Here is a 72,089-nt window from a genome sequence, read left to right as displayed (position 1 = left end):
TTTAAAGTTTATTATTTTTCGTTTGCTTCTTTTTGGACGTTTTCTTTGTACTTTTGTGAAAAAAAAAAATCTTTAAATTTTTAAACAAGGTAGAAGTTTCAAAATGTTTAATAAGTTCCAAAAATAATGTATATATTTAGTCACTCTAGGAACTCTCAGTCCTAAATAAAACAAAAAGACCCCTCTGAAAAAAAATAAGAAAAACAACAAAAAATTTTATCCTTTTGATTGTGTTTGAGTGTAAATGTTGTTTTTGGTCCCTTGTTAGCTTTGTTTGTATTTTAGAGAGAAAGTGTTTTTTTTAGTTGTTGCTGTTTTATTTTTCTGCATTGAATTAGTAAAGAGATGAAAACACTTTCACAGATTATTCAGAACTGTTTTGAAAAACAACAACACAAAACTCAAACAATTTTAACCAAGAGAATGAAAAACAGCAGAGAAACAACAGAGAATGAAAAATGCGAAATAAAAAAAAAACAAAATCCTAAAACAATATGTCAACTGGTGTTGATTACAAAAAAACAAAAAAGAAGGGAAAATAAACATTAGTGTAACAATAAACAGATTGCGGTGCAAAAACCCGGTTCTTTTAGGAATGAAAATGAATGTTGTATGTATATAACAAAAATTAATTACTAACTTTATTTATTTATTTAATTTGAAAGCACTATATGTAATTGTCTTAAATAAATTAACAACAATTTCAAAACAAGTTACGCAATTATAAATAATAAAACATGTTTGTGGGAAAAAACCAAAGAATGTTTAAGGCTGTGGAGTTTATTATATTATAAACAGGAATACATAAATTCTAGCAGAGCATAAATTACCCTTAAATATTTTAGTTTTGGTGAACTTTAACTTTAATAACAAAACTTCAGTAATCGAATACATTTCTCATAGCATACATGCGCTGAGAAAAAGTAATTGATTTATTTTTTAGCAACATACATATTTGTTTTCGTACATTTTCCCTTCAAAAAGAAGAAAAAATTCAATTGGTTATGAGTAAAAACCTATACCACGATCAATAACGCCTTTTTTTGGGTAATATTTTGCTGGCATATACAATATGGTTGATTTGCGAAATGTGGGGTTTTTGACAGAAAAAAAATTCTGCTGACAAAATAATTTATACCAGAATAAATAAACACATTTACCTTGTGGGAAATGCAACACCAATGAATTTTGAATTGGTAAAAATTTTAAATATTCAATAGATATTTTTGAATGGCAGAGACAATTTTGCAGTGAATATGATGGAGGGCAAGTGAAAAAAGTAAAAAAATTTAAGTAATAGAATATTGTTTGTTAAGCCAGCAACTTTTCTATAGAAAACTTGTTTGTTAGTTAAGCAACTTTTCTATATTGCTTGTTAGGCCAGCAACTTTTCTATAGAAAATTTGCTTGTAAGGCCAGCTATTTTTCTAGAGAAAACTTGATTGTTAGGCCAGCAATTTTTCTAGAGAAAACTTGCTTGTTAGGCCAGCAATTTTTCTAGAGAAAACTGCTTGTTAGGCCAGCAACTTTTCAATGGAAAACTTGCTTGTTAGGCCAGCAACTTTTTCTATAGAAATCTTGCTTGTTAAGCCAGCAACTTTTCTATAGAAAACTTGCTTGTTAGGCCAGCAACTTTTCTATAGAAAACTTACATGTTAGGCTAGCAACTTTTTTGTAGAAAAATTGTTTGCTAGGCCAACAACTTTTCTATAGAAAACTTGGTTGTTAGGTCAGTAACTTTTCTATAGAAAACTTGCTTGTTATTTAAGCAACTTTTCTATAGAAAACTTGCCTGTTAAGCCAGCAACGTTTCTATAGAAAACTTGCTTGTTAGGGCAGCAACTTTTCTATAGAAAACTTGCTTGTTAGGCCAGCAACTTTTCTATAGAAAACTAGCTTGTTAAGCCAGCAACTTTTCTATAGAAAACTTTCTTGTTAGGCTAGCAACTTTTCTATAGGAAACTTGCCTGTTAGGCCAGCAACTTTTCTATAGAAAACTTGTTAGACCAGCAACTTTTCTATAGAAAACTTGCTTGTTAGGCCAGCAACTTTTCTATAGAAAACTTGCTTGTTAGGCCAGCAACTCTTCTATAGAAAACTTGCTTGTTAGGCCAGCAACTTGCTATAGAAATCTTGCTTGTTAGACCAGCAACTTTTCTTTAGAAAACGTGCTTGTTAGGCCAGCAACTTTTCTACAGAAAACTTGCTAGTTAGGCCAGCAACTTTTCTATAGAAAACTTGCTTGTTAGGCCAGCAACTTTTCTATAGAAAACTTGCTAGTTAGGCCAGCAACTTTTCTATAGAAAACTTGCTTGTTAGGCCAGCAACTTTTCTATAGAAAACTTGCTTGTTAGGCCAGCAACTTTTCTATAGAAAATTTGCTTGTAAGGCCAGCAACTTTTCTATAGAAAACTTGCCTGTTAAGCCAGCAACTTTTCTATAGAAAACTTGACTGTTAAGCCAGCAACTTTTCTATAGAAAACTTGCTTGTTAGGCCAGCAACTTTTCTATAGACAATTTGCTTGTAAGGCCAGCAACTTTTCTATAGAAAACTTGCTTGTTAGGCCAGCAGCATTTCTATAGAAAACTTGCTTGTTAGGCCAGCAACTTTCCTATAGAAAACTTACTTGTGAGGCCAGCAACTTTTCTATAGAAAACTTGCTTGTTAGGCCAGCAACTTTTCTATAGGAAACTTGCATGTTAGGCCAGCAACTTTTCTATAGAAAACTTGCTTGTTAGGCCAGCGACTTTTCTATAGAATACTTGCTTGTTAGTCAGGCAACTCTTTTATAGAAAACTTGTTAGTTAATCAGGCAACTTTTTTATAGAAAACTTACTCGTTAGGCCAGCAACTTTTCTGTAGAAAACTTGTTTGTTAGGCCAGCAAAATTTCTATAGAAAACTTGCTTGTTAGGTCAGCAACTTTTCTATAGAAAACTGTTTTTTAAACCAGCAACTTTTCGATAGAAATCTCACTTATAAGGAAAGCCACATTTCTAGGAGAATGTTCTTATTCACATGATAAGGAATGAACACCTGAAGTGTTATTACTAATAATTTAAAATATTTTTTTATAAAATTCATTTCCTTTTTTTCTTTTAAAAGACCATATTATATAAGTAAATTAATCTTAAATTCTATAAACTCTTTCTGCTTTAATAAACATTAAGAATTTTTTATACGAATACTCTATGTGATTTTTTGTTTTTTTCAAAGTCATTAAAGTGGAAAAACGTCCATCCCTCTGCTATTTCAAAATCCAGAACAGCAGCAACGATAGCAACAGTAGTAGAGGCTTTAATGTGTACATAGCAGCAAGCTCAAGCCACAGCCAACATAAAAAAGCTTTTACTTTTATCTGTATTAAGACAATAAGGTAAAGTAGAAAGAGAAAAAAAAACGAATGAAATACTTAAAATAGATGAATGGTCTGACTGCCTGACTAGTTGACAGGCTGGCTGGCTGTCTGTTTGATTTCGGTGGTTAAAACACTGTCTAGAAAGACAGTGTAGGCTAGAGTAACGAAACTCTAAATAAGGCAAACTAAAGTATTTAAGGTAGTTAGTAGATTGTAGCAGAAAAACATCATTCAATATTAGCCAATATTCAGCTTTATACTGACTTTATTATATACAGCAATATAAAGCGTTAGAAAAATACAGTAAATTTTGATTATAATGAACTGGTTCAACAGGTTTCTTGCAATATTTCTTCTATTGTAAATAAACCTCAATGATAAAATTGTTTCTAATGGAATGCTAAACCAAACATGATTAAGGACATTTTAACAAAATACAAAATTAGGTTATGCTTTATCATTATTAAAGTCTTAGCCTTCATCTACGTTCATTTTTTCCATCTTCAACTGTAAAAGTAAGTGAAAAAATAACAACATTTTAAAACCGGAAAACAGTAAAATATTGAAAAAAAAAGAAATTGTGTAAACGGAAGGAAAACAAAATACAAAAAATCTTAAGATTTAAAATATAAATAAGTTTGTGATTTGTTGTCCTTTTAAGCTTAATTTTAGGACAAATGTACTGCGGATTTTAATGGCAACAGCCTAGAATCAAAGTTGAAAAATAGACAAACAAAAAGACTTTAGAAAATAACCTCAACTTAAGTATTTTATATATATATTTTGTATTCTGCTTAGTATTTTGTTTATAAATAAGAAATAATATTTGCTTCGAATATATTATTGTTATTATGATTTTGAATTCAATTATTAGCGATACAACTTTCTAGGTCAAGAATATATGAATTACAAATATTTAAATATTTAATATACACAAAATTTTGCAAAGAAATACAACCAACAGTTTTAAGAGCAGTCTTATGTATTGTCGTCTTCAAAATCTTCAATCTGGGGATTTGCATATTAAATATTAAATGCAAACAGAAAAAATAAATTGATTTCTTCACATTCTACACCTACGAGTTGTTAAACAATTTTATTTATCTGTTTACTCGGAAAAGTATCTGTGCTTTTTGTAAGTTATATTTAATTAAATACAGCTTTTATGGAAAAATATTTCCATAGAAATTATTCTTAAAATGTACGTATTTTTCAGCAAACAGCAACTTAACGGATGAAGAAAATGAAACATAAACAGAATGAAAAAAAGAAAAAACAATATTGACTTTCAATATTTCTTAAGAACTGTTTATTGCACTTATTGTTTGCTCTTATAAATAAGTATTTGAGTGGGTTGAATATAAGTTTTTTTTTTTTTTTTGCCAAGTGAATTACTCAGTTTAATGTCGATAACGAAAAGGAAATCATTTATCAGTGCTAAAATAAGTATATATGTATGAGTGTTAAAAATGCAATATAATTTTTTTAGCAGTTGCAGTTTATATTTCTATTACAGAAACATTTCTCCGAAAATAATCGTTCCTCCAAATTATATTGTTTATCCCAATGACTGAAAATTTGCCAGAACTCTGAGTAATAGTGAAGATATTTGCAATAAAATTTTAACAACGAAAGAAGAAAAGTTATTTACCTATAGAAAAGTTGCTGGCCTCACAAGCAAGTTTTCTATAGAAAAGTTGCTGGCCTAACAAGCATGTTTTCTATAGAAAAGTTGCTGGCCTAATAAACAAGTTTTCTATGGAAAAATTGCTGGCCTAACAAGCAAGTTTTCTATAGAAAAGTTGCTGGCCTAACAAGCAAGTTTTCTATAGAAAAGTTGCTGGTCTAACAAGCAAGTTTTCTATAGAAAATTTGCTGGCCTGATAACCAATTTTTTTTATAGAAAAGTTGCTGGTCTAACAAGCAAGTTTTCGATAGAAAAGTTGCTGGCCTAACAAGCATGTTTTCGATAGAAAAGTTGCTGGCCTAACAAGCAAGTTTTCTATAGAAAAGTTGCTGGCTTAACAAGCAAGATTTCTATAGAAAAGTTGCTGGCCTAACAAGCAAGTTTTCTATAGATAAGTTGCTGGCCTAACAAGCAAGTCTACTATAAAAAAGTTGCTGTCCTAACAGTCAAGTTTTCTATAGAAAAGTTGCTGGCCTAACAAGCAAGTTTTCTATAAATAAGTTGCTGGCCTAACAAGCAAGTCTACTATAAAAAAGTTGCTGGCCTAACAGTCAAGTTTTCTATAGAAAAGTTGCTGGCCTAACAAGCAAGTTTTCTGCAATAAAGTTGCTGGCCTAACAAGCAAGTTTTCTATAGATAAGTTGCTGGCCTAACAAGCAAGTTTTCTATAAAAAAGTTGCTGGCCTAACAAGCAAGTTTTCTATAGAAAAGTTGGCTGGCCTAACAAGCAAGTTCTCTATAGAAAAGTTGCTGGCCTAACAAACAAATTTCTACAGAAAAGTTGCTGGCCTAACAAGCAAGTTTTCTATAGAAAAGTTGCTGGCCTAACAAGCAAGTTTTCTATAGAAAAGTTGCTGGCCTAACAAGCAAGTTTTATATAGAAAACTTGCTGGCCTAACAAGCAAGTTTTATATAGAAAAGTTGGCTGGCCTAACAAGCAAGTTCTCTATAGAAAAGTTGCTGGCCTAACAAACAAATTTCTACAGAAAAGTTGCTGGCCTAACAAGCAAGTTTTCTATAAAAAAGTTGCTGGCCTAACAAGCAAGTTTTCTATAGAAAAGTTGCTGGTCTAACAAGCAAGTTTTATATAGAAAACTTGCTGGCCTAACAAGCAAGTTTTCTATAAAAAAGTTGCTGGCCTAACAAGCAAGTTTTCTATAGAAAAGTTGCTGGCCTAATAAGCAAGTTTTTTATAGAAAAATTGCTGGCCTAACAAGCAAGTTTTCGATAGAAAGGTTGCTGGCCTAAAAAGCAAGTTTGATATAGAAAAGTTGCTAGCCTAACAAGCAAGTTTTATTTGGAAAAGTTGCTGGCCTAACAAGCAAGTTTTCTATAGAAAAGTTGCTGGCCTAACAAGCAAATTTTCTATAGAAAAGTTGCTGGTCTAAGAAGCATAATTTATGCGCTTAAGACACTTTTTTAGAGCGAATCACAAAATTGATTAAAATTAATATATTTTATTTGTGCTTCACAAAATAATTTACAATTTTAAAAATATTTTTTTTTTTAAATTGGTATCGTTATATCACAGTTCAGTGACAGCATTTTTGCATTTCACTATTTCTCTGCTTGGAAGGATATGACAAGTTTCGTAAATAAATCTAAAACAGTAGTTTTAATTGTAAAAAAATTAAAATGTCACATTTCTTTTATTAGACTTAAATATCAAAACATACAACAAGGACTCATAGTTTAAAGAAGTGTAACGATCCATAACTAAATACATACATAGCTGCTATAACTATTTTAATACAATATTAACTTAAAAAAAGTGTTACAAATTTACACTGACATTTAAAATGAAAGTATTTATAAAATATTAACACCCACTTGATATTTATTTATAAAACTTTCTAACACTGCAAATATGTTTGTATGAAGGTTACACATACAAACAAATAATACAATTACATTGCATGTTAGTTATTTTATATTTTCTACAATTTCCACTTAATGAAAATTTGCATTTATTTGCACCTCACTAAATACGGATGCCAGTAAATACAAAAATCAAGAACATAGAAATAAATAAACTTGAATGCTCGGTTAAAGTAAATTATTTTTAAATATAAAAATATTTCGAGCAACTCAGTGAGTAACATTGCCATGCGATCATATATAAATAAATCACTACTATTTACTTAATACGTTTTGCCTTCCTATATTTTATTATATTCTTTTTATAAAATATTTTCATAAATATTACAAGAAATATTTAAAATTAAATTCTAAAATAAGAAAACGAAATGTAGAAAATGAAAATTATATGGTATTTTTTGAAAGCAACACCCACATCCTGCATGAATTATTAAATAAACAATCTACATGCATTCGCACATATACATACATGTTTACACAAGAAAAATTCTTTATGAAAAATATAATAAATAAAAAAGAAAACGACAACAAATAGCGTCATATTGTAGTAGTTGTTTTACAAATTTTACATTTAAATAAAGGAACAAAAACTATAAGCAAAGAATACGGAATGTTCGGAATTTAAAGGTAAAGAGTTTTGTTTTCTTTTTAAGGTAGAAATCAAGCAAGGGTGTTCTAACAAGTTTCAATACACTTATATTTTCCTTGAGAAAATCTAATTTTCTATTTTCGGTTAATTATGACATTTTTTAGAAAATCGAAAATTTGGATTTAAAATTTAGAGTTTTGCTACAATTTATGTATAGAAAATGGAATTTTCTAAAGAAAATCATATTATAGATAGGAAATCGAATGTATAAAAATAAAAGTTGTGGAATACTTTTCTAAAGAAAATCAAAGTTATCGATAAATTCTCTATAGACAATCAAAGTTTTCGGTACCTTTTCTATAGAAAATCAAAGATGTGGATAAATTTACTAAAGAAAATCAAAGTTATCAATAACTTCACCGAAGAAAATCTAAGTTATCGATATCTTAACTAAAGAAAATCAAGGTTATCGATAATTTTACTAAAGAAAATCAATGTTATCGATAACTTTTCTAAAGAAAATCAAAGTTGTCCTTAGTTATCTAAGAACATTAAAAGTTACGGATAACTTTACTAAAGAAAATCAAAGTTATCGATAAATTCTCAATAGGCAATCAAAGTTATCGATAACTTCTCTATAAACAATCAAAGTTATCGATAACTTTACTATAGAAAATCAAAGTTATTGATAACTTTTCTATAGAAATTCAAGGATGTGGATAACTTTACTAATCAAAATTATCGATAACTTCACCAAAAAATCAAAGTTATTTATAACTTCACTAAAGAAAATCAAAGTTATCTATAACTTTATTAAAGAAAATCAAAGTTATCGATAACTTTATTTAAGAAAATCAAAATTATTCATTAACTTTTCTAAAGAATGCAAAGTTATCGATAATTTTTCTATAGACAGCCAAAGTTATCGGTAATTTTCTAAAGAAAATCAAATATATCGATATTTTTCTATTAAAACACAAGTTTATCGATAACTTTACTATAGTAAGTCAAAGTTAGCGATGATAGTTCCATATCATATTTATCGATAACTTTTCTGTAGAAAATCAAAGTTGATAACTTTTTCGTAGAAAATCAAAGTCGACATCTTGTCTATAGAAAATCAAAATTATCGATAGAAAATTAAAGCTATATAAAACCTGTCTATTGAAAGCCGAAGCTATTATTAACTTCTCTATAGAAAATCCAATTATCGATAACTTTAATAAAGAAAATCAAAGTTATCGATAACTTTACCAAAAAAAAAATCAAAGTTATCGGTAATTTTACTAAAGAAAAATCAAAGTAATTATTAACTTTTCTAAAGAATGCAAAGTTATCGATAATTTCTCTATGAACAACCAAAGTTATTGGTAACTTTTCTAAAGAAAATCAGAGTTATCGTTAACTTTTCTGTAGAAAATTAAAAATATCGATATTTTTTCTATTAAAATCGATAACTTTACTATAGTAAGTCAAAGTTAGCGATAACCTTTCTATATTATATTTATCGATAACTTTTCTGTAGAAAATAATCAAAGTCGATAACTTTTTTGTAAAAAATCAAAGTCGATATCTTATCTTTGGAAAATCAAAATTATCGATAAACAATTAAAACTATATAAAACCTGTCTATTGAAACCGGAAGCTAATAATAACTTGTCTACCGAAAATTCAATTGATGATTTTTGCATGGAACAACAAAATTATCGATAAAATACTCAATAACTTTTGTTAGCTTTTCGTATTGCAAAATTTTTCACTGAACACCCATTTTAAATAAACACACATTTCTACGAAATATCGTGTTCAGTTTACAATTTAAAACTATTGTGTTTTCAGTTCCTGCTTTCGTAAATAGTGGGCGTACTTACAGCCACACATGTGCATGACGCCAAAAAATATACTTTTTCTCTAAAGTAAAATAAATACATATTTCGAAAGGTACTTGTGTACTTTATATATTTATGCACAGGATTTTTATTATTTTCTACTTTATGGTGTTTAGTTTACGTTTTTTCTTTTCCATTGAATGGATTATAAAATTTTAGAATAGAAAACAAAAATATAAAAAAAAATTGTTCTTATTGCATGTTTAAGAAAACATAAACTACATATTTCGTTTTTTTAAGTTTGCAATAATTTATAACAAGCCCCCTTCGTGTGAAGTGACTATAATGGTTTAGTTTTAAAGTTGACACCAGTTACGTTCAGCGAATGTGCAACATAAGCGCGGCTGTAAACTTATAAAACTCCACTCAAAAGGTAGCGTTTTCAGTAGCATGCAGAGAAATGTTCAAAAATTAGATTTTAATAATTTGGGTAACAAAAAACTTTATTTATTGAAAACTACAAAGTGTAATGTGACTAGAACTATTAATTTTTGCCAAAAAAAATTAAATGTTTTGCAACAAAGTTTGCTTGACGTTTGTCGTTGTAATTTAAACGACATCTCTTTTTTTGTGAAAATAATATGGTGAAACTTGTGTGAACCTTTTGTGAACCTTTTGTAAAATTGCATGAGTCTATTGGCATAAAATTTGTGGGTATATGGAAAATTTTCTGTTAATAACAAAAGTTATAGGTACGCCATATTGAGAAAATTCGAATATTTTTACTGTTATTCTATTCTACAAATTGTCAATACAATGCTAAAGTTATCGATAACTTTCCTCCAGAAAATGAAAGTTAACAACAAACTTTTTTATAGACAATAAAAGCTATCAATATCATTTATATTTTACTTTTCTATAGAGAATCAAAGTTATCGATAACTTTTCTATAGAGAATCAAATTTATCGATAACTTTTCTATAGAGAATCAAAGTTATTGATAACTTTTCTATAGAGAATCAAAGTTATCGATAACTTTTCTATAGAAAATCAAAGTTATCGTTAACTTATCTATAGAGAATCTAAGTTATCGTTAACTTTTCTATAGAGAATCAAAGTTATCGATAACTTTTTTATAGAAAATCAAAATTATCATTAACTTTTCTATTGCGAATCAAAGTTATCGATAACTTTTCTATAGAGAATAAAATTTATCGATAACTTTTCTATACAGAATCAAGGTTATCGATAACTTTTCTATAGAGAATCAAAGTTATCGAAAACTTTTCTATATAGAATCAAAGTTATCGATAACTTTTCTATAGAGAATCAAAGTTATCGAAAACTTTTCTACATGGAATCAAAGTTATCGATAACTTTTCTATAGAGAATCAAAGATATCGTTAACTTTTCTATAGAGAATCAAAGTTATTGATAACTTTTTTATAGAAAATCAAAATGAACATTAACTTTTCTATAGAGAATCAAAGTTATCGATAACTTTTCTATAGAGAATCAAAGTTATCGATAACTTTTCTATAGAAAATCAAAATTATCATTAACTTTTCTATAGCGAATCAAAGTTATCGATAACTTATCTGAAGAATATCAAATTTATCGATATTTTTCTATAGAGAATAAAATTTATGGATAACTTTTCTATAGAGAATCAAAGTTATCGATAACTTTTCTATAGAGAATCAAAGTTATCGATAACTTTTCTATAGAGAATCAAAGTTATCGATAACTTTTCTATAAAGAATCAAAGTTATCGATAACTTTTCTATAGAGAATCAAAGTTATCGATAACTTTTCTATAGAATTAACTTTTCTATAGCGAATCAAAGTTATCGATAACTTTTCTGTAGAATATAAAATTTTTCAATATTTTTCTATAGAGAATAAAATTTATGGATAACTTTTCTATAGAGAATCAAAGTTATCGATAACTTTTCTATAAGGAATCAAAGTTATCGATAACTTTTCTATATAGAATCAAAGTTATCGATAACTTTTGTAGAAAAACAAACATATTCTATATAGAAAGTTTATCAACAATTATGATTATCTATATAAAAGTTATTAACTTTAATTCTATTATTAACTTTAATTCTATATAGAAAAGTTATCGAGAAGTTGTTGATAAGTTTTCTATAGAGAATCACAGTTATCGATAACTTTTCTGTAGAGAATCAAATTTATCGATTACTTATCTATAAAGAATATCTGAAGATATAACTTATCTTCAGAGATTCAAAATTATCAATAGCTTTACTGTGGAGCAAAAAAGTTACCGATTACTTTATTATGGATAATCAAAAGTAGTCGATAATTTTCCAAAGTCAATCAAGATAATCGATAACTTTTCTTTATCATTTCGATAGAAAATTACTGTTGTCGATTTCTTTTCTATATAAAATTAATGCTTTTAATATCTTCTCTATAAATTCTCTGTCAACAATAACAATTATTAATAGCTTTTTCAAAGAGAACTTAAGTCCTCTAGAGAAGTTCCTTTTCAAAGTTATTGATTATTTTTCTTTGGAAACTTCAATGTTATCAATAAATTTTCTAAATCAAATAAAAATAATCCTAATTTCCCAAAGAAAATTTCATAATAATACTCACTTATTTAGCACGCTCACTTACAAATAAGTACTTAAGTAAGCCGTTACAAATAGGGAGTTAATAAGTTGTTTTGTTTTGTCGACATAGAGAACTAACATGGATTTCGTTAGTCCGCTGTGATAAACCGATCTAATAAAATAACAAAACTCAAAATAAGTACTTACCTATATGAATATATGTAAGTCATTATTAGTGTACTTGCAACTAATACAGACGGTATGTAGTAGTCATTAAGTTATTGCGTAAGTTCATTTCATTAACAAGTTTTTGTTAGGAATCTATAAAATTCCGCATTTTGTGCTTGAAATTATTTCGTATTCTTACCCCTACTTCAACCATTGCCACTTAACTTTTCATATAAATTCCCTTGAAAATATGATACAATTTAATAACATTAACAATCTTACAAACAATTTTCAATTATAAGAGAATAATATATTTTTAAGTACTTCTTATGAACATATTTAATAATAATCATAATTTAATTTTCGCATTCTCTAATTTAATGTTTACATACACAATATTACATAATGAAGCAATTTATATGCAATGGTTGGTGGTGTTCGAAGATTTTCTAGCTTCTATTTTCATTTAACACATATGTACATACGTACAATTCGTAATTGCCAAATATGACTGTTATTAACAGACTTTATGTCCTTTTTTTCTCCACAAAATTCCATTAAACCAAAAATTATTTTCTAAGAAAAGCTTTAATATAAACGAGTGAGTATATGCGTTGGCATAGAAAATCGAAAAACATAAATATTAAACTTAAATAAAAGTTAGAAATACTATATAGTACTTATAGAGGAAAATTTCATAGATTTATAAGTTCTATATAATAGTTACTTATATATGTGTATGTAAGTATATTGGGTAGTATAAGTTTTAATAACTAACAATGAATATGTATGTATGAGTAAATATTTGTTTTTATAATTTGTTTCAATGATATTAATCCTTATTTATGGATATCACAATAGCTTTTAGATAATACAAACTTTTAAGCTTCAGGCTCACAAGAAAAACTAAATGCACTTTTGTATTTAAAACTTTGGGTGTATGTAAGTATTTAAGTAAAGAATCTACATTTAGTAGTTATGTGAATTATGAATTTGGTTGAATTTGTAGATATTTACGTATCAGAATGAAATGAGAAATAATGCAAATATTTATAATATTTCCGGTATCCGGTTATTCAGTTTGAATACAAAAACATTTTGTGTTTACATATAAAATACAGAGGATTGAGAACAATTAATTTGCTGGAACAAATTTAGAAGAGATTTTGAATCACGAATATCTGAAGTTTCTTGTAATTATAGGCTCACAAGGGGGTCGGGAAAGTGATGCTTGATTAAACGCATTGAGGATAGTCAAACTTATTTCTGGCTATTGTGGCAAATGAAGTTAAAATTCTTAGAAAAACATCATTCTCTTGTACAGTTTTACTGAAAACACTCCTCATGTAGATGAACATTCATATGTAAATCCATATTCGGTTTATACGATACATGTAAGAAATGTTGTGGTTTTGACCATTAGAACAAATTTGTTGTTTAACAATTGATTTATGGCTTTGAATTTTCAAAATTTTACAATCCTTGTGCGACATTACAAAAACCATAATGCGACAGCAAAAGTTGCATTAGCTTGTTCGCATGCTTACTTATAGTTGCAACCAAACAAATCCACATAAACATATGTATGTATATATGTATAGTGAAACTATGTATGTGTGTCTAAATGTATGCAAGGAAAAGCAACAAAAGCCAATAAGAAACATGACGACAATGAAGAATAACTTTATGATGTTTATGATAATAATGATGGTGACAATAAATACAAAACAAATGATCATTAAACAACAATAACGATGATGATGATGATGATCATCATCATAATAATATTCATGATTGTCATGATAAAGATAATACTAATTGCGTTACATACACTTGTATGTACGAACAATTCATAAGTTAAATCGAGATGAATGTATGTATATGGCCCCTCTATATGTTATGTTATCCCCACTATACATGTGTATTGTGTATTTATATTCATACATACATACATAGGTAAGTAAATTAGGGTGTTCCCAATGAAAATTTTATATTATAATGTATTAAATTAAATTTAAAAGCTCACCACATACATATTGACCCCCGAACAATTTTGAGACATGGTATTTTAGAATGGCTACATTTTCAATTACAATTACATTTAAAGTAATTGTAATTCAAGCTGTACCAATTACAATTACTTGTAATTATAATTGAAGTTTTGCTAATTACAATGATTCGTAATTGAGATTTTGACAATTACAATTTCTTGTAATTAAAGAATTTCCAATTACAATTACTTGTAATTGTAAATTTTTCCCTTTTAATTACATATAATTTGTAATTAGTAATACCTAAATTACAATTACAAGTAATTGTAATTGGAAAACTTCAATTACAAATAATTGTAATTGGTTATTTGTCAATTACATATAACAAGTAATTGTAATTGGAAAAACTTCAATTGCAAGTAATTGTAATTGATTATTAGTCTATTACACATAACAAGTAATTGTAGTTCGAAAAACCATGTAATGAATAAATTTGTGTAATCATTGTACCCCAAGCCTGCTTAGAATGAACCAATCTTTAATGTTCGATAGGAACATTAGTACTGTATTTGTTCTACATACAAACGTGTCCACCCTATTAAACAGAAATGCATATGTATGTCTGTGTATTTTAGATAACATCTATGTATATAAGAGTTATACTTGTAAGCCTTGTAGAAACAACCCTTTATCCTTCACCCATATTATTGTACTTATTTATACTATGTTCCGTCCCCCTATTTGTGTATGTGTAAGTTACTTTTTTGTGAAAGTAAGTAGGTGGGTTTGTATTCATTGATATGTTTTACATTTATGTATGTATGTACTAAGTTTAACTTACAGTCTTCGGTTACATTATTATGAACTAGGAAAAAATCCTTTAAATATTCATTATGTTCTCTAGAATGAGTAACGATATGTATGTAGTATGATATAGAATTTTATGAATTAAGTCTTCGAAATAAAATAATGTTTCTAATAAACTGTCCAAATATTGTAAACAAAATTTTAAAGGCGATCCAAACATAATAGCCATACTACAAAGAAAACCACTTATGTCATGGGCTAGTAGAATTCCATTAATCATTATTTTCATCGTTAGCCATTTGAATTTATTACAGTAATGAATTAGCAGTACGTAGGTGACATAAATTTAATTGATGCAATGAAACTTAAAGCAAAATCATGTGAACTACATACTATTACATAGGCATTTGCATAGACATTGCCTTCTAAGTGATGTTAAGTTAAATATTTTTAGCAATTTATAATATTTTGTCATTTATCACAATATATGAGAACAAATTTTCTAGGTAGTATCTACTATATTCCATATATATTTATCTAAATATGTGCATAATTTTAATGTTGCATTGAAACATTAAATTATTAATAATATTCTAATTGATTTCTCTATTTTACTAGATTTAACTATGGGCTATCAAAGACTGTCTGGCAATACAAATCACAATAATGTTGATCAGAAACCAACACATTTACCACCGGGTCACTATACACATGGCCATAGATGGAATGAACCCTACTTTGACTTAACAATGCCAAAAAACATAACATCTTTGGTAGGCAAATCAGCCTATTTGGGGTGTAGGGTGAAGCATTTAGGAAATAAAACGGTAAGTTGAAAAAGAAAAACGTTTTTATAGTTGCATAATATCAAAATCTTTATTTGTTTACTTTACTTGAAAATAGTTAAGGAAACAGTTTTATCACCTTCAAATGAGAAGGTGTTTGATTTTCTAAAATAAAAGCCATCTGCAAAATTTATTTTATTTTTATAATAAAATCAGTCTCTTCATATGATGACCTTTTTTTAATAGACCTAAAATAAAATACAATAGATTTTTTGAAAATCTTCTAAAACAGAAATAAATATAATTCATCTCCTTTTTGGGAGCGAATAATATACTTACGTACATATGCATCAGACATGGAAAATATATATTTTTGTAAACCAGAGTAATTTTATGGATTAAAAGTACTCTGTTAACTTTAAGCTTTTTTATCAGTTAACTAGTCTGAAAATTAGTACATAGTAACTAGTATATTGAGGAGTCTACTGATTGGTCTATTGCAGTGTTGCCAGGAGCTTAAGAAATAAAAGGCTAAATCTGGACTATTATTTTCTATGGTCTAGTCTATGGTTCAGTTTATGGTGTAGTCTATGATCTAGTCTACAATCTAGCCTATAGTCTAGTCTAAAGTCCAGTCTATTGAATTTTGTAGTGCTTAGCTTATGAACTACTTAGTAAGTTTTTGGTTAGTCTGTGGACTATTTTACTGACTAATATATGGACTGGTATGTAGTATGGTCCATGGTCAAGTATATGCTCCTATATATGACCTAGTCTATGGTCTAGTAAATGGTCTAGTCTATGCTTCAGTCTATGGTCTAGGCTATGGTCCAATCTATGGTCTATTATATGGTCTAGTCTATAGTCCAGTCTATAGTCTTGTGTATGGTCTAGTCTATGGTCTAGTCTATGGTCTAATCTATGGTCTAGTCTATGGTCTAGTCTATGGTCTATTCTATGGTCTAGTATAGGGTCTAGTGTAAGGTCTAGTCTATTGTCTAGTCTATGGTCTAGTCTATAGTCTAGTCTATGATCTAGTCTATATGCTCCTATATATGACCTAGTCTATGCTCCAGTCTATGGTCTAGTCTATGCTCCAGTCTATGGTTTAGTCTATAGTCAAGTCTATGGTCTAGTCTACGGTCAAGTCTATGGTCTAGTCTATGGTCTAGTTATTGGTCTAGTCTATGGTCTAGTCTATGGTCTAGTCTATGGTCTAGTCTATGGTCTAGTCTTTGGTCTAGTCTATGGTCTAGTCTATGGCCTAGTCTATGGTCTAGTCTATGGTCTTGTCTATGGTCTATTCTATGGTCTAGTCTATGGTCTAGTCTATGGTCTAGTCTATGGTCTAGTCTATGGTCTAGTCTATGATCTAGTCTATGGTCTGGTTTAGAGTATAGTCTAGTTTGTGGCCTGGTCTATGGTCTAGACTAAGGCGTGTGGCCTCCGGTAGATTAGTGGATAATGTTCTAGTCTGTAGAAATGAGTGTTCGATTACTACCTGAGGCACTGCTAAGGGAGCGCACAACAGGGCCTATGATATCCTAGGTTTATGTCTTCGGATTTGATGTAATATATGTAATTCTATGATCCCTTCGAGTCTACTTACTAGTCTATGGACTAATTCTAGCCTATAAGTTGGTACATAAACTACTCTATTGACTTTTGTTTTGATAAGAATATGAACTAGTATTTTGATTAGTCTACGCACTAATGTTTTGACTAGTCTATAAACTAGACTTTGAACAGGTCTACGGTCTAGAATATGAAATTGAGCTACTTTCTTAACTTTTCTTAGACTCTTGTTTTGACTGGCCTCTGAACTAGTCTTTTTACAGGTATATAAACCAGTAAGCTAATTTTTGTTTTCAACTGGGGGATGAATAGTTTGATAGATTGACTTTTATATTGATTTAGTCTAGTAAATGGAGTTTTCTATTGACTAGTCTCTAGAGCAATCTATGAACTAGTCAATTTAGTATTCTATGGATTAGTCTACCGAATAATTTATTATCTAATTCAGTGATTAGATAAATTAGTTTTTTGAATGATCTATGCTGTTATCTATAAAATTGCCTACAGAAAAGTTTATTGAATTGTCTTTGAACACATATGTGGACTGATCTATTGACTTTACCATTATATAAAACTATAGCACAAAAAAGAACTTCCAGTAATCTTCATTATCAAAAAAAAATCCATCCCTGATGTATAGAGAAACAAATTTCTCCCAAAAAGACACAAATCATATAAAATTTAGTCCTATACACACAATTCTTAGACAAAATATATATCTTTAAGTTTTTACCATTATAACCCAGTAAATATCGTTTCTTTTATAGCTAAACTTGGATAAAACTCCTACAGAAACAATAACACTTTCTTTTATGTTTTTACTCTCTTCGCTTCCGTTTGCTGTTTGTTTTTATTATCATTATTTACATAAGATTTTGATTTATTTTGTTTTTGTTATTCCTTTCTCTTCTAATGCCATTCTAAAACTAAGTAAAGACAAATAATGTATTATTGTTGTTGTTGTTTTGCTCTTTTTTTTTTTTTTTGACATGTCATAAATTCATACGACTGGAAAGTGAAACATTTCAAATCTCACATTATATTTTTTATGTTTATGTTTCTTTTAACTTTAGTTTTTTTTTTATTTTATGAGCTCAGCATAAAACGTACAAATATTGCATTAATTCTAAAACATTTGCAATATTTCTTTTGACAGAGAAATTCTAATGAAAGCTTTATATTGGACGCAAAAAGTGTGTTGGCTTCAGATTTTTTCTGAATAAAATAATAGTGTTATTTTTAGAATGAAAAATATAGAGTTATTTTGTGAATTTATTAATAATTTTTTTATTCTATAGTATATCTTTAGCTTTAGTGTTTTTGTGATAAAACTCAGAAAAATTTTTAGATAGTGTTATAATGGAAAGTTTAATATATATTTTAAATCATGATATTTTACAGTGGGCAAAATTGCTTGAAACAACATTGCTATTTCATTTGGTATTTATATGCGTTTGAAACTTCATGTTTCATAATTATTACATAACCTGGTCCGGTTTTTAAATATCTACTTAATATAATTTCTTAATTGATTTTACTGATATTTGCAGATAAATATATACAACCCTATAAAATTATTATATTCATTTCATTTACACACACAATTCCAAAATATGAAACATTTTAATTGGTTAATACAGAAAATGGGTTACATTGACTATCGCAGGATGCTGGGCTGTGTCTCTAAAGTACATATTAATCCTTTAAGTGCATATGTAAACGTTTGACTTTTAATTCTACTTAAATAATTTTAATGTATTCACGTCACTTATTAACAGTAGTACCATACCGACATAACAAAACTTTTAATTTAATTAGTAAGACAAACTACAGGTTGAACTATTTAAACAAGATAATAGTTTGGGGGCTACTTATGAGAATTAAAAAAAAACTAAGCAACAATAGAAAGTTAGAACATGTTTTTATTTTAATAAACTAGAAAATTTGCAAAAAAAAATTCTCATTATGTTAATTAATAAACGTTGGATCCGATTTTAAAAATCATAAAAATCACATACCTTATTTCGAATTCAAGTTTTGAATTTCAATTTTATAAAAAGATACAAACATTTTAACAAATTCCTCGGGGAGTGATATTTTGTTCGACTAAACCCCATACTAGACTTGATCAAATTCACAATTGTAGGTATTCATCTTTGACTGTAATTTCTCACTTGTTTTAAAAATTTAATTTTAAATTATACAATGAAATCATTTCTCAAACTCCAAACAATTTATAATTAAATTAGAACTTTGACCGTATTACGCATAAATTTAAGTAATATTTTGAAAAATAAATAATTTATTTATTAAAGCTTTTTTAATAACGATTTCTTAAAGCAACTTAAGAATAATTGTAAACAAACAAGTAGAAGTGTTATATTCGGCTATAACAGAATTTTCTACACCCATCATCACTATTTATGTGAAAGAGGCACTATTTATGAACATTGGTCTTTATAGATTGATCCTTTTATTATTACACAAAATTAATTGTAACCTACACCACTTCAGTGGGGAGGATATTGGTTTTCAGCTGATGTTTGTAACGCACAATAATATTGGTGATATACCCACCTTAAAGTACTCCAATCGACTAGAATCATTTTGTGAATCAATTTAGCTATGTCAGTCCGTCCGTCTGTCTGTTTGTCTGTCTGTCTGTCTGTCTGTCCGTCCATGTAAACTTTGTAATCAAACTACAGGTCACAATTTTGAATGCCCCCTTCAAAATAAGGCATACGTAAATGTCCACAATTTTATTCAACAACAAATGGCTTAAGTATATCTGAGGCAAGGTACAGTTCCACTTAACTGCTTTATTATGAAAACTGAATCTCATGTAGTCGGCCGAGCTGTACAGAATTCATAAAATTAATCATTACTGTTGAAATGGAACGTAAATTTTGAAAAATTTGTAAACAATGAACTGTTAAAAAAACTTTAGTTAGTATTGTTAGTTAGTTAGTAGTTAGTTAGTTTAGTTTAGTTTTAGTTAGTTAGAGTTAGTTAGTTAGTTTTAGTTAGTTTTGTTAGAGTTAGTTAGTTGTTAGTTAGTTAGTTTGTTAGTTAGTTAAGTAGTTAGTTATCGTTAGAGTTTGTGTAGTTAGTTCAGTTAGTAGTTAGTTAGTTAGTTGTTTTGTTAGTTGTTTACTGTTAGTTAGTTGTTAGTTAGTCGTTGTTGGTTGTTAGTTCGTAGTTTTCGTTAGTTAGTTTAGTTTGTTAGTTATTTCTTCGTTTGTTCGTTTCGTCGTTCGTTAGTCGTTCGTTCGTTCGTTCGTTCGTTCGTTCGTTCGTTCGTTCGTTCGTTCGTTCGTTTCTTTCGTTCGTTCGTTCGTTCGTTCGTTCGTTTCGTTTTCGTTCGTTTTTCGTTCGTTCGTTCGTTCGTTCGTTCGTTCGTTCGTTCGTTCGTTTTCGTTCGTTCGTTCGTTCGTTCGTTTCGTTCGTTCTCGTTCGTTCGTTCGTTCGTTCTTTCGTTCGTTCGTTCGTTCGTTCGTTTTTCGTTTCGTTCGTTCGTTCGTTCGTTCGTTCGTTCGTTCGTTTCGTTCGTTCGTTCGTTCGTTCGTTTCGTTCGTTTTTTCGTTCGTTCGTTCGTTCGTTCTTCGTTCGTTCGTTCGTTCGTTTCGTTCGTTCGTTCGTTCTTCGTTCGTTCGTTCGTTCTTTCGTTCGTTCGTTCGTTCGTTCGTTCGTTCGTTCGTTCGTTCTTCGTTCGTTCGTTTCGTTCGTTCGTTCGTTCGTTCGTTCGTTCGTTTTTCGTTCGTTCGTTCGTTCTTGTTCGTTTCGTTCGTTCGTTTCGTTCGTTCGTTCGTTCGTTCGTTCGTTCGTTCGTTCGTTCGTTTCGTTCGTTCGTTCGTTTTCGTTTTCGTTCTTTTCGTTCGTTCGTTCGTTTTCGTTCGTTCGTTCGTTTTCGTTTCGTTCGTTCGTTCGTTCGTTCTTTTCGTTCGTTTTCTTTTTTCGTTCGTTCGTTCGTTTTTCGTTCGTTCGTTTCTTCGTTCGTTTCGTTCGTTCGTTCGTTCGTTCGTTCGTTCGTTCGTTTCGTTCGTTCGTTCGTTCGTTCGTTCGTTCGTTTTCGTTCGTTCGTTCTTCGTTCGTTCGTTCGTTCGTTCGTTCGTTTCGTTCGTTCGTTCGTTCGTTTTCGTTCGTTCGTTCGTTCGTTCGTTTGTTTTCGTTCGTTCGTTCGTTCGTTCGTTTCGTTCGTTTTCGTTCGTTCGTTCGTTCGTTCGTTCGTTCGTTCGTTCGTTCGTTTTTTTTTTCGTTCGTTCGTTCGTTCGTCGTTCGTTTCGTTCGTTCGTTCGTTCGTTTCGTTCGTTCGTTTCGTTCGTTCCGTTCGTTCGTTCGTTCGTTCGTTCGTTCGTTCGTTTCGTTCGTTCGTTTTCGTTCGTTCGTTCGTTCGTTCGTTCGTTCGTTCGTTTTCGTTCGTTCGTTCGTTCGTTTCGTTCGTTCGTTTCGTTCGTTCGTTCGTTCGTTCGTTCGTTCGTTCGTTCGTTCGTTAGTTTTAGTTAGTTAGTTAGTAGTTTAGTTAGTTAGTTTAGTTAGTTAGTTAGATGTTCTTAGAATTTCACAAGGATGCAAAATATGTTAATTGTTACAATGGAGTGACGAAGTGGGTATGAATACAATTATATACAATTTTAAGAAACATTTTTAAAGCCGTATTAAAATTCAAAACAAAGTAATAATGGACTTATATAAAATCTTTATTAAATTAAATACAATACTCCAAGGTGAAAATATTGAATTTTTTTTTTTAAATATTTTACAAAAATAACAAAAATAACATGTAAATAAGTTATTTTAAAACATAACTAATTGCATTTTTTATAGCTTCGAGGCTATACCGTTAAGAATTCCATTTAATTTGTAAGGTCTCAATAGCATTTTAAAAGCTTTTTGAAATCTTAAATAAAAACTGTCTTTGTTAAATGATGAAGAATTCATTCTTCAAATATGCTTAATAAGCATCTTAAAATATACTCAAACTGTACATACAAATAACAAAATTCTCTTCATTAATGTCGGTGTAGTTTTGGTATTGCATCTACTCCCTATGTAATGTAATTTGTTTCAATATTTTGTTAAAGTTAAGTAAATTTTTTATGTTATTTTATTTAAAGAATATCATCATGTTTCAGATTTGCAAGATTCTTATGTGAATTGTTTTCCTATTCTATCTCACTAACTATAACTAACAAATACTTTAAATCCATCTTATTCAAAGCACTTCTGACTCATTACAGCTGCTATTTGTAGTTAAACAAATTGTTATTTTTAGAGCAAATTCTTTAAGAATTTCTTTTTTGAAATCAAATTCAATTAAAATGACTGACAAGAAATCATGAGGTTTTATTTAACAAGAGAAACGGAGAACGGTAAATGAAAAGGATTAAATAAATTAGAGTAGATGTATTTATTTAATTAAACGTAAACTGCTTAAGACAGTCAAGTTTAAAGTAAATAATACCTGTTAGCTGGAAAATATGCAAATACATACAGTTTTTCTGCAGACATTAAATATTTATACAAGTGTATACAAATTAAATTATTTGCATTAATACCATTTGTAGTGATTTGATTTTTTCTTTTTTGCGAAAAAAAGGTAGAAAAAATAAAGTTGCTTTATTTTCACTTTTCTTTGTATTTTTTATAAAAATAAGAAAACCTTAACAAATTTAAAATTATTTCAAATGGTCGAACTTATTTTTTTTTATACATACTTAATTTAACTTTACCTTTTTTAATAAAATAACAAAAAAGCCGTAAAACAAAAGGTCTTTTGTTAATGATATACCTACATACATACAACAAACACCCAAAGTAAATGTATTTCTCTTTTCGCTTGATTTTTTTTCTTCTCTGTATTGTTTTTTATAAACCTCTAACATAAGCTGCTCTGGTTCTATTATCCTTTAAAACTAAAGTCATCATCCCAGAATATATTATTATGATCATTATTCACAACTGTTCTTTTAGCACTTTGGGTTGGTTTACTGGGTTCAAATGGCATTATCATATTTAAACACATTTGTGTTTGTTTATCATTTTATACTTACTAGCTTTATCTTTTCTTTACGTTTTTTAAGTTTTTATTTTTTCAAAATTAAAGCAAACACTATCATTTATTTGTCTGGTGTATTTTTTTAAAGGGATAAAAAGCACTTTTGAAAAAAATTTATATTAAAATGCTTATAATTAGCTTTATGTGATTATAAAAAAGTATATCTTAAAAAGTGTATTATATTAAATTTAGTTAATGTATTTAAGGGTACCGGCTTAAGATTTTTTTGAAAACAAATGGTCTTTTACATGCAATTTTTAAAGAAATATGTGTATTCATTTACGAACAATTAAGAATGTATAGATGACCATAAACGTCCATATGATAACCTAGGCCAGTGAGTATATTAGAAATATGAATTATATTGTACGTAATTTTGCATTATGAAATTGCTCTGCTTTTGTTAACGACACCTGTACGTATACGTATTAATGATTTATTGATATTATAAATATTAAGTATACGCCTTATTTAGAGAAGCACTTGAATGTAAAAAAATTTTAAGTTTTTTTTTTGCGATTTTGATCTTTAAGATGAAGTTTTTTTGATATTATGTGTTCACAATTTTTGTCCTTTATGTATAAGTTTCAAAATCTCTGTCAATAAGTTGAGACAGCGTTCACAACAACATGATATGTTTACACTATCGTTGGATCGGGAAAAAAGTTACAACATAAAGCATACGATTTCGTTGCTAAAATCTGGAATGTAGATAATTTATGAGTAAAATTCAGATTTTTTTCGAAAAAAAAAAAAAATTACAAAATATATTTTTTAAAAAATTCAAATGATTGTTGGTAAAAGCTAACAAAAATTATATAGTATTCACTGAATGTATTATCATCCGATGTTCAGAAACTCAGTTTCCTAAGAATTTTCCAATCAAAGTTCGTGGGGTTTGTTATATCTGGAATAATATAACTCTCATGATATGCCCGTAATCCTGTGTGTCCTCTCAGAATCACAGACTAGCTCATTTTGAGGAGACTTCACGTCCCGCTCTCTTTAGGGTTACGCCATAGTATTTTTGTTGTTCTACCACCATTTCTCTACTCCTAGAGGCCTTATGGGTTTCTCCCACTCATATTTTTAATTCCGTCCTGGTTCTGTCAAATGGTTTTACATTCACAAAGTTAACTACCGCAAGCTCCCTTCCCTTTAAAACTATTACATTCGCTCTTTCATTGCCGACTACTCCCGAGTAGCCTGGTACCCATATGATGTGAACCTTACCTTTGGGAGAGTGTTCGGTTAGAGCTTTTTTATAATCCAATAGAGTCTAAGATTTAAATTTATCATCTGATATCGTTCTAACTGTCATCTGGCTTGGATGGGATTTATTCTAATCAAATTTACGAATTTCGGATCAAATTTACGATGATCCGACTTCTGCCTAGAAGCTAGTGTTTTGATTAGGTAACAAGTGGTATACTTATGTTTCTGTATCTTCAAACCTAGGGCTACTTTGTCCCCAAATTTAGATCCATCCGTATAGGAACGGATTCCTACGGGTATTTGCTCTAATGTTTCACTTGACCAAGACATTCTATCTGGGATTAGTGTTTCAAAATTTCCGGCATATTCTGTGTCTGGAATGCGACACGTCAGATGATTTTGTATAGCCTTGCAACGTGTCCAATATACGTTGATGACGTGTTCTATAACCGCTTTTGGCCATATCGCCTAAAGCTATGAGTCGTTCAGCTGTAAGTGCCGCCTCATATCTTATGTACATACATATGTTTCAATTTGGTTTCAGAGCCTTGGTTGTGGCACCAACTACACCCAAACAGCATGAAGTCGAAGTGCTTTACATGAGTACCTGGCGTGAAGCCCTATCTGACGGTGGTACTTTTTCAACCACTGGGTGAGTAAAAAGTAAACAACTCACCACTGCCCCTTTGTGTATCTTACACGCAGGTCGCAATTTTTGTACATGGAAAAAGCCGTTCCATGTACAAGCACTTTGCTCAAGTATTCGATCTATCTAATCTCTTGCCATAGTCTCGTTGGGGAAAGATAGGTGTCATTAGAAAGCTCAATCTACCACGACATAATGTCGCCCAACCAAACTACTATGACTCTGTTGATTCGGCAACAGTACCTAGGGGACGTAATTGGTAGTCCAAACCAAGGATCATATTAATTGACAAGACTTTATTTCAGTGGCCACAAATACCCACTGTGATAAGTAGAGCATGCACTCAACAATTTTGGAAAATCGCTAATAAATTAAAGAATGGGCAGTGATGACCTTGCACCATATCCTCCTTCCCCTTTTTGTCCGTAGTCTAACACATCGTTCATCGTTACACCTTCAGACAGCCGTCAAATCCATCAATCACTCCATTCTTTCTATAGACCATGTCTACTTTGATTCTATACAGAGAATGGAGAAACATCATTCATCTTCGTACACCCAATCTATGCATTATCAGCTCAATTCCAACATTTTATTAATCCGCAGTCATGCTCTGTAATTTGTACCGCTTGCATCTAGGAACGATAACAGAAATGTATCCTGAAAATTTATATTTCACCGTGTATCAGTCTTTTAACCAAGCACCCCTTCCTGCTGACCAGCCAGGAGAAGTCCTGTGGGTAACTGGCCGTAGTATCAGATTATGTGGTGCTCTGGTTAGACCTCTTTCCAATTTATGCAAGGTCTAGGCCAGGCAGTAAATTGTCAACACCAAATTATAGTCCCGGAAGACTATAGATATTGGTAGCACCTATCTACCCCCGGACTGCAATACACCCAGATGTGGTCTGACATCATAGTTTGATATTACACGTTTTCTCCAAAGAATTCCACCAGCACAACCTAGAATTTATCTTATTAAGCCATTGTGTCATAGTCGGACTAAAACCACATTTCATGCCTAGGGTTCTCCTACATAGCGCCCAGCATCGATATGACTTTTTGATCCTATTCTCTATGTGGTTAGGAATACACTTAAGTACTTAAATTTGTCTGTCACCGGTATATTATTGCCCAGGAAACAGGGTTCAGTATATGAAATGTTAGAAATGTTTCTCATTCTTGTGAAAAGACAAATTTCCATCTTCGCCAGATCAACGTTGAGGCCTCTCGGTTGAGCCCAGCTCAAGGCTGTATTAAGAGTCTTTTCAGCACTTGTACACAAGTAATTTTGATCCTTTCCCCTTAAAATAATTACGCCATCGTCTGCATAGCAGACAGATCTAAGTCATTTCTCGGTTAAGGTCCTTAGAAGGATACTTATCATGGTAACCCAGAGTAAAGGGAAAAAAATGCCAAAAAAAATATTTTCATTTACGAAATTTGGCAAATTTAAAAAATAATTTTAATCCGTATTACTCCAAGGTAGCAGGGAAGTATTGTTAAATCAAACCAAAACTATTCACAATTCATTAGTTTTAATTAAACTTAGAAAAGGTTATGTAAATACTGCTTAAGTTTTTTATCTTTTCATTTATCTTAGCTACTATTTCGTTTACTTATCTCTGTTACTATCAGCGAATGTGTGTGTGTGTGTATCTTTTGGCAAATTAATTTTCATATTTTTTGTTACGTTTACTATTTGTATTTTATTAAAGATTTCAACATTTCCTTACCTCATGACCTTTATAGTATTTTGCGTTTTCTTCACTTCCAGTTTCATAAGAATATTCACAGTATACTTTTAGTATTTCTTTTATATGTTTCTTGTGCATATTTTACGGTTCATAAGTAGTTAACAAGATAAAAAGAAAACACAAAACTAAAGTATTCGAAAATGTTATGCCAATCTTGTTTTAGAGTCAAATCTAAAAAGATTTTTGAAAAACAAATACAGTGTGTAAGAGAATCTAAACTATAAATATAGAAAACTTATAATACCTTGAATAGTAAAGCTAAATCGTCTTCTATGGTTCCGACCTATTTCCTATTTAAAATTATAATAGCAACAAAATTATAAATTTTTTGTTGTTGTATTTTACATAAATTAATTATAAATCTATAAAATGTCTACTTTTTCATGTTTGCAAATAAATTGCTTAAATAATTAATTCTTTTGAAATTTCAATTAATATCCCGCATATCCAAGGATATTAAAAAAATCCTGAAAAACAAAGACCAAAATTCTTTTAGAGTATATTTACACCCACTGTTTTGCCAGGAAGTGAACAAAAACACACTATTGCCAAAAAAATTTGTACAAAAAATACAGTAACAAATATAAATATTTTAAATTTGTTCAACACTAACACATATTTGTTTCACCAATTCTCTTTTCATAATATTAAATTTTTGTGCAGAAATTTTATTAAGAAAAGAAATCAAGACTATTAAAAAAAAGTCAACCTTAACAAAAAAGCAGCAAAAAAATTTAAATGAAACGAAGCCAAAAAAAGGGGAAAATATCATTTTAGTTTTTTTCCCAGTGGGTTTCTCTCAAATTTCTACATTGCAAAAGTGTATGTTTCAATGCCAATTTCATCAAATTTAAATCCATTAAAAATTGATGATTTGTTAGGAATACAAAAAAAAAAAATTGCAAAACACAAAAGTATTTTTATATATGTAAAAAGGTCAGGAAATGTACTTTTTTCCTAAGAATAAATATTAAAAAAAACTGTAACAAGCTGGAAATTGAATGCCTAAGACAATTTACCAAAGATAAATCAAAGAAATATGTTTGTGTAATCACAAAACAGGAAATAGCATAAAACTTTAATTTACATATTTAAAAAAAATCTTTATGGTATGTATTTTAGTTGATTTATTTATAAATTTTACTAAGACTTTTTTACTTTGTATAACATTTTTGTTTTGTTATGTTTGTAGATATTTATTGTCAAATAATTGGTTTGAGATTTAAAAGAAATTATTTGTAAGACAAATTTAAGCTTTCTTATGTTATATAAGTAACAACATTTTTTTTTTGTCAAATCATTTATGTTCTTAGAAAAATTAAAAAGAAAAATATTTCATTTCCCTGGTGCTTAGTTAACCTACATAAATTAAAAGTGAAAAATTATAAAAGAATTTTTTTTACTTATTATAGTTGTGGTTACAATCTTTCCATTTATAACGGATACAAATACTTATTTTCTATTAATAACTTCATTGTTAAAATTCTCTATTTAGAAACATTTTGTGAAAAAATCAGCTTGCCTTCACTTTCATCTATACAATTTTAAGACGAATATTTAAGAAATACATGAAATTTTAGTAATTTGTCGAATATTTTACATTGTTAAGTAAATACTTATGTAATAGGATATTCAAGTCATTTTATCTGTAAGAAACAGGGATGGAAAACGAAACTTACTACATCAAATTCGAAGAAATACACCTAGGCCATCATCGGGCCTGTTGTGCGCTCCTTTTTATGAAAACAATAAAAAAAATTGTTCACTGAATGTATTATTTTTCAATGTTCAATCATACTAACTTCAGACTTGCTCATTTTTCTCGTCCTGCTCTCATCAGGGTCAACCTATAGGATCTTTGTCGTTCTACCCACAGTTTCATTACTCCAAGAGGCCTTATGGGATTCCCTCAACCATATTTTTATACCCACCATAAAAAATAGATGGGGGTACATTGATATTATCATTCCGCTTGTAACATATCAAAATATTGGTTGTAGGCCCACAAAAGTTTATATCTACTGGGTCCTTATTAAATTCTAAGACGATCACTGTAGAGTCCGAACGAAATGAGCTATATGATTGAAACTTTCCACAAATATTCTCTATAGGTAAAGTTTGTTTGGTATTGAAAATGGGAAATATCGGTCTACGTTTTCGGATATCCCCCATACAAGTGGACCCCCGAAGAATAGCTTTAACGGGCATATCTGTTTTAAAAGTACGAGTATAGCGATGAAATTCGACACAAATAAGTTTCATATATTCCAAAATCTCCCTACTACATTTTATGAGGATCGATCCATAATTGACCCTATACCCCATTTAAGGTCCCCTTCAGAAAATGACTTTAACGTTCATTACTGGCTTAGAAATACGAGTATAGTGATGAAATTCGACATACATAAGTTTCAATGGAGCCAAAACTTTTTTACCAAGTTTTATGTGGATTGACTCTACCCCCTATATAAGGCCCCTTCAAAAAGTGACTTTAACGATCATTAGTGGCTTAAAAATACGAGTAAAGCGATGAAATTCGACCCTATTAAGTTCCTTGCGAACCAAAACCACTTAACCAAATTTTATGTGGATAGGTCCATAATTGACCTTCAGATAATTATTTTTAAGCTCATTAAAAGTACGAGTATAGAGATGAAATCCGACATAAGTAAGTTTCTTACGAGTCAGAACCTCTCTAGTGACTTTTATGGATTCTGCATATGATTGACCCTCATATAAGCTCCCCTTCAGAAAATAACTTTAAAGCTCATTATTGGCATAGAAATACGAGAAAAGCGATGAAATTCGAAAAACGTATGTTTTATACGAGTTAAAATCTCTCTACCAAATTTATTGAGGATCGGTCCATAAGAAAATTACTTTAACGATCATTGCTGACTTAAAGATACAGCTGGATGTAACACTCTTACTTGTTAATTCTGCTATTGTTGCGTCGAATGGTGTTTATCAGGTTAACTACTTAGAGCTCCATTTCCTTTAAAGCTACTACATTCGCCCTTTCGTTGCAGAATACTCCCGAATGGCCTGATACCCATATTAAGTAAACCTTAGCTATGGGAGAGTATTCAGTTAAAGCTTTCTTACAATCCAATACGGTCTTAGATTTAATTCTATTACCTGATATCGCCCTAAGTGCCTTCTGGCAGTCGGTAAATATATTAAGAGCTATGGGTGCCATATTTATTCTTACACTTTTATAAATCCAATTTGTCCCCATTTCATGCCTATAGTTTTCCTACATATCGCCCAGCACCGATGTGCCTTGTTGATCTATGTGGTGTTTAAATTTTAATTTCTGTCAAGGATTATACCAAAGTACCTAACTTTGTCTGTCAACTGTATCTTCCTGCCCAGGAAGCAAGGTTCAGTATACGTAGAAACTTTTGGCTTTTTGTGAAAAGATAGATTTCTGTTTTCGGCGGCTTAACATTGAGGCCGTATTTAGAGCCTCCTTAGCTCTTCTACACAAGTAATTTGAATAGTTTCCCTTTAAAAGGCTGCATAGCAGACAGTTCTAAGTCTTTTCTCGGTTGGGTCCTTAGGAGGATATTCATCGTGGTAACCCAGAGTAAAAGTGATAAAATTCCACCCTGTTGTATACCGCGAAATACCTTTTTCCTGCTAGTTATATAGTACATCTCGCTGCTTATCCATCTATTCCATAGCATGTAATTGATACAGTTACGAAGCACCCGGTCAACATAAAACTGGTCTAGGGATTGGATAAGAGTATCAGTGTGCACGTTATTGAAGGCGCTTTCGATGTCAATGCATCAAAGGCGTGAAGACTTTAATCATTTGTATCCTAGAGCCTCTAGTATAGAAGAAAATTGACGGTTTTACGTTTTCAGTGAAAAATTAATTTTTGTTGGGATCTTTTGGTGGATCACCATATCCCACTAAGCGGCCAAAAAGCTTTTAACGGAATAGCTTTCTTTTGAGCAAAAATAAAGAAAATGTTAATTTGACAAAAAAATATCCAATTTTTTGTAAATATTTTGGAATGATTTTTCTAGGAAATAAGTTCCAAAGTTACCAAACTACACGTTTGGTAAAATTGACACACTTTGATCCACTATAACTCAGAAAGTTCTTGACCGATCTTGTCTAAGCTACTATGCAATAGAACTAACATTGGTGCAAATTTCATACTGATCAGAAGACGTTAGTTTGAATGGGTCAAAGGGTCGTATTGACACATATTAGTTAAGTTGCTTTAAAAATGTAAGAAATGAAATTTAAAGAATTTTTTATTGAAAAAGGTTGAAAATAGCTCATGTAACTTGTAGTAAACACAGCCTTTAATCTTATACAAAACTAATACACTGACAATATACAAAATCTAAATGACATTTTCCTGGATAGACTTTTATCCAACCACAAGAAATAATTTAAAATATTGACATTTCGTAACACTTAAATAAAAAACAGCCTACTCTCTAATCTGACCAAAAACTAAGTTATTTACCACATAATATTTTATTTAAATTTTATACAGATTTTTAAATACAGATAAACTTTTACATATTTAAATAAATATAAAAAAACTAAGTGATTTATTGATTTCCAAACCTTATTTTTTGTATTTTCTCTTATTTTTATCGTTCAATATAAAGGTTGCCTGGATAAGAAATCGTGATTTACACATATTGACAGTTGGCACATATACTTATACAACAGATCAACGTTTTCAAACCTCATATCATCGTGATATCGATGAATGGACATTGCAAATAAAATGGGCACAACAACGTGATGCCGGTGTCTATGAGTGCCAAATATCGACCCAACCAGTAAGAAGTTTTTCCGTTAACCTAAATATTGTGGGTAAGTAGAAAATTTGGAAATGAAAAAGCAGCATTATATTAAAATATATACATATATGTATATAAAACTTAAGAATACAAATTATGTACACATATAGAGATGTTACAAACAAAAACACAAATACCTAGTAGTTTTATAAGTTTTAGTGTATGAGGTTCTAAGACATATACTATATCTCGTATTACTTTCTATTAACATTATTTGCTGCTTTAAGAGTTAATTTCTTGCAAAAGGCAACGATGCAAGGAAAGGAAACGTTGCGTACAGCAACGTTTCTAATCCGAATAAAAAAGTAATTAACGAACAGTCTAAATTTCGTGCGTGACAATAACATATATTAGAGTTTGTGCCTTTGCAACATTTATCTTCAGATCAGCCGATTCCGCTACTTTCGCTACGATACATAGATTTGTTGTACGAAGCTGTGAGGAAAGAGTCAGATGTCATCTGAGTAATCAAGATTGTTGACCCTCCCGCTGTACTGTCTCCATACTATCAACATGTCGTTCTTTAGTTCGTTTGCAAATATCGAGTCCAGAAGTATACGATATATGTAGATGTAGTGACTGAACATAAATTTGTGGGCCCCATCTAATCTGCTATCTGACTGATCACTTGTTTTGTTTATGAATGAGTTTGAGTGAAATTTTCCTGCATGTCAATGCATTCCAGATCTCACAGATTTCTTCAGTTTTCGTTTAAAATGTTAATTTGCATTATGTAAGAATATGTTCACAATAGAAGAATTTCAAAGTGGGATTTTATAAACATATATTCCATTTTTTTCAAATTCAAAGATCAAAAGCAATTCATAAGACTTCGCAACGTCTAATGACTAATAGATGTTGATCACTTGACATGACTGTTTCCCTACAGCTGCAAATATCCAAAGGGGATCCATGCCTTTAACTGACTTGAAATTGATATTATATGATGCAATTTGATCGTTAAATACATAAGTATGTCACTGCGGTTGGTTCCATTATTTGTCTTATGGAAAGTATATGTCCTTGTTTTCAGGGTCAGAAACTTCTGTTGTTTGCAAGACTCAAATCAATCTAAATACAAAACAAGTAAGAAATTATAGTCGGGCGAGGCCGACCATATAATACCCTACACCTTTGACAAAAATATAATGTGATTTAGTTGCCATAATAAAGCATTTAAGTTGAATTGCACCTTGCCTTAGATATACATACTTAAGCCGTTTATTGTTGAATAAAGTTGTGGACATTTAAGTGAAATTTTGATGGGGGCTTTTCATAGGGGCTAGGGTCATATGAGAACCTATTATTATGGAATTCGGGGGGGTCATCAAGTCTTGTATACAACTTGGTTATTGCAGCTTTTTGTCGAGATATGAGTATATTAAACATAATTATGAACTTAAAAGCCCTATTCGGCGGGTTCAGTTGTATGGGGACTAGGTGAAATAATGGACCGATGGTAACCATTTTCAATGAGCTTCGCCTACGGTACCATAAAAGATCATGTGCCAAATTTCATTGAATTATCTCCAAAATTACGACCTGTAGTTTGATTACAAGTTTTAAAAGCCCTATTCGAGGGGTTCTAGGTGGGGGTTAGGTGAAATAATGGACCGATGTTAACCATTTTCTATAGGCTTTGTCCCTGGGACAATAGAAGATCATGTACCAAATTTCATTGAATTATCTTCAAAATTGCGAACTGTAGTTTGATTACAAGGATTACAAGCCCTATTTGGGGGTTTAGTTGTATGGGGGCTAGGTGAAATAATGGACCGATCTTAACCATTTTCAATAGGCTTCGTCCCTTCATGCACCAAATTTCATTGAATTATCTTCAAAATTGCGACCTGTAGTTTGATTAACGGACGGACTGACGGACGGACGGACGGACAGACGGACGGACATAGCTAAATCGACTCAGAAAATGATTCTGAGCCGATTGGTATACTTTAAGGATGGTATAGGACCAATATTATTGTACGTTACAAACATCAGCACAAACCCAATATACCCTCCCCACTAAAGTGGTGTAGGGTATAATGATGAATCCATCAGATATCACAAGTTTTCCCTTACCTAGAAGTCGAGAATCGCAAATTCCAGGCTAAACATTTTCAGCACTGAATTGTCCACAGAGTAGAGCCATGATCTAAATAGTATACTTATAAAAGGACTATGTAAATATACAATTTAACACACTCTCATGCCAGAAAGCATAAAAACAAATGTTTATGTTTGTTACAGAAACTGAACAAAAACAAAACTTAATTTAAAAGCCTGAAAACTTTACAAAAAAAAAAAAAAAAAAAAATACCGCAAGCAATAACGTAGAGAAACGAATTTAAAAATAGTCAAACATTTTTTCGTCGAATATATAATTTTTTAGTTGAAAACAAAAAAACGTAATAAGAATTAATGATTTAATATACACAAGTTTATAGTTACTTATAAATGTGTGTGTGTGTGAATGAAATAAGCAAAATATGGAAAAAACACAGTGTTCATAAGTAGGTTACATGTAGCATGTTGCAACAAGCATAAAGCCTCATTAAGGATGCGTATAAAATAAGAAAAAAATATGTAAAAAAAATAATTACAGTCACTGAGGCGTATGAGTAACTTTTTTTTTTTGTTTTAAGGTTAATGACGTTTCCGTCATAAAAATTATGTAAATTTAATGAATGCACTTCTTTTTTTAAACTTTGACTGAGAGAAAAACAAAAAATAAACGAACAAAAACTTGTATAAGAGATTGTGTTTAAATGAAAGCAAAAACTAACATTATCGTTGACGCCATCATACTCATAATAATCACCACCAACAGTGGCAGCAACAACAGAAATGGCAACATCATCGTCATCAACGACTTTACTGCCGTCAGCAACCAGTAGTTTTAATTGAAACAGTAGCAGAGCTCAAAGATACAGCTACAACACTGAAACTGTAAATGCCACATTGTATCTGTGCGTACTGATTATGAGTGGCAAATTTTTCAGTTAAAAGCATTTCTTTTCACTCATTTATCGTTGTCGTTGTTGTTGCTGCTACTGCTGTATAGTTTTGTACTTTTTCTTCTACTGCATTACTTTTTTTCATATAAATGTTAAATATTTTCTTAATATACCCGAGAGTATAACTTACTTATATTAGAGATGTACAAACTTAGTAAGGGGGATATAAGTGATTATAGTGACCATAATGAAACCTTTTTATATTCTTCCTACTAATTTGGCCTTAACATATTTATCTACAGCACGAAGGCAATAACAGGTGATAAAGTTAAATTTAAGACCTTGTTATATTTTAAGAAAGCCCTAATCGAATAGTCTCCTAGAGGTCAGGTTTATATCATATCAATTAAATACATACAAAATTTTGTTTACTTTTATAGAAAATTAAAATTGATTTAAACATTTCTTAATGTTTCAGTTTTTTACGTTCAATAACACGTGAATAAATTTGCATTCAGGAAAAAGCTTGTATTTTTAGTTTCATTCGTTTAGCTTCCACATTATAGAATATTTCGATATTACAATTTGACAAAAAGTACTATAAAATACCTTTTTTTTTTAATTAAACATTTTATGTTTCTGTGCTCAATATTATAGACAATTCAAAAAATATATGTGCTGTTTCTAGATAGCATGCGAGCACTTTGAGTTAAAATTTTATTTGTATTTTGTTATTGTTACAAAAACAAAATACATTTAAAATTTTTACTCAAAGTACTCACACGTTATCTGGAAACTACACAATAATTTGATTAATGAAAAAGTACCAAAAGTCCCTTTCAGTAGATTATCATTCACTAAGGTCCCTATATTTTAAATTTTATATTTCTATGTTCAATATCGTAAAAATATCAAAAAGTACCATCGGAAAAACGAAAAAGTACAAAAATCTCTCTCAATAAATTATCATTTAATAAGTATGTGTTCCGGTTAACCATTATAGAGAAACCAAAAGGTACCATTTAAAGAATGGAAAAGTACCAAAGAGTACCCACTTACAGAATATTATTCAGTCAAGACTATGTATGTTAAAATTTATGTTCCTAGGTTGAATATTTTAGAAAATTCAAAAAGTACCATTTACGAGATAAAAAGTACTAAAAAGTTTTCTCTTAAAGAATCTTATTCAATGAGGACCATGTATGTTTAATAATCATGTGTTTTGAATTCATATTATAAAACATACAGAGTATCATTTGAAAAAAGAAAAAGTATCAAACGTGTAAAAAATTCTACCTTAGTGAAAAGTACTAATAAAAATAGTACAATTTTTCCCTTTTTCGCTTAGAAATATACTTTTTTGAGAATTAAGTTTCCAAAATGTTCCGTATTTAAATCTATATATCACAGATAAAACTCAAACGATTCAAATCTGCTTTCATTTGTTCCAGAAAAATTGTGCTTTCAAAAAGGTACCAAACAATTTACTTGAATTTGGTCCTATATAGGCCTTAGTACTCGAATTCCAAAATAATATACCAATAGCTTATTTTGTGTGAGCAAATAAACTACTTTTTCAAATTTTATAAAAATTGGCTCAATGAGTTTGAATAAAAGTAAATTTCCCGTTTTTCTCCTTTTTGGTACTTTTTTTCCCAATGAAATAGCAAATATTTTGTTTCAATAAATATTACGGTGTTAGTCCGTAATTTAATAGGAATACTTCAATAAATTGAAAAAGTTTTCTTAATGTGCTAAAAAAGTACCAAAAATACAGTTTTTTCATGAATTTTAAAAAAGTACGAAACAGGTATCTCCTAATTTTGGGAGATATATTCAAAATATTTACAAAAATTTTATTTTGTTTATTAGTAAAAAAGTTATAAAGGCCCAAAAAAGGTACCAAAATCACCTATGTTACACATTTTCACCCCTTAAAAGTACGAATTTCAAAAAAGTACCAGACACCCATCTGGTTATTTTAAGAGTAGATACAGATGCATTTAAAATTTTTCTTGTACTACTAATATTAGGTAAGATAATTAAGAAAACCTGGTTTTACCCGTTTTTCCCTTTTTTACCTCTAAATGTACAAATCTCCAAAAATCCCTCCTTAGTGGATCTACATATATAACCAAAAACACATCTACTGTTCAAATTTCAAGATTCTAGGTTCAGCCGCTTGGACTGTGCGATGATGAATCAATCAGTCAGTAACGCTACTCTTTTATATGTATATATAGATGGGTACCAGGCTACTTGGGAATAATGGGAAACGAAAGAGCAAATGTAATAGCTTTAAACGAGGACAGAATTAAGAATATGGATGAGAGAATCCCATAAGGCCTTTTGGAATACCTAAACGGTGGATAGATCCATAAAAATCTTGCAGGGTGACAAGAACAGGACGAGAAGCCTCCTCAAAATGAAAAGGTCTGAGGTTAGTATGATGATACGTATTACGGGTACAGACGAATGCAGAGCATGTGAAGAGGAAATTGGAAGAGATATTATTCCAGATATAACAAATTTTACGAATACTGATTGGAAAATTCTTAGGATTTACGTCCAGTAGTCTGAGTATCTGAGCATGTTTTTACCAACAAACATTTTCCATGGAAATGAATACACAACAGGCTAGATAGTGGCCTAGATGTCTTTCTTCAGATTTCATGTAGATACATCCTCCTATCAACCTAACCTAACCTACTTAGATCTATTCTTCAGAATTCAACTAAAAACTACAAGCTTTTGCTAAAATCCCATTGCTCAAACATGCTGGCACAGCTCTGTTGTCAAAACATGGCAGGCCATACTAATATCATTTTTAGCTACAGACGACAAGAAAAGCTTTAATGAACAGTAATGAAAATGACGTCAGAACAACAGAACAGAAAATGATACTAAGAGAATAAATTAAAACTCCCCCCGGTATGACACACATTCTCATTGGCTCGAACGTAGTAGTATGTAATTTATGCATAAGTTTCAACAAGCATTTGACTTTTTGTTATCATTATCTCAAGATCGCCGCATTCTTCATTGCCACCATAAACATTTATGTATGTATGTGGTATGTGTATGTTTGTAAGTGTTTACCGGATGTTAAAATTACAAATACAACTTAGTGGTAATATGTATGATTTTGTATATAAGAATATAAATGTTTAAGTTGCAAGTAGTTAAAGTTGTAGTATTTTGTAATATATACCCCACAGCTTAAGGTTCTTTAAGAATGTATTCAATGATAATTTTATGTTAAAAAGATATATTTATTTCATTATTATACAACAATTGGTAATAAAAAGAAGCTATTGATAAGGACAATATTAATATTTTAAAGAAAGCATTGATTTTATTTTTAATTAGGTCAAGCTTTAACTACAAACGATTATTATTAATTGTATACTTTTATTTTGGTTTTCTCTTATGTATTGAAATATTTTAATTTATTCCTTGTATTCATTTTTTCACATTATGTTTTAATTACATTTTTGGTTTGTTTTATATTTTTTTTATTTTACTTTAGATACGCATGATTCTGAGCAATATGATACATTGCAACAGTTTTACAATGATGAGTCTTTTGTTATTTCGAATGATCGCATTTATCAATCGGCTGATGATGAATTCGCTGGAATGTTTGGTCCCATACAACCTGTTGCTGGTTTGTTATTATTTTGTTTCTTTTTTAAATTTTACGTTTTTTTATTTGTCTACTAACAATTATTTTGTGGAATTTTTAATATTATTTTTTTATTAATTGAGCTAAACTGAGAAATTTTGCAATGGTACGTAACCTTTCCGAAAATATCAAACCTTTGAAGAAGGAAAAAGTAATAAAAAGTCCCTTTTTATAGGTTCTCACTTAATCCGGGCCTGACATGAACTTTGCTATTTATGAACCTATTTGAAGTCTTCAGGAAATTTATTTCAACAAACATACAGACAGACGGACATAGATAAACGACTCCGCTATCTATAAGGAATATACATACATATACTTACAAACGGAATGACAAACTTATATATGCCATTCTCACGTACCCCGGGGGCATATAACCTTAAGGAATGACCCCATCTTTCTTGCAAAAGAAGTGCAACCAGTACCCCTAGTCTGCCGGGTGATGATGTGATTTCACTCCTCGGCTAGTCCTTGGAATGATTTCCATGTGAAATTTACCCAGTGAACCACATAATCTGGTACTACGGGTGGCCAGTTTACCAGCAGGACTAGTCCTAGCTGGTCAGTTGGATGAGGTTCCTTCGGGATCAATGCAGTGGCTGTGATTAAACCCAAATTCGCGGGAAGATTAAGTTGCGGCTAAAAGACTGATTCATGGTGAAATCTATATTTCGGAATAAGTTCAATCCTGTTGCCGAATGACAACAGATATTTCGCAAAGGAGTGATTGTGGGTCGGGTGAAATCGATGAAATCTATATTTCGGTATAAGTTCAATCCTGTTGGCGAATGACATTAGATACCTCACAAAAGAGTGACTGTAAGTCTAAGCATTGGAAATGAGTTGGTGGTAATTGTGTATGATACATGATGAATTTATGGGTATACGGAACTCATCCGCTCGTATACCTATGTTGTTCTTTATGGGCGTGTCGGATAAATGAGAAATGTGCTGGGTTGAATGGTAATGTATGAAAGGCATCTTATACAAGTGATACCATTGAATCTTCCTTCCTTGTCTAGGTATGTTCAGGAAAAACTCTGTTTATACCAGTGTGTTGAGTAAGAACAAAATCGTCCACTTATTTGATGGATTAGTGTTTCGGTCTACCGAAACACGTCTATAGGTACTGTTGTCAACTCTTCAGAGGCCATCCCATCTGCATGGTTGTAAACGGAAGTGATGTTTTTGCATCTCGGAAGTTAAACAATAGGGTAGCAATGGACAGAGATTAGATAGCTCGAGTACTTGACCAAAATGCTTGTACATGAACCGGCAGAACCATGTAAAGATAAACAAATGGGCGGTGGTGAGACGTCATAAAAGCTCTCCCAGTGGATGAAAAAGACCACCGTCCAACACGACAGGTGCTCACGTAAAGCACTTCGACATAGTTATGAACTAAAAAGCCCCAACCGGAAGATACGGTTGTATGGGGGCTAAGTGAAATAATGTACCCATTTCAATCTTTTACAATAGATTTCGTCCTCTGGCCAAGAAACTTGTATGATTAAAATTTTATTAAAATATTTTGAAAATTACTGCGTATAAGACAGCCACCAAGCCGGAGAGACAGACAAATGGACTGACGGACGGTTGGATGGACATATCTTTATCGACATTTTTTGGTTGACCCTTTTAGATGTTTTTAATGTTTTATTCCTTGGTCGTAATATATTGCTATCACCAAGTATAATTTTACAATCATATATCTATTTTCCTTACCTCATTAATTCTAGCCCCATCTTTTATAAATAGATGCATATGATTATAAATTACATATTCCAAGCAACGAGATATAAAAATTAGACATTACCAATATAAAAACAATATGAAAACTATAGCAACTGACAACTTATTTATGATTATGTCTATATAAAATATATATTAAAGAGAGAAAAATCAAACGAGGACAAAATACTACTATAACTCTAACCAATATATTGAAGTGCACTAGGATTTTTATTTTATTTTTGCTTCATTTTACGTAACAAATGTCTAGCATATGAAAAATGTGTCTGAAGTTTAAAACAATATTTTATACATCCGGAACTCATATATTTTGTTATACTCTAGTTTTTATTTCAATACTTTTTTCTAAATCTCTTTGCATGCCATACAAAAAAATTCTGTGCAATCTATATAACAGAGTGTGTTTGTGTGCGCGATTTTAGGAAAAACAAATATTTAACTCTTCATAACATTAATGTGAATTCTATTGAATATTCTAAAGTATGACACAAAAACCAAAACAGAAAAATAGGAGAACTGAATAATACATTTATATGCAAATTCGTAGTGAATGTGTCTGCTGTAAAAAAACTATAGAAAAGTAACCTGAAATCTACATGAAAAGGGAATCACATACCAGCTTAACATGCCCCCATAACATCATAAGCAGATTTTCACAGTGGTAGCTATTCAAAGTTAAATAAAAAAGTCTTAACTAATTGCTTAAATGTATAATTAAAATTAAGAATATTCAGAAAATTTTCCAATTTCAAATATTAGAGACAATTTAAGACAATTCTGCAAAACTAAAAGAAATATATTTAAATATTTATTTCAATACCACTGTGCAACATTCGGTTTATACCAACTCATTCACAAATACTTTGATATCTACAAATAGGTGTATCTATGTGGTTTAGATCTGTGTGTATATAAATAAAAATAAGTTTTTGTTGTTGTTGATATAACCATTATTTAAATATGCCCGATAATGTGTTTTTAATGACTTATTTTCTAGCATTTTTTTATATTTGGCGCCTATGGTTGCTATTTTTTTTTTTTACAAATATATGTTTTTTGGTGTATGTGTGTCTAGTGCAAAAAAAAGGAATTAATTACGAAATTAGTTTTTTAGTTTGTGCAAAACACAAAAAAATACACAAAAATTTCAATATAACGGTTGTTGTAGTAACGCCAGTATAAAATTATGTTTTTCCCCCGTTACTCTCTCATCATAACCACCAGCTATATTTGATAATTTCGTACAAGGTTTAATAATGTTTTTAAGCTAAATGGCATTTATTTTTTTTTTTTTTACTTAATTTCATAATTAACAGAAATTGTGTTGGAAACCATTAAAGTGTAACATTTATTGCTCTAACCGCAGCTTTTGTGGTTTTTTGTTCGAAAGATTAGTAAAAATTATACCTCTCTTCCTAGGTGTTGTCGGTATGTGTGACTTAAATGTTTACGATTATGAATAAAAATTGTTTAATGATAGCATACATATGTATTTATATTAAGTAAATTATATAATTGGATTTATGTCAGGTACAGGTTCCGGCTTGTCTAATATTTTCACTTTGGACTATTTACTAGCCAATAGCCTAGTCTATAGTCTAGTCCTATAGTCTAGTCTATAGTCTAGTCTATAGTCTAGTCTATAGGCTAGTCTATAGTCTAGTCTATAGTCCTAGTCTATAGTCTAGTCTATAGTCAGTCTATAGTCTAGTCTATAGTCTAGTCTATAGTCTAGTCTATAGTCTAGTCTATAGTCTAGTCTATAGTCTATCTATAGCTGTCTAATAGTCTAGTCTATAGTCTAGTCTATAGTCTAGTCTATAGTCTAGTCTATAGTCTAGTCTATAGTCTAGTCTATAGTCTATCTATAGGTCTAGTCTATAGTCTAGTCTATAGTCTAGTCTATAGTCTAGTCTATAGCTAGTCTATAGTCTAGTCTAGTCTAGTCTATAGTCTAGTCTATAGTCTAGTCTATAGTCTAGTCTATAGTCTAGCTATAGTCTAGTCTATAGTCTAGTCTATAGTCTAGTCTATAGTCTAGTCTATAGTCTAGTCTATAGTCTAGTCTATAGTCTAGTCTATAGTCTAGTCTATAGTCTAGTCTATAGTCTAGTCTATAGTCTAGTCTATAGTCTAGTCTATAGTCTAGTCTATAGTCTAGTCTATAGTCTAGTCTATAGTCTAGTCTATAGTCTAGTCTATAGTCTAGTCTATAGTCTAGTCTATAGTCTAGTCTATAGTCTAGTCTATAGTCTAGTCTATAGTCTAGTCTATAGTCTAGTCTATAGTTAGTCTATAGTCTAGTCTATAGTCTAGTCTATAGTCTAGTCTATAGTCTAGTCTATAGTCTAGTCTATAGTCTAGTCTATAGTCTAGTCTATAGTCTAGTCTATAGTCTAGTCTATAGTCTAGTCTATAGTCTAGTCTATAGTCTAGTCTATAGTCTAGTCTATAGTCTAGTCTATAGTCTAGTCTATAGTCTAGTCTATAGTCTAGTCTATAGTCTAGTCTATAGTCTAGTCTATAGTCTAGTCTATAGTCTAGTCTATAGTCTAGTCTATAGTCTAGTCTATAGTCTAGTCTATAGTCTAGTCTATAGTCTAGTCTATAGTCTAGTCTATAGTCTAGTCTATAGTCTAGTCTATAGTCTAGTCTATAGTCTAGTCTATAGTCTAGTCTATAGTCTAGTCTATAGTCTAGTCTATAGTCTAGTCTATAGTCTAGTCTATAGTCTAGTCTATAGTCTAGTCTATAGTCTAGTCTATAGTCTAGTCTATAGTCTAGTCTATAGTCTAGTCTATAGTCTAGTCTATAGTCTAGTCTATAGTCTAGTCTATAGTCTAGTCTATAGTCTAGTCTATAGTCTAGTCTATAGTCTAGTCTATAGTCTAGTCTATAGTCTAGTCTAATAGTCTAGTCTATAGTCTAGTCTATAGTCTAGTCTATAGTCTAGTCTATAGTCTAGTCTATAGTCTAGTCTATATCTAGTCTATAGTCTAGTCTATATCTAGTCATAGTCTAGTCTATAGTCTAGTCTATAGTCTAGTCTATAGTCTAGTCTATAGTCTAGTCTATAGTCTAGTCTTAGTCTAGTCTATAGTCTAGTCTATAGTCTAGTCTATAGTCTAGTCTATGTCTAGTCTATAGTCTAGTCTATAGTCTAGTCTATAGTCTAGTCTATAGTCTAGTCTATAGTCTAGTCTATAGTCTAGTCTATAGTCTAGTCTATAGTCTAGTCTATAGTCTAGTCTATAGTCTAGTCTATAGTCTAGTCTATATCTAGTCTATAGTCTAGTCTATAGTCTAGTCTATAGTCTAGTCTATAGTCTAGTCTATAGTCTAGTCTATAGTCTAGTCTATAGTCTAGTCTATAGTCTAGTCTATAGTCTAGTCTATAGTCTAGTCTATAGTCTAGTCTATAGTCTAGTCTATAGTCTAGTCTATAGTCTAGTCTAGTCTATAGTCTAGTCTTATCGTCTAGTCTATAGTCTAGTCTAGAGTCTAGTCTATAGTCTAGTCTATAGTCTAGTCTATAGTCTAGTCTATAGTCTAGTCTATAGTCTAGTCTATAGTCTAGTCTATAGTCTAGTCTATAGTCTAGTCTATCGCTAGTCTATATTCTAGTCTTGTCTTAGCCTAGTATTTAGTCTATAGTCTAATCTATGGTATAGTGCGTGCTCTACTGTATTCTGAAGTACATTCCAGACTTATAGTCTACGTAATAATGCATATTTTAGTCGATATTTTAGCCATTGTGTAGTATATAGTATAGGCTTTAAATAGTCTATATAAATGGTTTATGGCTAATGTAAACTAAAGCAATTAAACTAAATCAAGACAACTTTATTACATAAAATTTACATAAATACGTTTTTATATGCATTTTACAAATTAAAAATCAAACAAATGTATGTATGTGTTCTGCGTGACGAATACTTATTACAAAAAAATCAGTTAATTAAGCATACGCCACGGTATACCTACATACATTAGTATGTAAATAAAGAAAAATTCATATAAATGAAATAAATGTGTGTATACAAAGTACATGCGAATGTATGTAAATATGTAGTTATGTATTTATATGTATACACATGTATTTTATGTTTCTAAATATGTGCACATTAAAAACTTATGTTTCACATAATTATAGCATGTGTTAATTTGAGATAATAACGTAAATTAAAAACTCCTGCTGTATGAAAATATATAGCAATACATTGGCAAAATATAACAAGTTCTTAAAGGTTCTTACTTAAATGTACTTTATGTAGTAAAGCGACTAAATACTTATATATGCTTACAAATATTACCTGAACTAATAAATTGTAAGTTATTAAATACTGAAAGTGGTTACATGTGTAGAAAATTATATGAATGTTAATTAATATCATTTAAAACAGTGAGTGATAAAATAGAGGAAATTTGTGAAACTAGATAAATGCTGAAACGAAACATTCTCTAAAAAGTAGAGTAAAGCATATGCGACATACATGTTTGATTAGCTTTGATACTAATTATTAAAATACTATAGATTTTTAATTATTTACAAGATATTTTCCCACTGTTTAATTAAGTATGTTAATAAATATTTGAAATTAACTTTATAATTCAAATTTAAGATATGTTTAACAGTTTACAACTACAACATACAAAATTTATTTTCACACATACAAATACATAAATGAATAACCTACTACCTACACACTCACATTAACTTTCTAATAAACATCATTTACTAATAAATTCTTTTTTCATTCTACTAATAAATTCCAAAATTGTTTTTGTTTTGTTGTTATAATCATGTATTGTTCAAGTATTTTCAGTTGATTGTAATATGGTGTTATTTCTTTTGTAGTGCCAACAGCAACCATACTGGGCGGTCCCGATTTGTATGTTGATAAAGGAAGTACAATTAATCTAACATGCGTAATAAAATTTAGTACCGAACCACCAACTCATATATTTTGGTATCATCAAGATAAGGTAAGTAGAAGTTGAACTAACTACAACAATAAACAAATCCTTTAGATATTTTATGTTTGTGTGTATTATGTACAAATATTTAGTATAATGTTTTATACACACTTATTTATAATAGAACAATAAAATAGAAAGGCAAGCAAAAAAATATAATTAAGGCAAAATAGGGGGAAGCTTTAAAACCGAACATAAGGTACACTACATGGATATTAACAATAACACTAAATGTGCATTGGTACGTATTGGTATGTATGTATGTAGGTGAAATGTATTTAAGGAAAACGGAAATATGACTCCGTTATTAGGTATTAGGGAAAAGAGTTAAATTAATAAAGTTTTACTAAAACATCTAGAAAAGTGTGTTATATATTTGCTGTTTGTATCAACTTAAAATTTCACATTATAATATCATACGCATGATTACATGTTGACAACTCGTTACTAGTAGTTTTCTTTAACATTTGATTAACATTTTTTAATCAATTTGTTTGGAAATTTATTTGTTTATTTTAAAATTACACGACAAACTTTTAACCCAGAGACCAACGTATACTTTTCGAAAGTATTGAGCTACGCTTAGTCCGAATAAGGCTTCATGATTTCTCCATCACATCTGCCCTGTTTGATACATTATAGTTAGTTAGTTAGTTTAAAAGGAGGATGTATATACATCAAATCCGAAGAAATACACCTAGGCCTCTATCGGGCCTGTTGTGCGCTCCTTAAGCCGTGCCTCAGGTGGGAATCGAACCCACCACCTCCGGTCTACAAGACTAGAACACTAACCACTAACCTGCAGGAGGTCACGTTATAACAGTGTCATTTTTTGCAGTGTCAAGACAACATTTTTTAAAAAAGCTTTAATCTGACATATCTTATTTCTTTTTTGAGATATGACGGACGGACAGACATAGTTAAATCGTATCAGAAAGTGATTATCAATCAATTGGAATATCATCATAGTACATCCAATATTTGTTCTCTCTTTTATAATTAAAGAGTCGCTATGACAGCCTCCATATAGTGTGGCAACACAGAAAAATCATATCAGGAGAAAACTCTAAATTTTCACAAAAGCTTCCTTTATGTTATGAACTCTCTGAAAGATACATTGACAAACAATCTCTTCCGTTTTGTTAAAATGCTTTCGTATAAAGAACCGAAATTGAATACTCTTTCTTTTGGTCTCCTGATAACGCTAATGGGGGATTCCATGTCAAGTAACCCAACTGGTGACAGAAAGAGTTAAATACTTAGGTGTAATACTTGACCGGAAATTAAGATGGAGGCACCGCATAGAGGAAAGGATTAACTGGGCACATCGGTGCTGGGCGCTATGCAGAAGAACCATAGGCATGAAATGGGGCCTTAGTCCTACTGTGACACATTGGCTCTATAAAAGTGTAATTAAACCAATCCAAAGTTATGCTTCAATAATCTGGTGGATTTCTCTGGAAAAAAGTGTAATATCGAACTACTACAGGTATTTCAGTGTACATACTGCTTGGGTATAAGTGGAGCCATGAGCACTAAGTCAACCAAGGCTCTTCCAACAATGCTAGATATTCCACCCATTGAAACATATATAAGATATGAGGCGGCATTTACAGCCGAACGGCTCATAACTTTAGGTGAACTGGCCAAAAGCGGTTATAGGACACGTCATCAATGTTTACTGGATACATTGGAGGGCTATACACAATCATTGGACGTGCCCGATTGCAATAACGGAATGCGTAAATTTGATTAGAATAAATATGACGGCCATAGGGCTTAACATATTTACCGACAGCCAGAAGGCAAGTAGGACGATATCAGGCCACACAACAGGCCCGATAGTAGCCTAGGTGTATTTCTTCGGATTTGATGTAGATACATTCTCCTATCAACCTAACCTAACCCAACTGTGTTACAGTGGGTCAAATTTTGACTTTTTTGCAAAAGACGATCTATGTAACTTATTTCCTATTTCCTATGTGTGGGTCTAAACTACTACCCAATAGGACTAACATTGGTGCAAATTTCATTACGATCGGGAGAAATCTAGTTACGAGCAGAAAGGTTTTAAGACATCACTATCTACCGGTATGTTTGTGGAAATCAATTTAGAAAAAAAATTATGAAAAATTGTTTTATAAACCTGTGATAAAAAGAGCTTTAAAAATTTAAAAAAAAAATTGAATTCTATATAATTTCACAATTTATATTATGTTATACCCCATTTACACATACACGAAATCTAGTACTTATGAGATTTCGAGCCAAATCTAGTTGTTTTTAATTAGATTTCCCATACAAAACAAAATCTACTTCGTGACTAGATTTCGTTAAAATTTACTCGAAATCTAATAGTTTTTAGTGATGCAACTCTGTTTTTTTCTAAATAATACTACAAAATACGACGCTTACAAGAAAAACGAGAAAAACAAAACAAACAAAAAAAATTAAATGTAAACAAAATTTTAGTAAATTGAAAAACATGAATGAAAAGTTTATTTAAAATAGAAGGTAATGTTATTTTTCAATATCTAATTTTTTATTATAAATAAAATGTTAATAAATATCCCAATTTTTCTTATTATTTTCCATATCAGACACAATTTCAAAAAATATTAGAAAAAATGAAATCTTCCTAAATGCCAAAAATGGTAAGTGTAAACGGTCTAAATTTTTAAAAAGATTTTAAATGAAATCTACTAGATTTCGTGTATGTGTAAATGGGGTATTAATGTTATTTAAATCTGATTACTTCCTGCTAAATAAAATAATAAGTCGATATTGTCCAAATCTCCTACAATTTTATGACAAAACTGATAACATGTAGTAAAATACCTCAACGGGATTGACTTGAAATAAAAATACTTTTAAGTAACAAATTTACATTTGCCTTAGATTAAATGACCTATTCAAAATCAACCCTTCCTTCCTAAAACTAAAACAAAACACTAACAACTCAAGTGAAATAAATAGCACAATTAAATTAATAGCTGATTTTATCACAACTTTGCATAAACCAGATACTACAAGTAATGTGGCAACGTAAAATCCTTACGTCAGCAAGTCGATGAATGCTTCAGCTATAATTAGTGTTGTATTTAAATTACCCATTAAATATTGCCACAATAAATAGCAATAACCTCTCTTAAATAGTGGTAAAATGGTAAAAATGTGTTGTATTAAAACAGTATAAACATTTATAGAAGTGTCTTAGCGCTCGTGTCAAACACTACAATGGCAACAATGAAAAGTGTCCATTTATAATGCACGTGCCATAAAAGAACGACTTTCAGATTGAATGAAAATAAATTAATCAGTTGTTTTGTGATTTGTTTGATTAAATTTTGTGACACATTAACAATGTGTTTGTTTGAAATGCAAACAAAAGCGTAAAATTTTGTATCGCCATAAACATCAGCTTTACACGCTTTTACACTCAACAATGTTATCTTAATGTTTTTAGGTTAATTCATATTATATCTTAAGAAAACAATAGTTTAACTTAGACATAAAATATAAAATGTTATAAATTATTCAACATATTGTATTTATTTACTACATTTACTTGGATTTATGGTGTTTTATATTAGTTTTACTAGGAATCTAATAATAGTGCGAAATATAATTCATTCTTTCAACATAGTTTTATATTTAAATGTGTGTAAATAAAGTTTGCTGATTTATTCATATACATTTGTGTATGTATAGGTATGTTTATAGTAGACATTATGTCTGTGTATATATTTACAGGCAATACATTTTAGTTTGTATGTAACTTCCTTTAAACACTTAAATAATTTGTATTTTGATTGTTTGGAATCCACCCTGTTTTATATTATAAATGAACTAAGACAGTGGGTTACTAATAAAACTATAGATCTATGCTGATGTTTGTAACTCATAGAAATAGTTATCATACATGCAATTTTCAAAAGTTAGTACAATTTTCCACTAAGTTAACTGAAAATCTGGCTTTAATTCTTGAACTGTTTTCTGCGGCGAGTAGAGGTCGAAAATTGTTGTTTTTAAAATTGTGAAAGCATTAGTTAAATTATCGTACAATGAGAAACCCATAAGAAGAGAAAAAAAATTAAATTTTGCCTTTCTGATTTGGAATGTCTTATAAAAGTGAACATTTTTTTAAATATCATGACAAAGCCCAAATGATTTAAAAAATTAAAAAAATTTGCAAAAATGCAGATGCTTGTAACTCATAGAAATAGTTATCACACATGTAATTTTCAAAAGTTAGTACAATTTTCTAATAAGTTAACTGAAAATCTGGCTTTAATTCTTGAACTGCTTTCTGCGACGAATAGATGCCAAATTTGTAGTTTTCAAAATTGTGAAAGCATTAGTTAAATTATCGTACAATGAGAGACCCATAAGAGAAAAAAAAATAGTTTTTGCCTTTCTGATTTGGAAAGTCTTATAAAAAATGCAAAAAAATATTTAAAAAACTTGACTCAGACCAATTAATTTAAAAAAATCAAAATTTTGTTATTTTTGGAGACTTTATACATAAACTATAGATGGGATCGCCCCTGTTGTTGAGTTGGGATCGCCCTTGTTGTTGAGTTAGTCAGTTTAGTTAGTTAGTTGTTAGTTAGTTAGTTAGTTAGTTAGTTAGTTAGTTAGTTAGTTAGTTGTTAGTTAGTTAGTTAGTTAGTTAGTTAGTTAGTTAGTTAGTTGTTAGTTAGTTAGTTAGTTAGTTAGTTGTTAGTTATTTAGTTAGTTAGTTAGTTAGTTAGTTAGTTAGTTAGTTAGTTAGTTCGTTAGTTCGTTCGTTCGTTTCGTTCGTTCGTTCGTTCGTTCGTTCGTTCGTTCTTTCGTTCGTTCGTTTCGTTCGTTCGTTCGTTCGTTCGTTCGTTCGTTCGTTCTTTTTCGTTCGTTCGTTCGTTCGTTCGTTTCGTTCGTTTGTTTCGTTCGTTCGTTCGTTCGTTCGTTCAGTTCGTTCGTTCGTTCGTTTCGTTCGTTCGTTCGTTCGTTCGTTCGTTCGTTCGTTCGTTCGTTCGTTCGTTCGTTCGTTCGTTCGTTCGTTCGTTCGTTCGTTCGTTCGTTCTTCGTTCGTCGTTCGTTCGTTCGTTCGTTTCGTTCGTTCGTTCGTTCGTTCGTTCGTTCGTTCTTTTCGTTCGTTCGTTCGTTTCGTTCGTTCGTTCGTTCGTTCGTTCGTTCTTCGTTCGTTCGTTCGTTCTTCTTTCGTTTCGTTCGTTCGTTCGTTCGTTCGTTCGTTCGTTCGTTTTCGTTCGTTCGTCGTTCGTTCGTTCGTTCGTTTCGTTCGTTAGTTCTTCGTTCGTTTCGTTCGTTCGTTCGTTCGTTCGTTCGTTCGTTCGTTCTTTCGTTCGTTCGTTCGTTCGTTCGTTCGTTCGTTCGTTCGTTCGTTCTTCGTTCGTTCGTTCGTTTTCGTTCGTTCGTTCGTTCGTTCGTTCGTTCGTTCGTTCGTTCGTTCGTTTCGTTCGTTCGTTCGTTCGTTCTGATTCGTTCGTTGTTCGTCAGTTCGTTCTTTCGTTCAGATTCGTTCTTAGTTCGTCGTTTAAGTTCGTTCGTTCGTTCGTTCGTTCGTTCTTCGTTCGTTAGTTAGTTAGTTTATTCGTTAACCAGTTATATTTTTCATTTCAACATCACGCAAGTTGTATACCAACCAAGCAAGAAATGCATAGTTAATACCTGACCGACCCGTAATGATAACCACCCTGCAACCAGTGTATAGTATGGTAAAATATATCAATTATTTTAAATAAGAAACCACTGAATGTATGTTGCTTATTGCCTTAAAAATCCGAATATTTAAAAAATTTGTTGATAAAAAACAGTGATACTTCCTGAAAGCGGAACTAAAACGGGAGCGAGGGTAATTAAAAAAAAATGGGCCTATTGGTAGAAGAATTTGCGTTTTATTACAGGTACTACTTACATAAAACTATAAATCACCGATTTTGTAGAGATAAAACATATTTAACATAATTATGAGCTTATTCAGGGCGTGAGGGTTGTATGGGGGCTAGGTGAGATCATTTACCGATTAATTTTTAATAGTACGTATTTATCCTTGGACCAAAAGGGGTGCCAATTTTCTTTAATTTAAATTGAAAACTGCGACACACAGACGGATGCACGGACTTAGCTTAATCGACTCAGAAAATTATTCTGAGCCTATGGTATACTGGTGGGCGTAGGACTAAAATTTTTGGGTATTACAAACATCAGCACAAACGAGCAATAAGCTCCCCATTATAGTGGAAGAGAGTATACAAATTTATGGTATGACTTTAAGAATTTAAATATAACAATTACCTTAACAGAATTAACAAAAAAATATTAAAAACAACATTAACCTAATCCTTTCTTTTTAAACTTACGGTATGATACATTCTATACATATGTACACATGTATATAATTTATCTATAAAACATGTATAAGTCTTCGTGCTTGTATGGAGTATTTTTTTAAATAAACATGCAAGCCAACAAAACCAAAACCATATCAAACTAAACCAAATTAAACCGAACCATATAGCCAACATAATAATATTGTACTATGTTGAGCTCTGATACATGGTTAGGAATCGTTGAAAATTTAAACAACATTTTAGTTTAGTTTAGTGACTATGAAAATTGATACACCGCACCTAGACGTGCTTGCCTTCCATATCAAATTATCTTTGAACATGCAATAAAGAAAACACAAAGCAAAAAAAAAAACGGAAAAAATAAAAATTAACAATAAAACGAAAGAGGAACTAGAGAATAAAGGTAAATGTAAAATGTTTGTGTAACGATGCCGGAAATGATATTCATCACATTTAAACGAATACAAGCAAAGAGAAAATGGCTGTATACATGAGTTCTTTTGCTACTGCTGCTAAAAAGTTTTAAATTGTTATATTACATGGTAGCTGGTAGCTAGTATGTAATTAAATATTTTACTTTTAATACATTTTTGATGTTTACTCATTATTTGCAATTAGCTTTAACATTATATTACTGTCTTTTTTCTCTTCCTGATTTTTATTTCAGGTTTTAAGTGAGGAGAACTCAGGTGGCCGCCTTAAATTCAAGACCATTAAATCCGAAGAAACAAAATCAATTTTACTTATTGATGATGCATCTCTTTTAGATTCTGGCAAATATTCATGTTATCCATCAAATACAGAAATTGCCAGTATAAGGGTACATGTGTTACAAGGTAAGTGGAACATTAAATATGAAAACAGAAATAAGGTTTGAAAATATACAAGTACTCTATATGTAATGAGGTGAAAAAAACTACAAAATCATTTATTTTATCTTCATGAAATGTAAAGAAAAATTAGTATAAATATGTAAACATTAGGGGAGTAGTGGGAGCATTTCATATCTGCTCTACAACATTGGGTAAACTATGGATAGATGTATATATTTTAGACCTTTATATTGACTTTATGGATCCTACAATCGACAAGACTATAGACTAGACTATGGACTAGACTATGGACTACACTATAAAGTAGACTATAGACTAGACTATACAATGGACTATAGACTAGACTATAGACTAGACTATAGACTAGACTATAGACTAGACTATAGACTAGACTATAGACTAGACTATAGACTAGACTATAGACTAGACTAGACTATAGACTAGACTATAGACTAGACTATAGACTAGACTATAGACTAGACTATAGACTAGACTATATACTAGACTATATACTAGACTATAGACTAGACTATATACTAGACTATAGACTAGACTATAGACTAGACTATAGACTATACTATAGACTAGACTATAGACTAGACTATAGACTAGACTATAGACTAGACTATAGACTAGACTATAGACTAGACTATAGACTAGACTATAGACTAGACTATAGACTAGAATATAGACTAGAATATAGACTAGACTGTGTACTAGACTAGACTATATAATAGACTACACCATAGACTAGACTATAGACTAGACTAGACTAGACTAGACTAGACTAGACTAGACTAGACTAGACTAGACTAGACTAGACTAGACCAGACTAGACTATAGACTACACTATAGACTACACTATAGACTACACTATAGACTAGACTATGGACTAGACTATAGACTAGACTATAAAGTAGACTAGACTAGACTAGACTAGACTAGACTAGACTAGAATAGACTAGACTAGACTAGACTAGACTAGACTAGACTAGACTAGACTAGACTAGACTAGACTAGACTATAGACTAGACTAGACTAGACTAGACTAGACTAGACTAGACTAGACTAGACTAGACTAGACTAGACTAGACTAGACTGTAGACTAGACTGTAGACTAGACTATAGACTAGACTGTAGACTAGACTATAAACTAGACTATAGACTAGACTATAGACTAGACTATAGACTAGACTATAGACTAGACTATAGACTAGACTATAGACTAGACTATAGACTAGACTATAGACTAGACTATAGACTAGACTATAGACTAGACTATAGACTAGACTATAGACTAGACTATAGACTAGACTATAGACTAGACTATAGACTAGACTATAGACTAGACTATAGACTAGACTATAGACTAGACTATAGACTAGACTATAGACTAGACTATAGACTAGACTATAGACTAGACTATAGACTAGACTATAGACTAGACTATAGACTAGACTATAAACTAGACTATAGACTAGACTATAGACTAGACTATAGACTAGACTATAGACTAGACTATAGACTAGACTATAGACTAGACTATAGACTAGACTATAGACTATAGACTAGACTATAGACTAGACTATAGACTAGACTATAGACTAGACTATAGACTAGACTATAGACTAGACTATAGACTAGACTACAGACTAGACTATAGACTAGACTATAGACTAGACTATAGACTAGACTATAGACTAGACTATAGACTAGACTATAGACTAGACTATAGACTAGACTATAGACTAGACTATAGACTAGACTATAGACTAGACTATAGACTAGACTATAGACTAGACTATAGACTAGACAATAGAATGAACTATAAATTATACTGTAGACTAGACTATAGAGTAGACTACAGACTAGTCTATAGGCTAGACTATAACCTAGACTATAACCTCAGCTATAGGTTTGACTATAAATTAAACTAGACTTTAGACTAGAATATAGACTAGTTTAGGAATTGTTTTAGTTCTTTGAGGATTACAGTAACAAATCTGTTTTAGTCGTCGGGACAAAAACTAAACGCCCTAATACAAATACATATCTCAAATTTTACTAACACTTATGCACTGCAAGAAAATTAATTTTTTTTACTTTACTTTCTATGGTTTTTTTAATGTTTAAGTATACACTTAAAAAAACTTAAAAGTTTTTTTAACAACAAACTAAAGAAATTAATGGCCACTTAATATTGATATAAATTTATTTGGTTAACTTTAAAAGGAAGTACATGGTTAAAATTGTAATATTTTTTTTTCACAGTGTACTAATAATATGATGCAGCTGATTACAGCTTTTTATATATTTGTATTTTTTCCGCTTTTACTTGTTTAGCCTAAATATTACATCTTAAAATGATGTTAAGATTAAACACGATTTTTCTCTATATAAAATATCTAACATTATTTAAGTACACAAACATTTGCAAAATGAAATGTGTGCAAATATTACAAACTTGAACACTTACCTACTTATTTAAACAAAATATTGTCGTCATTCACTTTAGTATTTTTGCGATAATATTATGACGTTGCTGCCATTATAAATAAAATTGTTTTTTTTTTGTAATATTTCATTTGAAAATATCATCATCATATTAGCGAAGTGCTTAATAAAAATTAAGTCAAAAGCATACTTAAAGCATGTTTGTGTTGTAAAAAAAACAAACACACACGATTAAAATTGTGTATTTAAAGCACTTCTTTGCACATCTCAATGATTCATTGAAATTAAGCGGAAATGATGCAAAACATGTGTGGGTGTGTAAGTGCAACATTACTGGCAACTTTTTTAATTGCATACTATGTATTTATAAAGGGAATAGTAGTGAAAGAAAATGGCTTATGAAATCATGTTACTTTATATTTCTGCTTGGTATGTTTTTGAAATTTACTTTCATTTTCAAAGTGATTATATATATTAAGATGTATTTTATTGATTAAATTTCGTATGGAAAGCAACGGAATTTACAACAAATAAGAAAGTTCTTAAGGACCAATATTTTTATGAGTAACAAACATGGGCACAAATACTCTTCCCACTAAAGTGATGTAGGTTATAAAAATGTGAATGTTAAAGTTTAACTTTTGATACTTTTACAATTTTTGATAAGACATGTAAAGTAAAGCCAGAAATCTTCAAAGTAAGACAACTCGGGTATATGATAAATTAAAACGGTTAAAAGTGGCGCAGTAGAAACATTTTTAGGGCTTAAATTGAAAATTGCGACCTGTAGAGTGCGCACAAGGTTTACATGGTCACACAGACGGACAGACAGACGGATGGACGGACAGACGGATGGATGGACAGACAGACGGATGGACGGACAGACAGACAGACGGATATAGCTAAATCGAAAGTGATTTTGAGCCGATTTGTACACTTTAAGGTTTGTGTAGGACTGTTACATATATAGGCATAGACACATAATACCCTACCCACTATAGTGGTGCAGGGTATAAAAGCATTTAAAAATACAAAAAAAAATAATTTCCATGTCTGAGTTTGGGATTTACAAGTGGGTTTTTAGAGCATTTAAACTCTTAACAATTAAACAAGGGTTTTGCGGAATTCTCTTAATGCACACTACAAGTGACACACAAACATATAAAGATTTCCTATGTCTGATTTAAGGGGTTAAGACGGTATATAAATCATTCATCTTTTCATTCAAATGTCCTTACATCTTTTTAAACATACAAACAAATAAAATTCATTTAAGTTTATGCAATTCATTTCTTGTTCTTATAATTGTACTTGAATACTTTTAAAAATTTTCCCCTTTTTGTAGAATATTTATGTGTTTACATTTTCTGCGTTTTTTTTTTCAGGAGAACGCCCTGAGGCAATGCAAACAAATGCAGCTGTAGCAACTAAAGTGCAAACTTCAAACCCTTTTACAGCTATTACCACATTTGTGGCAACATTAGCATTATGGTATGCGCTAGCAACGTTTGTTAAAAATCTACAAAATATCAGCAATGGCACGAGCAGCAGCAGCAACAATCTCATAACAATAAAAGCTACTACAGCAGCCGGTAGCGAAAATAAAAGTGGCAGCAATTTTTACAATAATAAGAAAAGTAACAACAATAAAATAAACAACGGCAATAGCAGCAGCAACATCAACAGCCACAGCAACAATAATAATAATAATAGTAAAAGTGGTAATTGTGCTTCTACGGATAATAATGCAGACTATGATGACGACAACGACATCAGCGATGACAGCGTCAGCGACGATAAAGACGATGATAATGGCAATAATGCTGATTTTATAGCAGCCACAACAGCAACAATAACTAAATGTAAAGGAGATTTTTGTAAAGAAATATGCAACATCAACTTGGTTTATTGTGCCGAAGAGCAGCAACAGCAACATCAACCCCAACAACAGCCACACAATACTAACGTAAAATATTTCAAGAGTTTTAATATTATTCTTAAGAAATGGAATCAAAGTCATGCTTTGCGGTGATTAAATAATTAACAATCTAAAATTACCATAAAAAATGGTAATTACAATGTAATGTTGTTGTAAATACAAGTAATTGTAATACTTACTTTATTTCTTTTTTTTATACTTATATATTTATATATTTCTTAATTTGTGTGCAATAATACATAAAACGTTTTGTTTTATTTTTCAATAATAATAACAATAAATTAAATAAGTGAACATTAATTGTATGTAGTCTTGTAAGGGGAAAAAAACTGAAAAAATACAGAACAAAACTTTAAAGAAACAAAAGTTTTAAAAAAACTTTTACTTGAAAAAAAAAAAAAAAAATTATGATAAATAGAAACCTAAAAGTATGCTGTAAATAATAACGGTAATAAAAATTACTCAATGTATATTTAAACACAGTAATATGGATGGTCTTATTTTTTTTTAATTTTGGTTACAAATCTTACACAGTAAATTTATTTAATAATTTTTTTGTTATAATTTATTAGTAAATTATTTTTAAAGAATATTAATTTTAAAGAAAAGGAATAAATGGCTACATTCGCCTTGATATTCAAATATACTCTTTGGATTTGAAATGTTCTTCATTATTTCTAAAAAAAATTTCACTTGTTCAGTAATATACATACATATGCACACATTGTAAACGAATATAAACCACTTTGAGCTTTTTGATGAAACCTGCTGCTCGCAATATTTGATTTGATTTTGATTTTTGCAAAGTCCTGTTGTGTTCAGCAACAATCTTCAAATGCTAATGCCTCCTGGTCTGGCCTGGTCTTTGTCTTCCGTGTTAAAAACTAAACTTCTCTTTATCAACTTCTGCCGAATTTTAGCATTATACAAGTGTATAAGAGAATCATAGTTGTTCAAGTCATTTACTGCAATGGGGACTTTGTATTGGGATGAGGTGAGGCCCGATCGTTACGAAAATCGGCAGCGTCATCAACTTGTTTAAAAGATTGTTGTGCGGATTTATTGATAATTTTAAGTCTAAAAGTGCTTTTCGATGTTGTGTACAGGGAGTTTGTCCCTAAAAAAATAAATATTTAAGACAAATTTCATCAAATTATGTTAAATATTGAGACTGTTTACAAGGACATACAGACGGACATAGTTAAATCGACTCAAAAAGTAATTCTGAACCGATTTATATGCATTATGGTGGGTGTAGGACCAACATTTTAGTGCGATAATCGATCAATTATACTTTTCAATTCCCTCTGAGTAGCTTACTGATATTCAACTCATCTGCTCTTCTGTCTAAATTACGTGTCCTTTATTTTAGTATTCCTGTTCTGTACATCGTCCGTCATTCCGTGTGTAACACCTAGACATATTCATCTGACATCCAACATAGGTATATTCTGGTTCCGTCTGTCTGTCCAACTGTCTAAACCACGCTCACTTTAAAACTAAGTAAAGGAAGTCTTCCAAATTCCAAAAATATTGATATTGAAAATCAGCAAAATCGGTCAACTTTCGGAAATCACTTAAATGGTCATAAATAATCCAATATAAATCTAATATAATCTCATTGGTCCCATATACGGTAAATGGACATAACTAATTAAAAAACACGGGCCTATCCTTACAAATTTTGCTAAAGGAATTTAAGTCCACATTAAAGTTATTTATTCAGAATTTCATCGTGTTATTGGTGTTAACAAGTGAATTTTGACCTTCAAGTCAAATTATGAAAATAAGTTTATATTCGGGGCTAGGGTCTGATCATTTCGAAAATTGGCAGTATTATTTAGACTTTTAAAAACCAAAGTGGCGAAATAATGATCCGATTTTAACCATTTTCAGTAAGCTCTGTTCTTGGGTCAAAAGAAGAGTATGTACCAAATTTCATCAAATTATCTTGGAAATTGCGTCATGTAGCGTGAGCATAAGATTTACATGGACACTCACACAGACCGAAGGACACAAAGACAGACAGACATAGAAAGTGTTCCTGAGGGTTATATAAGGGTAAGGGTAGATATGGACCTATGCTTATAAATTTGGCTACATGAATTTACCTCCACATTAAAGTTATTTAGGTATGCAGAATTTCATCGTATTATTAGTATTTATAAGTGAATTTTGACCTTCAAGTCAATTTATGAAAAGGAGTTTTTATTCAGGACTAGGATCTGATCATTACGAAAATCGACTGTATCATTTTGACTTTTATAAAACAAAGTTTTTCCGATTCTTGTTGAGATACTAGAACATTTAACATAATTATAAGCTCAAAAGCCGTATTCCGGGAGTACGATTGCATGGGGGCTAGACGAAATAATGGATCGATTTTAACCATTTTCAATAGGCTTTGTTCCTGGATATGAAGAATATGTACCAAATTTCATCAAATTATCTTGGAAATTGCGTCCTATAGCGTGAGCACAAGGTTTACATGGACAGACGGACATAGAAAGAGATTCTGAGCCGATTGGTGTTCATTAAGGTAGGTGTAAGACCAATATTTTTGGGTGTTACAAACATCAGCAAAAACTCATAATACTCTCCCCATTATAGTTGTGTAGGATATAATAAAGACATAGAAATAAAAATCGACTTAAATATGTTCTATGCATATATGTATGTATCACTATATGAAAATAAAGAGTTATTCTAGTGTAAAATGTTCAATAAAAGTGGCAAAATTTTAATAATTTCAAATTATTAAAGTTCTACGGTACACTGTGCATTAGTTGAGTTATAAAATATTTACCAGGAAACTTATATTTTATTTTAAATTTCTTAAATTGTAATCATTATTATCTTTATACGTTGTAATTACAAGTACTTTATTATGCACAAAAAAAATATATGTATTTTGATTACCCTCATTATTATTTGACTTGAAGAGTAAAAAATCCTTACACTTTTCTAAAGAAATATACATCACAAAAAACATAAAACACAAAAACATCATCAGGTATTAAATACCTTTAAATATAAAAGAAGAAAAGAAAAACCAACCACTAACGTTAGTGATAATTAAGTCAGTATAAAAAAGCCATTCAAGAAAATTAATAAAAAATAAAGAAAAATGCATAAAATACTACTAGAGAAAAAATATAAAAAGAATTATTACAAAAATGTAGTATTTATATGAACAGCAAAGAACAAGAGAAAAAAATATGAAAATACTTTTTTCACTACATATTTTCAAATATTATATTTCATAGAAAAGTTGTAAATATTACACAGGTGTTTTCAATTGCCTTTCTCAATAGTTTATTTGAATCTTTTATAACGTATTGTTTTACTTATATTTTATTGAAAAGAAATGAAAAATATGAAGTAGGTATTATATTTTTCTTATGAAAAATATATTTCCTTTACTTTTTTATTTTATTATTTAAACAATTATGTGACAATATATCAAAAGACTTCTTGAGAAACACTTTAGCTATCTGACACTTCAAGTACACTGGCGCAGACAACTAATATCAAGTGAATTGATAAAGAGCAGATACTATAAAATATTTGTACATTTTCTTTTTTCTCTTTTCAATTTTAAATGATTTATTTTGGTGTGTGTTTTTTCAAGTTTAATATTTTCTTATCGGTTTTAAATAAGTTTGGTTGTTTAAGTGTTTAAAAAGTTTAAAATTCACATGGGAATTGGAAAAAATTAAAAGAAATAAAGGCAACGGTTTTGAACTTTTAAAAATTACCGAACAAATTGTATTTAAATTGAAAGCTATAAATTTGTTTATCTAAATGTTTAAATTAATAATAAACGGAAATTAATTTAAACTACAAATGTTCAATCGTTTGTTCATAAATTTTTCCTACCACAAGATATGTATAAAGTTGCTCTGTATTAATTATTTTGTTTGTTTAAAAATTGACCAAAATAATGAAATTTTTCTTCAAAAACAAATATCTTTTGTATGGGTTCACAAAAACATTTTAAAAAAAGCTTTAATCAAATTACTCTCTTTGTTTTTCTTTTTAATAAAAAACAAAATGTTCTTCATATAAAATTTTTGCATTAGGGTCGGTTGCATATTAAAAACATATTTTTTTAATCTTCAAGACTGGGTATTTATAAAAATCATACCTAAACATTTTAACAGAAATCCCTTCAGTTTGATATATGATATGATGACGAATACATCGCTCATTTACTACAAGACCGTTATAAATCAAAAAAACTTCGTTTTAAGTAAAAAAGCATTAAAAGTGATATGACATTTTAAATTTTTTTTTAAAATGATTTTCAAACAGATTGCCGGATTATAAAGCAGGCATTAAAACGTTTCTTATCTTAAATATACCAATACAACCAGAATCTTTACCGATGTTTCTAAAATGAACTGTGGTGTTGGTTCTGGCGTCTTCTGTGAAGAAGCTGGGGTAAATATATCTCAACGTCTTCCCAACAACTGTAGTGTTTTTCAAACTGAAATATTTGCGATAATATCAGCCTGTAGGGTACCATATAACCTCAATATTCGTACTTCTCTCACTAGCTCCAATCTTGAACCAACCATCCGATTATATTACCCTAAACACGGATTTTGATAGAATTTTCAAATTCAGACCACTCGAGGAGCGAGTGGTGTAGGGGTAACCTACCGAGCGACTATACCACCAGAATCTTTAGAGATGGTTCTAAAATGAACTGTGGTGTTGGTTCTACTGTCTTTTGTGAAGAAGCTTACCGTCTTCCCAAAAACTGTAGTATTTTTCAGCCTGTAGGGATAATGTCAGCCTGTAGGGTACTACATGACCTCAATATTCGCAGCAACTCAATATTCACTAAACACCTATACTACCACTTCCCTATTAGTTAGACAATGCAAGAAATAATCTTTCAAGACTGGGTCGCCTGTCTGACATGCAACTTGTTTGGGATACAAGCCAAGGCGGCTTAAATGGGCGGCTGCTGGCCGCCGTTAATATTTGGTAAGCCGCGCCACCGCCGACTTCTTTCGGCTCAAAAGCTTAAGACGGCTTAAACGTAGCCGCTGATAAAGCTTGGAATCGCACAGGTATTTTAAAATATTTTAAACAATTTGAAATGTCAATTTAGCCGCCGGTATTTTCTAAAATAAGCCGCCGCCGCTGATCAAAAATGGTTGCGCCACCGCCGCCGATCATTTTGCATCAGCTTGTATCTCTGGTCCCTGCACATAAAGACTACTACTAAAATGAACAGACAAAACAGACAGAACAAACAGAACAGACCCTCCTTCAATGAGAAATGCACAAAATATCTTATAAACCGAAGTAGGCGGGATATATTGAGGTTGATAACAGTAATAATAGGACACTGGGTGCTAGGCAGACATGCAAGTCTGCTTGGGCTGCTCTTCAATGAACACTGTTGCAGTTGCAAAGACAGGGAAATGGAAGAAACGATCTTCCATCTACTTCATATCTAGTTCCATCTAACTTCATACCTAACCTTGGTGAGATATATTGGTCTAAGCTTAATGATATCCTGAGAATTCCCATGGCAACAGCCTGGATCCAGTCGAAACGGAGTCTTCTACTCTACTGGACTTTTTGCATGCAGTGAACTACCACATTAACCAACAAACCAACCATGCCAGCATTATAGTAAATGAGCGATATGTAGCATACACTTCTGTTCCATAAGCCTACTTTTGTTTTCAGTATCAGTCAGATTTTCTAGTAAAAAATTTTTTAAAATTTAAATTAAAAGATTGCTGCCTCCTTATTGTGTGTTTTAGTGCAAAACTATAAAATCATAATAAATTTATTTGACACCCATAAACAAATTGTTTATCTAACTTGACTTGTATGAGGCTTTGATATATAAATCAAGTTATATTTTTAGTTTTATGTATATTTTATATAATTTTAATACAAAACTAAATTTTCACAGTGATAAATTTGTTATACAAATATTTATATATAAACAAAATTTCTTTTTAATTTCTTAAAATAACAAAAAAAAAATCACACAAACATACTAATATTTATATAGTCACAACAACAAACAATTTTTTTCAGCTTTAAAAATTTGTATATGAAAAAATTTTTGTTTTTTTTTCTTTAATTTAAAAATTATCATTTGCAAATAAATCATTTTATAATTGAATGTCCATCCAATATAAAACAATATAATTTGTGTATATTTTTATATTTTTAAGTATATAATATTGTGCGAATATAAATATAATATAGAAATTTATGTAAATAGTATTGTTTTAAACGATTTTTTTTATTTTTAAATGCAAAAACAAACGAAAAACACAAAAATTTAAATATAAAATGCTTTTAAAATAAATGTAGATAATTTGCATATGATAGCAAAAATTTTTCTAGAAATATATAATTATAATATAACATACTATATAATAAAAAATATATAAACATATAAATAAAGTTAATTTAAATATAAATATTATAAGTGAATAAATATTTGTGTAAAATATAATGTTCTTGAAAATAATTTAATTAAAATATAAAAAAACTTAGTTAAATAATGGAGTACAGAGTACAGAATATATATTTAAAAAAAAATATTGATTGAAAGAAATGGGAAAAAATAACAATATATATATATAAAACTGTCTGAAATACATAAATAAAACTATAATATCTGTATACAAAATACATTTGAAATACATATAAGAAAAGTGAAAAAAAGAAGAATACTAATAAATAATTAAACTATTTGTTAAAACAAAGAAAATTTTAGCATTTTATTTGAATATTGACTTTAAAGGTAAGGCACTTGTTAAGCCACTCCTTGCTATTTCACTGCAGAAAGGAAAAAAAGAAACAAATATCTCGTCTTCTAATAGGTATCACTCCATTTATACGCAAAATTATACTTTGAAAAGAAAAGAAAACTCCTGGAATTTCCCTTTAATTAAGAGTTCTAAATAAAATTAAAAGTTAAAGTTTTCTTATAATTATACTTAAATTATGAAAAACCTTTACTCCCAATTTATTAGCTTCTTATCAATAAACAAGCAAATCACACAAATTCAAATTCGAATAACAACAACATCTACTTAATAACACAATCCCCTAGCTATTAATGCAAATTTGTCTGCTTTTATCAATCTCATTTGTCGTTTCACACTTTTAATAACTAAACACTTCATTAACTGAATTGATTTCGTACATCGACTCGTATGAGTAATATGTAATTCCTTAGGCGCAGAAATAATAATCATACGTCACATAAACCAAAGAATGTTTAGGGAATTGTATAATAAATAAATAATAATATATACAAATATTCATGTTGCTATAAATGTTTTGCAGCCAGATTGATTAGAATAAGATTTTTGTGAAATAAAACAAAAAATGTAATATTAAAACACCAGACAGCCTGTCAACACTCAGCGCCTCATTTATATACATACATACTAGCATACCCAGGGGTGCTTCGCTACCCTAAACAAAATTAAATACATAAAAAATTTTGTTTACTTTTATAGAAAATTAATATTGATTAAACAATTTTTAATGTTTCAGTTTTTTACGTTCAATATCACGTGAATAAATTCGCATTCAGGAAGATTCTTATACTTTCAGTTTCATTCGTTTTATAGAAAATTTCGAAAGTAATATTTGAAAAAAGTACAATCAAAAATTTTATGTCTCTGTGTTAAATATTATATACAGCTCAAAAAATATAATTTGATGAATGGAAAAGTACCAAAAGTCCCTATCAGTGGATTCTCATTCACTAAGGTCACTACATTTTAAATTTTATATTTTTATGTTCAATATCGCAAAACTATCAAAAAGTACCATCGGACAAACAAAAAAAAAAGTACAAAAATAATAAATAAATTCTCATTTAGTAAGGACCGTGTGTCATGTGTTCCGGTTAACCATTATAGATAATCCAAAAGGTACCATTTGAAGAATGGAAAAGTATCAAAAAGTACCCACTTACAGAATATTATTCAGTCAAGACCATGTTAAAATTTATATTCGTCGGTTAAATACTTTAGAAAATTCAAAAAGTATCATTTATGAAATAAAAAGTACTAAAAAGTTCCCTCTTAAATAATCTTACTCAATGAGGACCGTGTATGTTTAATAATCAAGTGTTTTGAATTAATATTATAGAACATACAAAGAGTATTATTTGAAGAAAGAAAAAGTACCAAAAGTAGAATTAATTCTACCTTAGTGGAGTACTAATAAAAATAGTACAATTTTTAATTTTTTCGCTTAGAAATATACTTTTTTGAGAATTAAGTTTATAAAATGTTCCGTATTTAAATCTATATATCACAAATAGAATTCAATCGATTCAAATTTGCATTAATTTGTTCCAGAAAAATTGTGCTTTCAAAAAATACCAACCAATTTGGTATCCTATATAGAATTTGGACCTATATAGGCCTATAGATCAATAGCTTATTTTGTGTGAGTAAATAAACTACTTTTTTAAATTTGAATAAAATTAAATTTCCCGTTTTTCCCCTTTTTTGGTACTTTTTTCCCCAGTGAAATAGTAAAAATTCTGTTTCAATAAATATTACAAAGTTAGTCCGTAATTTAATAGGAATACTTCAATAAATCAAAAAAGTTTTCTTAATGTGCAAAAAAAGGACCAAAAATACAGTTTTCTCTCTTTTACACATAAAAAGGACTGAATTTTAAAAAGGTACGAAACAGGTGTCTCCTAATTTTGGGAGATATATTCAAAATATGTACAAAAATGTTATTTTATTTATTAGTTAAAAGTTATAAAGGGACAAAAAAGGTACCAAAGTCACCTTTTTTACACATTTTCACCCCTTAAAAGTACGAATTTCAAAAAAGTGCCAGACACCTATCTGCTTATTTTAAGAGTAGATACAGGTGCATTTGAAATTTTTCTTATATCACTAATATTATTTAAGATAATTAAGAAAAACTGTTTTACCCGTTTTACCCCTTTTTTACCCCTAAATGTACAAATTTCCAGAAATCCCTCCTTAGTGGATCTACATTACCAAAAACACATATACTGTCAAAATTTCATGATTCCAGGTTCAGCCGTTTGGGCTGTGCGATGATGAATCAGTCAGTCAGTAACGTTACTCTTTTATATATATAGATGTATGTTTTATTACAACAAAAAAAATTGTTATTGTTTTTTTTTTCAATTAATATGACAAATATTGATAATAATAAAGAATGACAAACAGCAGATTTTTATAGACATTAGCATACAAAGTTTTTGTTTACACATACTTATATACATATGTATGAAAATTATTAATTGTGGTAAATTAAGGATATGAAATAAATATCTTTAGGTTATGCTAGGTCATTTTAAACAGTATGAGTATGTTGGAGAAATATTTACATTTATGTGATTTATGTATTTTATAATCTGGTTCATAAAAAAAGAAATTAGAATTTTTTTTTAATTTAATTAAGCATCAATAGTACGGAAAATTTATAAAATATGAGCAAAGAGAAAAAACACTAATAATTGTTTTAAAATTTTGAGCAATGTTTAATCCCAGTTTATTAGCTTCTTATCAACAAACAAGCTAAACACACAAAATCAAATTCTAAGGACAACAACACCTACATATGTATGTATATAATAAATCCTATTTGAAGATTTCCACTTTTAATAACTAAACACTTCATTAACTGAATTGATTTCGAACATCGACTCGTATGAGTAATATTTAATTCCTTGGGCGTAAAAATAATAATCATACGTCTCATAAACCAATGAATGTTTAGGGAAATAATAATAAATACAAATATTCATGTTGCGATAAATGTTTTGTTACTAGATTGATTAGATTAGATTTTTGTTAAATAAAAAAATCTCTTTGTACAATAAAAAAATCTTCCGAAAAACACTAAAATTAATTTGTTTAATATCTATGTAAAGTTTTGCCCAAATATTATTTATATGTTCCATAATTGGTCGCATCCACTGCGAGTGAATTAAGAATTGAATTAGACCTTCTGTTAGACTTTTAAATACTTTTTTAGTTCATATGACTTTTCCAGTTCATTATAAATAATGTACTAAAAGTTATTTTATAAGAAATTATCAAAAAAAAAAAAAAAAAGAAAGAATTATGATTATTTTTTGAGATTTAAGATTATTTTTTTTTTATAATTTAAAATTTTCTATCACAGGTAGGGATCTGAGGAACCTTTCAAGAATTATTTATTGATTTATTTTTTCCATGTTCAGCACAAATATGTACGCATCGTTTGGGAGCTATGAAAACCCTAAAACGGTGTTCCTGGAACACTCTAGTAGAAAGCATTTCATTTTATAGTTTTAACACCAATCCAAATTCTTTTAAAACAATATTAAATATTGATTAAATCTAAAAATTGTGTCGTATTTAATTCAATTTTTGAAATCATCATCTTTTTTTTTTTTGTGTTGCTATTTCACTCCTGCTGTTAAAATATGTTTACAGTTTTTTATTATTATAAATTTATTAAATTATTACACCCAAAGGAATACATGGGTAAGTATTTATATTGGTGTTAAAAAAATATATGTATATAGCAACAAAAATTAATAAAAAAATAAAATACAGTAGTATACTTAGTAGATATTGTCCGACCTCAAATAGCTTTAAACGTGATTTTGTTTAGGTATGTGGGCGTGAATCAATAATGTAATAATGTAATTCAATGAGAAACTCATTCATAAGATTTTATATAAATTACATATTAAAATATCAAATTTGTAAAATTTCTGTCAAGAGACCCATATAGTATACTATAGTAGGGAATTTTCAGATCTATCAGTCAAGAACTGCCGGAGTTAGAGAGGGTCAAAGTTGGACATACAGAGTTTTTTCAAATGAGTGTAACTTTCCACCTATTTGTCTTGGCGAAAATTGTCCAACGGACTGAAGTATAGAATTTTAAGGATAATTAATGTATTAGTTAGTTAGTTAGTTAGTTAGTTAGTTAGTTAGGTAGTTAGTTAGTTAGTTAGTTAGTTAGTTAGTTAGTTAGTTAGTTAGTTAGTTAGTAGTTAGTTAGTTAGTTAGTAGTTAGTTAGTTAGTTAGTTAGTTAGTTAGTTAGTTAGTTAGTTAGTTAGTTAGTTAGTTAGTTAGTTAGTAGTTAGTTAGTTAGTTAGTTAGTTAGTTAGTTAGTTAGTTAGTTAGTTAGTTAGTTAGTTAGTTAGTTAGTTAGTTAGTTAGTAGTTAGTTAGTTAGTTAGTTAGTTAGTTAGTTAGTTAGTTAGTTAGTTAGTTAGTTAGTTAGTTAGTTAGTTAGTTAGTTAGTTAGTTAGTTAGTTAGTTAGTTAGTTAGTTAGTTAGTTAGTTAGTTAGTTAGTTAGTTAGTTAGTTAGTTAGTTAGTTAGTTAGTTAGTTAGTTAGTAGTTAGTTAGTTAGTTAGTTAGTTAGTTAGTTAGTTAGTTAGTTAGTAGTTAGTTAGTTAGTTAGTTAGTTAGTTAGTTAGTTAGTTAGTTAGTTAGTTAGTTAGTTAGTTAGTTAGTTAGTTAGTTAGTTAGTTAGTTAGTTAGTTAGTTAGTTAGTTAGTTAGTTAGTTAGTTAGTTAGTTAGTTAGTTAGTTAGTTAGTTAGTTAGTTAGTTAGTAGTTAGTTAGTAGTTAGTTAGTTAGTTAGTTAGTTAGTTAGTTAGTTAGTTAGTTAGTTAGTTAGTTAGTTAGTTAGTTAGTTAGTTAGTTAGTTAGTTAGTTAGTTAGTTAGTTAGTTAGTTAGTTAGTTAGTTAGTTAGTTAGTTAGTTAGTTAGTTGTTAGTTAGTTAGTTAGTTAGTTAGTTAGTTAGTTAGTTAGTTAGTTAGTTAGTTAGTTAGTTAGTTAGTTAGTTAGTTAGTTAGTTAGTTAGTTAGATGTGATTTTATGTAGGTTAGCATATTAAAAGTGAGTAAAAGACCAATATTTTTTGGAAGAAACACCAGCACACACACATATTACATTCCCCTCTATAGTGGTATTGGGTATTAAAAAGAAGTCACTATAACAATACCAGTTATTTGATGTGTATGACCACATCGTATAAAGCCAAAACAAAAAATAAATAAAAAGCCCATGAAAAAGCACAACCATACATTCCTTTTTGTTTTGTGATGAATGTGATATAAAACAAAACAGTGTTAAAACCCATGGTTTTCCTTTTTTCTACTATTAAATGGTTTAAAATTAATAGAGTCTATACTGTGAAACAATAAACAAAATCAACAATAAGGCTGGGACATGTTAAAAGCAACAACTATAACAACAATAAACATAAAAAATAAGAAAAATCTGAACAATATATTATCATGAATATATAGATAAATTATTTTTAAATTGAGCACAAAAACCCATCATTAAATATAAAATGTTACAAAATTAAAAAAATATACCAAGCAGGACCAAAATAACAAAAAGAAAAAAATTAAGAAAAACTTGGAAAACATGAACACTAATTGTGCTTGAATACTCCCAAAAGAAGGTATAGATGTAAGGATACTAGGATTTGTGTAAGTATGTAATTTTAGTGTGAATAAACTTTGGTTAAAAAGTTTATAAAACCTAAAATAGCCCACTAAACAATTTAAGGTAAATAGGGGTACGTTCACACCTAACAAATATTGGATGGGTGTTAAGGTATCATAAGAAGGATTGACTAACAAATTTAAAAGATTTGATAATCATTTTTCTTCATTTGAAAGTTGTATGCGTTTCTCATATCTCGAGCTTTTCTTTTGAAATCTCAAGATACTACCCTTGTTATTCGGTTTATTGGGTAATTTTTAATTTTTCTCTTAACGATTTATTTACGACATTTTATAGTAACATGTTTGTTAAAATATTTATGTGTGTGTGTTTTTAAGCTTAATACTTTAAATAAGCATTTGTTTTCTTTATTATTGTTTTCTTTTAGCTTTTTTTTTTTTTTTTTTGTCAAAAACGTATTTTGATGTTTTAAAATTAAGTGGTCTTAAGCCGATGATTAATTACAAGCCATGAATTTCTTGTTTATTTAAATCTTGTTCCTCTTTAAATAACAGACAACTCAACAACAAGCACAATAAGATTATTTTGTATTTAAAATTATTTTAAAATTAACACAAACATATTTTACACTTACATGCGTACATATTTACATACATGTGTATGCATTAGGGTGATTACTTCGTGAGAGGGTTTCTAACTTATTACTTTCCCATCCTATAAAGCTTAACTATTTTTAGAGTAAGCGGAGTCTGTCTGTCTGTCTGTCTGTCTGTCTGTCTGTCTGTCTGCCTGTCTGTCTATCTGTCTATCTATCTATTTGTCTATCTGTCTGTCTATCTGTTTAAATCAAATTTCTGAAGACCCCACATATCTTCGTCATTCAAATCTTTAATAATTCTATCAGTCCTATCTCCCTTACAACAGACAAACCTTTTCAGATCGTCTTAGAATCCTATAAATATAGGTGGGGCCATAATTAACCCTATCCCTCATATATAGTAATCCACATAAAATAACTTTAAGCTCATAAATTGTTCCAAATTTTGGGAAGATCGGATCAAAATTCAAATCGACCGTATTATAGCAGAAATTTATGCAATTTTATAACATAATTCCAAAAACATATAAAATGGAAACCCCCTATTAGGTTTATATGATTAAGTTTAAATGTCGGCTTAAGTCGGTATGTGGTAAAAATAAGTCGGTTACTTGTTTCCTTTCATACAGTTGTTCGGAAATATTGTGTCATCACCATAATTCTCTTGTGATAATGAAGATTAAAAACAGTATGATATACATGGATATTAATAAACAAACTGAATGTAAAACATGTCTCATGTAAATATAATTAGCTTTACTAAATACTTACAAAATGTATTTTAATTATGAAGATTAGAGGCAACATTTATAATTTGTATAAATGCTGCAACTGTAGATGATATTGTGTTTTTAAACTGTGCGAAGAAAGGAAAGGTTCTCAAAGTGTTATAAAAACTAAAAGATATAAATTATCACAGTCTTTGCTAATTTAATATATGTTTGGCTAATATTGCCTTCGAAAGGGCAATATTCTATTTTTAAGTAATTAATATCATTGATGCTAGGAAATGCAAATCCATTTCTTGGTATCGATATACATACATAAGGATGTCCCGTGGACCTCGTTTTTTTTTTTTTCAGGAATACCTTAAACAGTTCATAATATTCCTACATGAGATTCTTAAAAGAGTTATTTCTCGAGACACTCTATAATACATACAAATATATTTACAAACCTACGTAAGTATATAAAAGCATTTAGGCAGAAATGGAAGAATTTTTAATATTTAAAATTTACATTCGCAAGTATTAATATTTAAAGTTCTAACAGGAAAAACATTGGTTAGGAAAAAAAGTAATTTCGAATTCTGTTTTAAACCAATACAAAATAAGTAAGACTGTTAAATGCTGAATTCTATATTAAACACTCAACAAATAGAATGTTATTAAATTCGTTGAAGGTGAGGGTATTATGTCTTTATATTGTTATTTTTAACACCCAAAATCACCCATTCAGCCGTGTCCGTCCGTCTATCCTGGTAAATCTTTTAATTAAACCTCAATTTTCAAAATAATTTTATAGGACTTGGTACACGTTTAAATCCTTTTTTACTGGGGTGAAGTGATGCATATCCCTGTAAAAGTTCTACATATAAGGCAGATTAGGCAAATGTTTCTAACCACTTTTTTCTAAATAGTTTTTAATAGATCGAACATTAACATGATGCTATAATATAGAAACCCTTAGGTCCCACACAATACTGAGTATTACCATGTTGGGTTTTCTCTCCTTTTGAGTGAATAATGCTGCTCGAAAGCGTTTGCAAGCTCTTGTAAAGTTTTAGTAAAAACTTCACAAACTATATCTCATACGTAGAAACTGATGAAGCACAATCACCATAAGTTTCGATGAGCAATTGCAATTATACCCAAGGAAAATTTGGCAAAAAAATTAGCTATCTGGGGAATTTCCGATAGCTAAATGAAAATTGGCACATAGCTTCCCTTAACATAATTAGAATGGAAATAAAAGTCACAATATCTTGTGCGCTAAGCGAGATATTGGAGGTCAAAGGTTACAAAAATTAGTTTTTGTTGAATAACTAGCTTAATAAGCTTCATTCGCATTTGAATTTGAATTTGTGAGTAGCTTTAATTGTTTTCGAGCTATAGTGCAATATTTGTCTATTGCACTTACTTTTTCAAATCTTAATATAGTTTGTACTAATAACAAATTCGTCATAATTTTTTCGTTATTCATAAGCAATTAATATATGCTGACACATTGTTATAAGTTTTATCTCAAATTCGCTCTATGACCCATAGTGCAATGACTGTCTATCCAAAATTTCAGATAGTATCACG

The 72,089-nt window shown here is 30.0% G+C and overlaps 1 protein-coding gene across 2 annotated transcripts; it reads left to right on the top strand.

Moving 5' to 3' along the window:
- Nucleotides 1–15,498: 15,498 nt before the first annotated feature.
- On the top strand, nt 15,499–60,352 carry LOC119608468 (uncharacterized protein DDB_G0267764-like). Of its 2 annotated transcripts, XM_037962900.1 has the most exons (6): nt 15,499–15,719; nt 31,563–31,773; nt 38,244–38,381; nt 45,010–45,137; nt 52,149–52,317; nt 56,154–60,352. In XM_037962900.1, exons 1-6 carry the CDS (start codon nt 15,519–15,521, stop codon nt 56,798–56,800), a joined length of 1,494 nt encoding a protein of 497 aa, XP_037818828.1. In that variant the 5' UTR covers nt 15,499–15,518; the 3' UTR covers nt 56,801–60,352. The 2 variants fall into 2 exon arrangements, with proteins under 2 accessions (XP_037818828.1, XP_037818829.1); XM_037962901.1 differs by lacking the exon at nt 38,244–38,381.
- Nucleotides 60,353–72,089: the final 11,737 nt, after the last annotated feature.

Source organism: Lucilia sericata, unplaced genomic scaffold (assembly GCF_015586225.1).
Source record: "Lucilia sericata isolate MDLA Ls3-8-SP2 unplaced genomic scaffold, ASM1558622v1 Contig000839F_arrow, whole genome shotgun sequence".
In the NCBI taxonomy this organism is placed as follows: Eukaryota; Metazoa; Arthropoda; class Insecta; order Diptera; family Calliphoridae; genus Lucilia; species Lucilia sericata.
This window is presented reverse-complemented; position numbering and strand designations above follow the sequence as displayed.

Excerpts from the sequence above, each read along its gene's own strand:
- LOC119608468 (XM_037962900.1), top strand. The coding sequence starts at position 15,519 with ATGGGCTATCAAAGACTGTCTGGCAATACAAATCACAATAATGTTGAT. Across the intron at positions 38,382-45,009 it reads TCCCATACAACCTGTTGCTG|TGCCAACAGCAACCATACTG; the intron begins GTTTGTTATTAT and ends TTTCTTTTGTAG. Across the intron at positions 52,318-56,153 it reads AAGGGTACATGTGTTACAAG|GAGAACGCCCTGAGGCAATG; the intron begins GTAAGTGGAACA and ends TTTTTTTTTCAG.